The sequence below is a fragment of the Pleurodeles waltl genome, chromosome 10, assembly GCF_031143425.1.
Source record: "Pleurodeles waltl isolate 20211129_DDA chromosome 10, aPleWal1.hap1.20221129, whole genome shotgun sequence".
In the NCBI taxonomy this organism is placed as follows: domain Eukaryota; kingdom Metazoa; phylum Chordata; class Amphibia; order Caudata; family Salamandridae; genus Pleurodeles; species Pleurodeles waltl.
Window position 1 is genome coordinate 566,373,014 of NC_090449.1, and position 72,089 is coordinate 566,445,102.

The window sequence follows — 72,089 nt, forward strand, 5'->3', positions numbered from 1 at the left end:
AAGCATGCAGCAGGCCACAATGATCTCATAAATTTTTGCAGGTGAAAAGAGGATGGCTCCAACTGGTTTGTCTATTCTGCGGAATCTTGCCTTCAGGAGCCCAAAAGCCAGCTCCACTATATGGCATGTTCTTCCAAGTGCCTTGCTGAAGTGGACTCCCGTGGCGTAGTTGAATTCCTCACTGGTGTCAACCAGAGACGGTTTGGGTAGGTAGAATCCTCTGTAATGGAACGCAACATGCTTACAACCATCAGTCAAGAGCAACGTCTCACTAGCAGCAGAATTAGCATACAAACACACATGACATATGTTACTTACCAACCAGCCAGGCCCTCTCTGGGTACAGTGTGTCGTCAGCTGGGGAATTGCACTGTTCTGCATGATGAAAGCATCATGGACTGAACCCGGGTACCTGGCACAGACTTGGGAAATGTGGAGGTCCGCCAAAAACACTGCTTAGACATTGATGGTATGGAAGTTCTTCCTGTTCCGACAAACCTGTTCATTGCCATGGGCTGGAACCAGAGATACCTGGATACCATCAATGGCTCACACAACATGTGGGATGTGTGCCAAACCACAGAACTCTGTGTGACGGGCTGAAACCAGTTCGCCCGCATATAGCTCTCACTTGTACTGATGCTGCCCCTGTTACTCCGAGGCTTCCTGGTCTCTCTGCCCGTGATTGGTCGGGAGATCAGCAGTGGCAGGACGCTGGGAGGTCAAAAGTGCCACTGCCAGCACTTGCGGCATTCAGAGGTTGGGCGGAGACAGCAGGAGGCAAGAAAACAGCCGTGAACCAGCCATCGGTGGAGGAGAAACCCAGCGAGAGAGAGATGAACGAGGAAGACGAGGAGAGGAGCCCACTCGAGGTCTGGAGACAGTGGTACCGTCCGAGTACCGGAGGAGAAGGTGGAAGACGAGAGACGGACGACCCTGTTCCAGGCGACCGGGAGGACGAAGTGCAACATCCCGCCACGCTTCAGGAGAAGCATGGCCATTCAGGTGCGTGGGACCACGTCCCTGAACGTGTGAATGAGAAAGAGAGAGAAGAGCGGAGTGAGAGGGGGGAAGGGGAAAAAGGGTAACAGGGGGAGAAGGGAGGGGGAAGGACAAAACCGGGAAACATAAAAGCACAAACACTGGGGGAAGTGGTGTGTGGAAAAGAGGAACAGACAAGGACAAGGGAGAGAACCTACAGGGAGAGATAAAATACTTACCACCGGGCACCGTAGAGCACCGTCACCTCAAATAGTCCAGCCAAGACCCACACGCAGGAATGGTTGGGCGCTGAAAGGAAAATAAAAAGACAGAAAGGACAGGAATTAGACCACTAAGAAACAGAGGGAAGAAAACACATACTAACCTGAACCAGTTTGAGAAATGTAACCCTGACAAGAACAGTAAGACAGGGACAACAAAGAAAGCATAAGGAAACAAAATATATACAAGTATCACATTCACTTACTGCTATTATTCTCGTCTCTCCACATGCGCTTCCCGGGGGACGACCTGTGAACAAGGGAGACAGAAAGAGAAGAGTGAAGACCAAACCTCAAGAACATCCCACCACCGTAAACCAAGCAACCCAAGACTGAAGTAAACTCACCTGATTTATACCACATCCCATATCATCAATAAAATTCCTTTTTCAAGACTATAACGCGGTCTACAGTGATTCCTCCACACCCACACAGTTACACTCTGCTCCCACAAGGGTAAAAGCTGCACATTGAGGAAAACAAATTTAGCTGTCCAGGTGTTTCAACATTGCTGAGAGAACATCCTTCAACACCAAAATGAACATAGACTGGGTCATCCCAGCAGATAGGGCCTCTGTGTTTTGGAAGGACCCTGTGGCTAGGAAGTGAAACACTGACATGACTTATACAATGGGTGGTATGCTATTCAGATGAAGCATGGCTGACATCAGATCTGGCTCCAACTGACGAGGAGGGTGTCTGATCCTTCTCCTCCCAGGGTAGCTCTGTGGGCCAAAAAGAACAAAAGACAATCACTGAACATGCCCGTAGCAATTTACATACTACAAGTCAGATATGAAATGTGTCATGTCACGTGAGTCACTGTAAAAATGATACACAACGCACACCAGGACTAACACTTGCACATTTGTGAAACGTTAACGCCTCGCTTATTTACATATTTGTACACAACCTCCATCTGGACACCAACCTCATGTCCAAAATACTTCATAAACTGCCATGTCATTCAATATGCCAAATCCTAGATTACAAATGGGAGAGAGGGTGGTGGCTCTACCCCCAATAATGTCACATCTGCAGGACCACATACCTACATGTTAACGGAAACGATTGACCTACATGACAGGACAATGCCAGCACTCAGTATTCACTGGAACATCATTTTTATGATTGAGACACATCAAAATATATTGTTTAATTGCACTGTATGCCTCCAAAATGGTGGCTGCCTGACCTACTCCACTGGACATTGGGAACCGCCTGTGACTGCCGGCGGAAGTCATCATTGCTGTAGGCGAATGCAACTGCAGTGGACACTGACATACAATACCATTGCTGCCTGTGGCAGTCTTGGGCCAATAGCAGTGTACTCCGGCATTGACGGTCACTTACATGGCGGACGTGACCATAATTTTCTACTGAATCTCTCATTTGACTCCTGAGACTGCTGCCTGCAAGCCCTGAGCTGCAGTGTACCACCTCTGGGATTAGCCATGCCCCATTCTACAGGTGATAGGACCCGGCTTTCTCAGCCGAAGAGCTGGAGAAGCTGATGGAGAAGGTCCTACCCCTGTATGATCAGCTCTATAGTGCACCAGAAGAGCAGGTATGTGCACTTCTGTGACTCTACTTATTTAGCTTTAGTCATCCTAGGCTTAAGCCCAGTTTGTAAGACTGTGTCTGCAAAGCCCTGTAGGTGCTGTCAGTGTGCATTAATGGTTGAGTAAATGGGCATGTGTCTATGTCAATTGACAGGTTTGTAGTTTGTAGTCCCGAGACAATGTGGTGAGTGTGCATTAAGTGTTCCCTGAACCAACTTGCGTTTAATGCACATGGCTAGGTGAGATGTTATGACATGTCATCTCCAGCATATTCTTGTCACAAGATGTTTGTAATGTTTAGTGACATGTGGTTGCATGACAGCAGGAGGGTTGAATGCATGTTGTACGTGGTGGTTGGCCACCATTTCTGTGTTTGCACAGTGATTTTTGGCCGCATCTGTCCTTGTTGGACTGTTGTTCTGAAGTCAGGTAATGACTCACTATGCCCCTCGGCTCTGAACATAGGCAGCCAATGTAAATTGGCTATAGGCTACATGATGTACTGTGATGCATTTGATTTTTTGGAAGTGGTATATTGTATAAGTATGTCTGCTCAGCCTGCAGAGAAGGGAGCCTGTGTATTGTTACTAACTCCATAACTGGACATCTAGGCTGATAATGATTCCCTCTTCCACTACAAGGGTGACACTGTGCCCACTCCTTAGATTCCTGGACAGCATGTGATTGTGCCAAATCACGTCTCACTGCCAATATGCAGCTCCTTGAGCCCATGTCCACTGATTACTATGGGAATTGTATTGGGGCACGGTCATAATCTGTGACTGATGTGCTCATATATACTTTGACAATGTGTGTCACATAGCCTTGACAAATCCCTTGATCCCACAGACCTGTTGTCTTTCTTCCTGCTCTGAGGTGTCCATTGCAGGCATCTGTTATTGTGGACATTGCACATCTGCAGGCAGTGTGTTGTTGAGTGATGCGCCGTGATATTGGACTCTGTGGTTACGGAGCAGAATGTATACAATGCATGGCCAGGTTTCTCTTTCAGTACTATAGGTTTCGTAACCACATGTGTGGATGTGTTTACCATAATGCTGATGTGACAAACAGACCACCACCACCAGAAGTAGCAGGTGCCTTCATCTGCATCTGCACATATGCACATATTGGCAGGCTTGCCTCTTTGTGTGTTCAACATGTCACTCCCTTCAGTGTGGTCGAAGCTCAATGGGTCTGTATATAGGCTTGGTGTGACATGTCAGGACTGTATGCAGCATGTGAAATTTAGAGGTAGTGGATATTTTTGTGCATTGTTTGCAGTGTGCTTTACCTGTCACCTGCCACTTTGTGAGATGTGTTCAATCATGTTCCTGGTCATTGTCATTTGATTAGCTCATGTCGCACCAAAGTCACTGCTTTTCTATCTGGTCAGTGCAGGGCCTGAGCTGAGGGTAGTGCACCCTAATGGGGAGTGTTTGCAGTCATGTCGCTGTGTCCAATGCATGCTATGAGCCACGATGGACAGGATGGTCAGGGCAGAATGTCATTAGCTAGGTGCACTGATATGTATGTGACTCAGCCATTTTGTATGGGACTTGTGAACATAATATTCTGTCTTGTCATTTACATCCATGCAGGTCAACATCCATTAGAAGAAGGGATTTGGAGAGCCATCACAAAGAAGGTGTGGACCCTGGGGGTCCACAGCTGGTGGAACACTCACTGTTGGAAGACCGCAGAGGCTCAGCTGGGGATGTCCTCCCAAAGAGGATGGGGTGCCTGTTGGACTATGACCCCCCTATTGGCCCGCATTTTGGTGGTGGCCTATCCGGCCTTTGATGGGCATTTGAAGGCAGCACAGCAGCACATGGAAAAATCAAGCTTGAACCTTCAGCAGGTGATTGAGTGAGGGACAGACTGCTCCTCCTGACAATGTGGCATGTGTCATGTGTCACATATCTTCTGGGACCAAATTGGTGTAGACAGGCCATATGGTTCCAATTGGTCTATCCATCCTTTTGGAGCTGGGACCTAGGACTAAACTATGACGACCCCTCAGTCAAATTGCCCAGCATGTAGCAGATATGACTGTGTTTAATGTTCAAATATTATGTTTTAACTGTCCTAGTGGTTGTTAGGTCCACCAACTCCTGAAAATGTTACAGTCCAAAGGTACGTAGGATGTGGGTCACTGTCCTCTGTCAGGTGTCTCGGGATATGTGTAGGTTGACATCTGCAAACCAGGTGCAAGTTTTCTCCATTGTAATTTGGGTGCTTGTGCCTCACAACAGTCTGTGATGCATGGGTGTCCATAATACATGTGACATGACTTACATGGCTAAATCTCGGCAGCTGTAGCATACTACATTCCCTTGGTAAGTGGGGAATGTGCATTGTCATGGGTGATGTGTCAGTGTAGCAAATATAACCTGTACCTACGTGTCTGCATGTGCTCCATTTCCACTAGGCTACACATCTATGCGGTAGATGTATGGCATTTGCTAGCCATTCTAATGGGATGATGTTGAGAAACTCTTACATATATGTTCACATGGTCCTGTTGTCACTGTGATACATCTGCTATGTTTGTCCAGTTACTGTGATGTCCTAGACAGGACTATGTCACCATCATATGTGGTCAGATAGAAATATTCATGCCTCATAGCATGTTATCAGTCATGTGTAACTGCAGTAGCTTTGAGGACATGACATGTAAGGGCAGGGTGTTGATCCACTTGATGAAGATTTGTACCCTTGATGTGGTATGATGGTTATAGGTCTACAGCACCTGTGTGTTGTTTGTGAATTGTGTCCTGACTGTATGGATGCATAATGGATTGACTTGCAGTGATGTCTGCATGAGATGTGGGCTCAGGGATTCATCCACAGACAGATGTCATGTTTGTCATGTCTGAAATGTGGTTAGTGATGTTGCTTCTCATTAGGTATCCTTCTGATAGTGATTGCAAGGTCTGTGCCCCTCCTTCCTACACGGTACAGTTGTCTACTACACCCACACTTAGAAGTAAACATGGAAATGGGTGGAAGAAATTGGTGGGGGATATCCTGGGCCTAACAGGACCATTCTTGTGTGTATTCTGGATACATCTCTCGATGAGGTTTGGGGCCTGACTTCATTGTTGTTCCATGCAAAACCACATTTGGTGCACATCTGGGTGAACTTGTACTACCTCCTTGAGACATTTTGGAAAAGTGTGAATTGTGGACCTGGACGTTGTTGTGAGGTGTCCATAGTGACATAGTTGTTTCCATGTCACCTAATCCAGGTATGGCATGTTTGAACCATTGCTGTGTGCCTTTCCTTACCAACATCACTTATTGTTGAGACATCATATTGGTGCAAGTTAGATGTCTGCATAGGCTTGTGTCAGTGTAATTTACAGGGTACGTTACAATGATATCCAATTGTTGGGTACGAGTACCATGTAGTGGGCTGCATGTGGCACACGTTTCATGTTGAGTGGTCACCTATTTGTGTTCTGGTTAGTGTGGTAGCTAAACTTCATCCATGCTATTGTAGTTATCTGAGACCAGGATTTCCTCATGTGTTACCTTTGTGATTCCAGATGGTATGAATAGTTTTGTATTGGCACATGATGGTGCCAATTTGCTGTCACTTCATGTGATGGTCCACTTGACATGATGGTATGTTTTATCTCTCAGAGTTCTGATTGATGCATCATTATGTACATGCTATAACCTTACTTTACTTTCTTTTTGCAGCATCAACACCTGCAGACGAAGGAGACGGGGCTGAGCTGAATGGGGAAGCATCTTGCCACGGGACCTCAGGTCACAAGACCACTGACAGCATGGGACCCAGTGGCCAGGATGGCGAGTGGAGTGCCACGGGGGAGACCAGATCTGGCTCTACATCATTGGATTCCTCCACCAGTGGCCACTCCCTGGTGGTGGTGGACTCATCGGGGACCACCCCAATACCATCTTTGTCTGCCACCCTCCTTTTTATCACTGCCCTCGCTGTTGCTCCCCACCTAGTTAGATGTGCCTGCTCACCCAAGAGGGTGGGCGTCTCCTTTGCCACAGACACCTCTGCCCGACCCACTGTTACCCCTGCTGCCCTCAGTGGGTCAGGCGGCCATCATGAATGCAATCCAGGGACAGACAAGCCAGATCCAGCAAAGCAATGCATTCCTGGAGGGCATTCATGGTGCATTCTCGGGCCTACAGAATCCGTTTCAGGCTCTGGCCTCCACGGTGATAGCAGCCAGTCACCCCCTTGACATCTGGCACCCCTACAGGTACTGCCTCACCAGTCACTGATCCAGCCACCACACCTACCATACCCGCAGACACCACCCCAGCAGCCCTCAGACATCCACCCCAGTCATCACCCCATCAGACACCCACCCACAGACAGCGGCATCCCCCAGCACCTACACCCAACCACAGACCAAAATTAATAAACGCCCTCATTTACCCTTCCAACAGAAACCCACCACACACAAGCACACCTCCAACAAACACGCACCCAAAACATCCATACCGACACTTCAAACAACCACTCCTTCAACCTCCAAATCCCAACCACCTTCTGATGACCGTCTCTGTGTGTCAAAGACATTTTTCCTTTGTGAACTTGACCTTACCTCTGTTCTCCTGCCCATACCACCCCCAAAAGGCCATCCCTTCCACCTCTAAGGCTTCCCATGCCGCCTACAAGCACCCATTCCCCTCACATGCACTTCCAGATCCACACCGACCCCAGGACCACCCTCAGAGGAACTCTCGTCTACAGGCCCCATGGACCACGCGCCCCATTCAGCGAATCCATCACAGACTTCATCTTCCCGCACGCCCTAGCCTCGCCAGACTACATCCTCCTCGGAGACCTGAACTTCCACCTGGATCAGCACAACGACACCAACACCACCACCCTGCTCGACAACCTCGACAACCTCGGCCTTAAGCAACTGGTGAACACCCCCACCCACATCGCGGGACACACACTCGACCCCATCTTCTCCGCCAGCAACCACGTATCCTTCAGCCACTCCTCCGAAATACACTGGACCGACCACAGATGCGTCCACTTTACCTTCAGACACAAGACTCTCCACCGTCGCACACAACCTATCTCATGCAGACCTTGGAACAAAATTTCCACAGAACAGCTACTCTCCACTCTCAACCACAACCAACCTACCATCCCCTCCAACGCCAACAACGCAGCCCTCAGCCTCACACAGGGGATCACCAACTGCGCTGACAACCTTGCCCCCCTCAGACGCCTCCCAAGACTGACCAACACCAGGAAACCTCAATGGTTCACAGACTCCCTCAAAGAATCTAAGAAAACCTGCCATACCCTCGAGAAAACCTGGCGCAAAGATCATACCACAGAAAACATGTCAGACCTCAAAATCGCCACCCGCAAACACCACCAGCTGATCTGCGCCACCAAAAGAGCATCCTTCAAAGAGAGACTGGACAAGAACACCCACAACAGCAAAGAAATCTTAAACATCGTCAAAGAGCTCTCAAATCCCAACGCCAGCTCCAAATCCATCACGCCCTCAAAAGAACTCTGCAACTCCCTCGCTACCTTCTTCCATCGAAAGATCATCGACCTACATGACAGTTTAGGTCCACAGATCCCGCCTACCACCACGGAACCAACAGCACCAGCTGTCACCCTCAAAGCCTGGACCCCCATCAGCGCCGAAGAGACCAAAACTACCATGAACACCATCCACTCCGGCGCCCCCTCGGACCCCTGCCCACATTACATCTTCAACAAAGCCGACGTCAGCATCGCCCCCTATCTCCAGACCATCCTCAACAGCTCGTTTACATCTGCCACCTTCCCCGAGAGCTGGAAACATGCGGAAGTCAACGCTCTCCTGAAGAAACCCACGGCGGACCCCAGCGACCTGAAGAACTTCCGCCCCATCTCGCTCCTCCCCTTCCCGGCCAAAGTCATCGAGAAGGCCGTCAACAAACAACTGACCAACTTCCTCGAAGACAACAACCTACTCGACCCCTCCCAATCCGGATTTCGGGCCAACCACAGCACGGAAACCGCCCCCATCGCAGTCACTGACGACATCCGAACCCTTCTGGACAACGGAGAAACAGCCACCCTCATCCTCCTCGACCTCTCGGCTGCCTTTGACACCGTCTGCCACCGCACCCTAATAACCCGCCTCCACTCCACCGGTATCCAAGGACAGGCCCTGGACTGGATCGCCTCTTTTCTCCCTGACTGCTCCCAAAGAGTCTACCTCCCGCCTTTCCACTCGGATCCCACCGAGATTATCTGCGGCATCCCACAGGGCTCCTCGCTCAGCCCCACTCTCTTTAATGTCTACATGAGCCCACTCGCCGAAATCGCACGAAAACACAACATCAACATCATCTCCTACGCCGACGACACCCAGCTGATACTCTCCCTCACCAAAGACCCAGCCACCGCCAAAACCAACCTGCAGGATGGAATGAAAGAAGTCGCAGAATGGATGAAACTCAGCCGTCTGAAGCTGAACTCAGATAAGACGGAAGTCCTCATCCTCGGAAACTCCCCGTCCGCCTGGGACGATTCCTGGTGGCCCACGGCCCTGGGCACCGCACCGACCCCCTCAGACCACGCACACAACCTCGGATTCATCCTGGACCCCCTTCTCACCATGACCAAGCAAGTCAATGCCGTCTCGTCGTCTTGCTTCCTCACTCTCCGCATGCTCCGAAAGATCTTCCGCTGGATCCCCGCCGACACCAGAAAAACTGTGACCCACGCCCTCGTCACAAGCCGCCTGGACTACGGAAACACCCTATACGGAGGAATCACCGCAAAACTTCAAAAACTTCTTCAGCGAATACAAAACGCCTCTGCACGCCTCATCCTCGACGTACCCCGCCACAGCCACATCTCCGCCCACCTGAGACACCTACACTGGCTACCCGTCAACAAAAGGATCACCTTCAGGCTCCTCACCCACGCACACAAAGCCCTCCAAAACAAGGGCCCCGAATACCTCAATCGTCGCCTCAGTTTCTAAACGCCCACCCGTCAACTTCGATCCACCAGCCTCTCTCTCGCAGCCGTCCCTCGCATCCACCGTACCACTGCAGGTGGGAAATCCTTCTCCTACCTGGCAGCCAAGACGTGGAATTCCCTCCCCGCCCACCTCAGGACCACACAGGACCACCTTGCCTTCCGGAGGCAGCTCAAGACCTGGCTCTTCGAGCAGCAGTGCCCCCCCCCCAGCGCCTTGAGACCCTCACGGGTGAGTAGCGCGCTGTATAAATATGATTGATTGATTGATTGAAATGTCTGTTTGGCCAGCCTAAGACAGCCGGTCAGCTGACATGCACACTTTTAAATGGACTCCATTGACTCCACTCCACTCCTCCTCCCACCTTAAATGGCACGGCCACGCCCCTCTCTGCACATGCTGGCTAGCCAGCAGTTGAAAAATAAAACGATAACAAAATATCGTTTTATTTTTCAGCTGCTGGCTCTGAGCCAGTGGGGCAACGCTCCTCCGCCATTGCGGAGGAGCTGCCGCTGCCTTGTGCTTCATTTCTCCAGGGATGATTTGTCTTTAAAACATACCATAATTGTGAAAAATCTAGTTAGTTTCTCAGCAGCATGCATAAGTCTCAGAACAGTCCTCATTCTGGAAATGTTAAAGTGTCCCTTAAGACACATTTCACATTTTTGTTAGAGGTCACATTTAATTAGAAGAGATATTTTACCTGTCCTTTTTATTGGGAGATGCTGTTTGCATCTATGGGGCAATTAACTGAATTAGACTTTAAAACTGTATTAACTTCGTACATTTTCTAGTTATTCAGTAGTTGGTCTATGTGTATTGGGGCTGTTTTTAAACATGAAACGAGCCCACAAAAATGTGTTGATTCGACAATAATCATGTGGCTAGATACAAAAATATAGTCAATTAACTACCCCACTAGGAAAACAAGTAGGAAGCAAAAGTATTACATTAATCAACGCCTACATTCGATATTTCTGTTTATCAGTTACTAAACACGGTATTATTAAAAAATGAAGTAGAAGCATTCAATGCAGCGATGGCAATGAATTCATTGTAACATATTTCTTTAAGGCCGTTAAAAAAGATAAAAGGGCTCGATCACCACAGAATATTTTGGTCCCCAATGCACTCCTGTCAAGCGAATGTTGCATTTTACGCACCCATATATAGTGCTTAATTGTTGACTTTAATATGCCCTTGCACCTCACAAGTATCTCTTGTGCAATCGCACAATTCTTCAACGAATGTGCCGGAAAAAGGAAAGAGATGAAACATAAAAAATTATCATTTCAGAATAGGCTAAGTAGGAATGAACAACAAGTTGGTCAAGACAGAGAAGGATTAGTGTATGATTGCCCGGTTGCTCCAAGGGTACATAAGGTTTGCCAGCATGGGAAATTTCTAGAGGCTAAAGAGTACTGCTGCAATCACTGGTGGGGCGGGCCTTCTTTTTGGTGTTAATGGGCCTGTTTTAGGGCCGGGTTGGCCGGCTTTCATCGTGGATTTCCTGAAATTACCACAAACATGGCTTACCGCAAGCACAATGCATGCAGACCCCCATTTCCTCCAAAACGCCTCTATAGCGCATCGTTACAATTTCAAAACGGTTCACTTTGCAGATGTTGGTCCCTTATTTTTAGATATCTAATTTACTGATGGGGGGCATTTTTATTTTGGTGTCCGGCCTATTTTCGGTCCCAGTTCGCCCTGTTACCAGTGAGTCTCATTAAGTGAGTAGAGTGTGACCAGAAATGGGGCTATTTCACTAAGTTTTGCAAAACAATCTACACCTTAAACATAAGGCACAAGAAGGATAAAATACAACTTGGGTTCAGTTTAGTAGCAATGTGCTTTAGCAATTGGGACTGTTTGTTCCTTTGTGATGGGGTCAGGAGAAACGTATTGCGGCTAAAAGCATTTCCAAAATAGTGAGGAAGGAAGCCGAATTACAAGGCGCCTCAATAAATTACCTGCCTAAGCAAGGAAAACTCCGCCTGGAATTAGAGGAGGCCCAACCTGCTTATAAAGGCTATATAGAGGGGAAAATGCAGGATTGGTGGCGGTCCAGCAAGATGCAGCACTTTGCTTATGGAGAGCACTGTAGTTCTCTTGTGGCATGGAAAACAAAGACAGACAGAACTAGAAACTTCATAAGTACTCTAAGAGACTTAAATACAAGGAAAGCTCTCAGTATCAGTAAAGAAATTGAAAAGGAAGCTCTGCGAAATATGAGCATCTCGTACAGGGAAGACAAGCATCCAGATGGTGAGGCTATTAAGTGCTCGCTAGCTGACATAGATCTCCTGGTGCTAGCTAAGATTCAGGTTGTCGCGTTGGCTCTCATTATCCTAAATGAGACTACTGGATTTCTAGGTATCAGAGTCGTTCCTGGTGTAGGGGACTAAGTCTGACCCACTAAGAAGGACCCCTGTCACCTTCAATCCGGTTTTGCTCTGGCTAACTAGCAGTGCCTCATCTCTCAAAAGAGGAAGGGATGATTAGGCAGCCGAGCACATGACATCTTTAGAACTTCTCAGGGAAGTCGTGGTCGCTCAGATCCCAGCTAGCTCTCTCATTTACGGTATGATCTCATATACAAATGACAAAGGCAGTTTAAGTTTTATAGATTGATTTAATAAAACAACTGCATTTTAGATAATAAGGCGTGAGCCGCAATAACCAGAACCATACAACACAGTAGGATTGAAATAGTCACGATCAGAGTGAAACATAGAAATAACGCTATCATAGTGTTAATAGATTACGTTCCCTCTAATTAAGTTCTATTTCGAGCACAGCATGTTAAGCTCTAAGCTTGCTTTTCAGATTCCCTGGGAAGACATCAACCCTCATACCTGAGCAAAGGCCTGTGATCTGGATCAGCATCTGCAACAGGGCAGTCAGTGTCTAGTTGTGGTTCCCTGGTCGGAATCTCCCTCTCCCTTGTATTAGGACTAGGAAGTGTTTTTATAACTAACATGTCGATGTGCTAACAAAACGTCCCTACGTAAGAATGTGTATCGTCTACAAACCAAAGACTAAACTCCTACCACGTCTATCGGCAATGTACCAGACTGTATCCTTGACTGAAGCACAGAGTGAACAATAATGTATTATTTGAGAACTCCAGTGCTGAAGTAGGCTAAACAGTGTGATATAAAAAAATAAAACAAGACCGTGGAACTGGCTATTGAAAAAGAACCGTACGAGGCTGAATAAAATGCATCTAAAGCAAAGTGCACAGAGGCCCGATGCTGCAAGCAAAGGAATAAAAGCATCCAGGGCAAAGTGCACAAAGGCCTAATGCCTGAAGCAAACGTGCAAAGGTCACATAAAAATGGCTACACTACAAGGTCAATGTCCTTAGCTCAGATATTACTGAAGAAGAAGTGTGTAGGCTCATTATGAACATTAAGGGAGCTAAGGCTTCTGAAACTGATGGTCTTCCAGCAGAATTATATAAGGTGCTGGTGGATGTCCTAGTGCAACCATTACAGATGCTGTTTAATGCAATCTCTCTAGATAGAGAAGTTTAACCCCCTTCCTGGTCTGAAGCCACAAACATATAGGCTCTGAAACCTGCGAAGGATCCTACTAGAGTGGAATCTGATAGGTCAATATCCTTATTAAATATGGATTATAAGATCTTTCGGGGATACTGACCAGTAGGATAGCTAGTGGAATCATGGCCATTATTCATCCTGATCTGAGATGCTTCATCCCTGGGCATAGCTTAAATGAGTTAACCATCTCCTTACTGGTGCTTTAAATTTAGCAGAGGCTTATGATGCTCCGTTCACTGTCCTGGCTTTAGACGCCTCAAAGGCATTCAACAGAGTTGATTGGGCCTAAAAAATTTGGATTTTCTAATATAGTGATCAGAACAATAGAGAGTCTATACAAATCCCCAGTTGCGAAATGGGGAATTATCTGACAGCTTTGAGATAACAATAGGCAACAGACAGGGCTGCCCCTCTCACTTCTTTTGTTTAACATATATGTAGAGCTCCTTGCACAGCAGATCAGGGAGGACTCCTCTATCATTCCATTTGATGTCCCTGGGCTTGAGGTTGAGTTGGCTTTATATGCAGATGATATGCGGCTGTACCCAAATAATCCAACTTTTTCAATCCCTATGGTGATGCAGTGGACAGCGGGGTTTGGCGAGATATCAGGATAGAAAATAAATTAAGAAAAAACTGAGGTCATGTCCGGGGGGGGTTGTAAGTTGTAAAGCCAGCAGGTTAGGTAGCAGATTAAATATTTGGGGGTTCATATTGTACATAACCTGAGTGATATCCCTTTAGTTAACATAAAAAAATTATTCATGTTAGAAATGGGGTGTTTGGTTGGCAGTCAGGTTACCCTCTGTCCAAATAAGAACCCTCACTCTAGTCAGGGTAAGTCACACACAATCCAAGATTATCCTGTGCCCACCCTCTGGTAGCTTGGCACGAGCAGTCAGGCTTAACTTGTAAGGCAATGTGTAGAGCATTTGTGTAATAAATCATACAATACCATAATATAACACCACAAAAATACACCACACAGGGTTCAGAAAAATATATAATATTTATCTGGGTATTTGAAGGTCAAAACAATCAAAGTTGCAATACGAATTTGTAAAGATATCACTGAAAAGTGATATAAAGGGGGTGATTCCAACCCTGGCGGTCGGTGATAAAGTGGCGGCCAATCCGCCAACAGGCAGGGGGTCAAAAAAAAGGTATTCTGACCCTGGCGGGAACCGCCAACACAGCCCGCCACTTTAACACTCCGACCGCCACGGCGGGACAGAAAAACAGCTCGGCGGTCACCGCCAACAGCCAGGCGGCAGACAATGTACCGCCCACCCTATCACAACTCACCAATCCGCCACCTTTTCCGGGGCAGGAGCCCCGCCGATAAAAACACGGCGGAAACAGACTACGAACGGGAAAACGCTCACCCATACACACTCCACGAGGAAGGAGGACAGCATGGAGCCCGAATTACACATCCTACCGGCTATTGTCTACCTGCTCATCTACCACGAGTACGAACGCAGGCCCAGACGACAACGGTGAGTACTGCACCTACGACACAGGGGAGGGGGGAGGAGGAAAGCTTACGGGCACACACATATGCGACACCCCCCAACTACACACCAATGCAGAGCACCAAGTCACAGTGACACCACCCAAACCCCCCGGAATAATGCAAAGACATAATTAAAGTGAGAAACAATATTTATGTATATAAGAGGTCCTTTGAAGTCATGGTAAAATAGCAATATGAATTGTAAAAAATCAAGTAAGAACATTGCGAAACCGATAAACATAGGCAATAAGTCCTGCACAGTCACCTAAATTTCCACTGTCTGTGGGCCAAAGTGTAGCAACACATGGGCAAAGCCCACACAGGAGACCTGAGTCCGTTGGAGAGAACACTGCTGGGGCATCAGATGACAAAACTACAGGCACCTCAGGGGGAAGGGAAGGGGGGGCACCTCAGCCACATGAGTCCACGACGCCAGATCCACGAAGGGTCCACCATGCCCACTGTGCCATCCTGGGGAGTGCAAAGCCACAGTCTCACAAGTCTCTACAGTGGGTGGGTTGCCCACTGTGCCATCCTGGGGAGTGCAAAGCCACAGTCTCACAAGTCTCTACAGTGGGTGGATTGCCCACTGTTACATCCTGGGGAGTGCAAAGCCACAGTCCATCAGGTGGATTACAGAGACCACTGGTCATGGAGGAGGCATGGTGGGCAGAGTGCGTCGTGAAGGCCTGCCCGACACAGAACCGGGACTGCCAATGGGCCAGCGGTGCTTGACAGGAAGGGCCCAGCGGAGCGGTGCTTGAGACGGCGGGGCCCAGCGGAGCGGTGCTTGACAGGAAGGGCCCAGCGGAGCGGTGCTTGACAGGAAGGGCCCAGCGGAGCGGTGCTTGAGACGGCGGGGCCCAGCGGAGCGGTGCTTGACAGGAAGGGCCCAGCGGAGCTGTGCTTGACAGGAAGGGGCCCAACGGAGCGGTGCTTGAGACGGCGGGGCCCAGCGGAGCGGTGCTTGACAGGAAGGGGCCCAGCGGAGCGTGCTTGACAGGAAGGGCCCAGCGGAGCGGTGTTTGAGACGGCGGGGCCCAGCGGAGCGGTGCTTGAGACGGCGGGGCCCAGCGGAGCGGTGCTTGACAGGAAGGCCCCAGCGAAGCGGTGCTTGACAGGAAGGGCCCAGCGGAGCTGTGCTTGACAGGAAGGGCCCAGCGGAGCGGTGCTTGAGATGGCGGGGCCCAGCGGAGCGGTGCTTGAGAGGAAGGGGCCCAGCGGAGCGGTGCTTGACAGGAAGGGGCCCAGCGGAGCGGTGCTTGACAGGAAGGGCCCCGGCGGAGCGGTGCTTGAGACGGCGGGGCCCAGCGGAGCGGTGCTTGACAGGAAGGGTCATCTCCAATGATGGTCTGTAGGAGGTCAATGACCTCCTCACTGAGGGCAGCAGGGCTAACATGGGCAGGGCCTGAGGTGCCTGGGGCGAAGGAGATGCCCGCCTTCTTGGGCGAGCGGGCACGGAGCGAAGGCTGAGGGGCTGCTGGGAGGGCGGAGCTGGTGCGCTGGGTGGCGGCTGTACCTGTAGAGGCGGGGGGCCCGGATGTTGCCGCCACCGCTAGGGAGCTCCCTTCCGAGGACGTGTCGCTGGTGTCACCACGGGTCCCCGTTGTGGTGCTCCCCTCGCCCTCCGTATCACTGGTGACCTCGGTGTCTGTACCACGGCCCACCAGGGCCTTGTGAGTTGCAGCTCCCTCGTGCTCCGATGGCAATTCTCCTCCGCCTGATGATGCTAATGCACACATGCACAAGAAGACAAAGAAAAAGGGTGGGGGGAGAAATAAAAACAGGTTGAGTGCATGCATTGTCAACACTGTTGGCGGAGAGGACAGACACAGGAGCCTCATGCACTACGCCGCACAATCGGGGTACACTACTCAGTACTTGTGACTAGGCCAACAGGTCTATGGACAACATATTCGCACATGGGTGATGCTGGACCATGGATTGCTGTACCTGGCACCCTACAGAGGTGGGGGGCGGGGGCACAGGGCCATGCCTAAAGGAGGGGACTACACTACAGAAAGCGCCCTGGCCTAATGTCACCCACAGCCCTCCTCCCCCACCCAGACGCCTCCACTGTGTGTAAAGATAGCAGAATGTGCTGGTACTCACCCCCTTGTGTCTGCTGTGATGTCCTCACGCGCCCATCCAATTCGGGGTAGGCCACCGCCAGGATCCGGGACATCAGGGGGGTAAAGGTACGACTGGCACCCCTCGTACGTTGGGAGGCCATCCCCAGCAGTGACTCGGCGGTCTTCCTGGTCCCACGGTGGATGTCCTCCCACCTCTTTCGGCAGTGGGTGCCCCGTCTTGTGTGGACCCCCAGGGCCCGGACTTCCTTGGCGATGGCTCGCCAAATGTTGACTTTCTGATGGGCGCTGACCTATTTGACATGTACAGGGTGGGAAAGGAATTTTCAACATTTTTCTGCATGTTAGATGTGATTGCCCCCCCCTCCCCAACCCTGCCATGTGGCACATGCTCTCATCTGTCGTGCCTTGCAGTCCTCATTCGCTCCCCACCCCACCATCTTACATCCACCATACACAACCCAGGCATAGCCCATTCAACGTGCACCCAGTGTACTTACCTGTTGGTCTGGAGGACCGTAGAGTAGCGCATACTGGGGCAGGACCCCATCCACAAGTTTCTCCAACTCTTCTGAAGTGAAGGCAGGGGCCCTTTCCCCAGTCGCAGCTGCCATTGTCTCTTCCAGACCTAGGTCACAGCAGCACTTGCAGTATAGGTCCTCTCCTGTGGATGATCAGGTCTCGAGTGATTAAGCAGATAGAAAATGGCGGTCACGCCCGCGGCGGTGCGTACCACGGCGGTGCGTACCGCGACCGCCGGCGCAAATCGTCATTGGCTCCTGAGACCCATAGGGTTAAATGTTAACCAATGCTGCTTTGCGCCGCGGTCTTCGACCGCCTTCTGCCACGGTGTGCCACGCCAGCGCAGTGACCTCACATCCCACTGTCACACTTCACAGGTCTGGCAGCCGCCATTTCAAGGGCCCACATGGCATGATTTCTACTGCGTCACACAGGCCTAGGCCTTGCATTGCCACTCATACAAGCCTTTCAATGCATAGCGATTCGTGTACTGTGCAAGCTGTGGGAACGAACCTGTGGGCTGCTTGACTCTGTGCTCCATGTTGTCCTTCCTAGGCACCGTCCGCTGGGACTTGCGAGGAGAAGGATGAATCCTCCCGTGTACCGACCGCTGGTGGACCTGTCGACAATGGAAGAACGACATATTATACTTCGATACCGACTTGACCGAGCCACTATACATGAACTGTGTGCCCAGCTGGAGCCAGACCTGATGTCCCCCATCTGCCAACCCACAGGGATTCCCCCTCTGGTGCAGGTGCTGTCAGTACTCCATTTTTTGGCAAGTGGGTCTTTTCAGACAACAGTGGCCATGTCATCAGGGATGTCTCAGCCTATGTTTTCTAAGGTTTTGTCCAGAGTGTTGTCTGCCCTGATGAAATACATGCGGAGATACATTGTTTTCCCTGAGGAGGGTGATTTGGCCACTGTGAAGGGTGATTTCTATGCCCTTGAACATATCCCCAACATCATTGGTGCCATTGATGGGACCCATGTGGCTTTAGTACCCCCAAAAGACAATGAGCAGGTGTACAGAAATAGAAAAAGTTACCATTCGATGAATGTCCAGGTGGTCTGTTTGGCTGACCAGTACATCTCCCATCTAAATGCCAAGTTCCCTGGGTCAGTGCATGACGCGTATGTCATGCGAAATAGCAGCATCCCTTATGTGATGGAACAGCTACAGAGACACTGTGTGTGGCTAATAGGTGACTCTGGTTACCCCAACCTGCCTTGGCTATTGACCCCAGTGAGGAATCCCCGGTCCAGGGCAGAGGAACGGTACAATGAGGCACATGGGCGAACTCGGAGGATTATAGAACGGACCTTCGGGGTCCTGAAGGCCAGGTTTAGGTGCCTGCATATGACAGGTGGATCCCTAATGTACTCACCGAAGAAGGTGTGTCATATCATCGTGGCCTGCTGTATGCTTCACAATCTTGCATTGCGACGCCAGGTGCCTTTCCTGCAGGAGGATGGTCCAGATGGTGGTGTTGTAGCAGCTGTGGAGCCTGTGGAGAGTGAAGAGGAGGAAGACGACGGGGACGACACGGACAACAGGGACACAGTTATACAACAGTATTTTCAGTAGCACCCAGGTAAGAATCACCCACGTCATTTTACATTTACTTCTGGCCTCCTGCATCTCCACTTTCTGTGTTTCCCCCCAGTTCCTTTTCACTGATTTTTGACTTTCCCTTCCCTTTTCAGAGCTGTATGACCCACAGCGTGACTTCTGCTTTGTTTGCCCATGGACTAATGCTTATTGACACTGGTATGTTGTCATCACAATGTTAATGAACATTATTGCACTGTTATGTGTAATAGATTTGTAAAGAATACAAGCAGACTCCTGACATTTGAAGTGCAATTGGTGATTTATTTTAAGTGCTGCGTATATGTCCATGATAGTAAAACGGTGATGGGTGGGGGTGGAGTAATGTCCATGGCAGAGTCCAGTTCTCAGTAGCACAGGTGCATTGTCCATATGCCTGTGGAAGGATGGAGCAGGGGCAGTTCAAGGTTGGACAGGGTGACAATGTGGGACAGTGGGATGACATCAGGGTGTATCTTAGGCTGGCGGGGGTCTTGGCATCCTACTCTGTCTTCTTGTGTGATCTCAGGTTCCGCTTGCGGGGTGGTTGATCTTCAGCAGGAGGTGGGGTTCTGGTGGCCTGTCGTGGTGTGGGGGCCTCCTGTCCACTAGCGCCGGCAGAGGTGGTAGGCTGTTCGTCGTCCGGGCTGGTGACAGGGGCCCTTTGGGGTGCCACATGGTCCCGCAATGTGGTGACTATCTGGTTGAGGGCCAGGACGATGGTCCCCATTGCGGTACCGATGTTCCTGAGTTCGTCTCTGAACCCCATGTACCGTTCCTCCTGCTGTGCCTGGATCTCCTGGAACCTGGCCAGTACCGTCGCCATCGTCTCCTGGGAGCGGTGGTATGCTCCCATGATGGTGGTGAGGGCCTCTTGGAGAGTGGGTTCCCTGGGCCGGTCAACCCCCTCTCGCACAGCAGCCCTCCCAATTGCCCTGTTGCCCCGGGCCTCTGTCCCCTGGACGGTGTGCCCACTACCACTGCCCCCAGGTCCCTGTTGTTGTTGGGGTGGTGGGTCAGCCTGGGTGCCCTGTAGTGGCGGACACACCGCTGATTGACGCGTCCTGGAGACAGAGGCATGGGCCCGCTGGGTGGGAGCTGTGCTGGTATTCCCAGAGGGGGTTGGGTCTGCTGTGGCCTGTGTTTGTGTGTGGGGAACCGACTGTCCAGAGGTCCCCGATGGTCCGGGCTGGTCATCAGGTTCCAGGTCGACAGAGCTGCTGTCATCACTGGGGGCCTGTTCTGGGGGCGGGATGGACAAATCTGGACCCTCCAGGCCGGTGTGTTGGCGTTCTGGCCCTGCAGGGGTAAAAGAGTATGGTTATTGCTTCTGTGTGTGCCATGGCGTGCGATTTGTGGGTGCCCTTGTCCCCCAGTGCTGGCATTCCCTTGTGGGAGGAGTTGTGAGGGTGGTTTGGGGGGGGGATGGGTATGTGCAGTGGTCATGCTTGGGTGATGGGTGTCCATGGTTTGTGTTGGCATTCAGGGATTGGTGTTGTGTTGTGTGGGTTGTGCTGATGAGACATTGGCAGGGAGGATGTGTGCTGGGGGGTTGGGGGTGAGGGTGGGGGTGCGGGTTGGCATGCTGGTGGTTGGGGGGGGTGAAGTAGTTGGGATTAGACTTACCAGAGTCCATTCCTCCGCCTACTCCAGCGAGGCCCGCAGGATGCAGGATGTTCAAGACCTCTTGCTCCCATGATGTGAATTCGGGTGGAGTGGGTGGGGGTCCGCCGCCAGTCTTCTGCACAGCGATGTTGTGTCTTGACACCATCGACCGCACCTTCCTCCGTAGGTCGTTCCAGCGCTTTCAGATGTCTTCCCGGTTTCTGGGATGCTGTCCCACAGCGTTGACCCTGTCGACGATCCTTTGCCATAGCTCCACCTTCCTGGCTATTGTGGTGTGCTGCACCTGTGTGCCGAATAGCTGGGGCTCTACCCTAATTATTTCCTCCACCATGACCCTGAGTTCTTGGTCCGAGAACCTGGGGTGTCTTTGGGGTGCCATGGGGTGGTGTGGGGTGGTGTTTGTGGTGATGAGTGTGGTGTGTGTGGTGGTGTGTGGTGTTTTGTGCGTGGATGTAGTGTGGGTGATGATGTTGTGTTCCTCTGTGTGTTGGGGTTTGCGATAGCTGTGCTCTCTCTCTCTCTCTCTCTCTCTCTCGCCTTCTCTCCAAATTTCTAGTAGTGGGGGTTTGTGGGTGATGTGGGTGTGTGTTTTATAGTTGATTGGATGTGTGGGTGTGGTGTGTGTATGTGTATCAGGTGTGTGTATTTCGAATTGTCCAATGTGGCTGTGTTTTGTAAAGGTGTGTGTATTTTGACCGCGGCGGTATGTACCACCAATGGAATACCGCGGTTGAAAGACCGCCGCGTGGATTCGTGGGTCGTAATGGCATGGGCGTGTTTGTGTTGGCGTGACGGTGGAGGTTTGGTCATCTCCAGTTTATCGCTGACCGCTGATGAGGCGGCCTTCCGTGGATGTCGGGTTTTTGGCGGTTTGCCAGTTGTGGGTCAGAATGACCGTGGCGGTTTACCGCGGCCGCGGCGGTAGAATGGCGGACTTCTGACCGGCGGTAAGAGCCTTTTACCGCCAAGGTCAGAATGACCCCCAAAGTGTCTTAAGTCTTTAAAAAGCAAACAAAGTTTCTTTCAAGCACAAAGTACCTGGTTTCTGGTGGAAAATCTCCACAGAGGGCCGCAGAAGAGGAGATCCGTGGAAAAATGGTGTGTGCGTCGGTTACGCCCCATCATACACAGACTTGCGTCGTTATTTTTCACGTGGGGAGACGTGCGTTGTTCTACGGGAGGAAAAATGGTGTGTGCGTCGGTTGCGCCCCTTCACACACGGACTTGCGTCGTTATCCAGCACGCGGACCGTCTCCTTCTATGGGTCGCGGGGATTACCAGATGTCCCGGGTCTGTGCGTGGATTCTCCTGCTTGTTTTCCGGCTAAGCGTCGTTCCGCAGGGCTGTGCGTCGAAGTTTCGATCTCACTGCAGGCGTTGCATTGATTTCTCCTCTGGAAGTCGGGCGGCGTTGTCCTTGCGAGGCCGTGCGTCAAAGTTCCGGTCGTCCCGAAGACGTCGCGTCGATCAGCGTCGGTGTGCGGCGTTTTTCTCACTGTGGAAAAGCTGTGCTTTCGGCGCACGAAGCGTCCAAGTGAAAGAGAGAAGTCTTTTTGGTCCTGAGACTTCAGGGAACAGGAGGCAAGCTCTATCCAAGCCCTTGGAGAGCACTTTTACAGCCAGACAAGAGTTCAGCAAGGCAGCAGGCCAACAGCAAGGCAGCAGTCCTTTGTAGAAAAACAGACAGGTGAGTCCTTTGAGCAGCCAGGCAGTTCTTCTTGGCAGGATGTAGTTTCTGGTTCAGGTTTCTTCTCCAGCAAGTGTCTGATGAGGTAGGGCAGAAGCCCTGTTTTATACTAAGTTGTGCCTTTGAAGTGGGGGTGACTTCAAAGAGTGGCTAAGAAATGCACCAAGTCCCCTTTCAGTTAAATCCTGTCTGCCAGAGTCCCAGTAGGGGGTGTGGCAGTCCTTTGTGTGAGGGCAGGCCCTCCACCCTCCCAGCCCAGGAAGACCCATTCAAAATGCAGATGTATGCAAGTGAGGCTGAGTACCCTGTGTTTGGGGTGCGCCTGAGTGAATGCACAAGGAGCTGTCAACTAAACCTAGCCAGACGTGGATTGAAGGGCACAGCAAGATTTAAGTGCAAAGAAATGCTCACTTTCTAAAAGTGGCATTTCTAAAATAGTAATATTAAATCCGACTTCACCAGTCAGCAGGATTTTGTATTACCATTCTGGCCATACTAAATATGACCTTCCTGCTCCTTTCAGATCAGCAGCTTCCACTTCAACAGTATATGAGGGCAGCCCCAATGTTAGCCCATGAAGGGAGCAGGCCTCACAGTATTGTAAAAACGAATTTAGGAGTTTTACACTACCAGGACATATAACTACACAGGTACATGTCCTGCCTTTTACCCACACAGAACCCTGCTCTAGGGGTTACCTAGGGCACACATTAGGGATGACTTATATGTAGAAAAAGGGGAGTTCTAGACTTGGCAAGTACTTTTAAATGCCAAGTCAAAGTGGCAGTGAAACTGCACACACAGGCCTTGCAATGGCAGACCTGAGACAAGGTTAAGGGGCTACTGAAGTGGGTGGCACAACCAGTGCTGCAGGCCACCTAGCAGCACTTAATCTACAGGCCCTAGGCACATGTAGTGCACTCTACTAGGGACTTATAAGTAAATTAAATAACCAATAATGGAGAAACCAATCAATAGTACAAATTACACAGAGAGCATATGCACTTTAGCACTGGTTAGCAGTGGTAAAGTGCCCAGAGGTCAAAAGCCAACAACAACAGGTCAGAAAAAATGGGAGGAAGGAGGCAAAAAGTTTGGGGATGTCCCTGTCAAAAAGCCAGGTCCAACATGACCCCCTACCAGCCTAAAGCCAGGGGAGAACAATCATTATCCTGAGGTACTTCCCTGTTTGAGGCGACAGAACAAGGACCCAGGCCCACAACAGCAGGGGCATCCTCCAGTTCTTCGCCTTCCTGACTCCAATTGGATCCCTCTGTTCATACTCTCAGGGCCCACTAAGCCAACCCATGGGGAACCTTTCTCCTTACCTGCGGATCCCATCTGTGCAGCACCTAACCTTACTTGGCTCACAGATGTATCCCAGGAGCAGGATAGTACCACCAGGACCAACCCAGTGGTGTTGCCCACTCTACCCCCGGGGTGTGACACTTGTCCCCTCCCCAGGGATAACTCTGTCCACCCAGACAGCAAGCCACAGTGGTTACTGACAGCTGCCAGGGATGAGAGCCAGGCCCCAGGCCTCTCAAAGCTCTCCCACCACTGTGGCTGTGAAGAGTGGGGGGTGGTAGCCCCAGGTGCTGCGCACCCTTTAACCACTCTCCCTTCCACCAGGTCAGGGATGACTGCCTGAACCTGGTCCTCCCCTCTGGGGCTCTGTACCCTCCCTCCTGGAGAGGTACCCCCAGAGTCCAACATGGTCAGGGTGCTTATAGAAGTCGCCCTGTACCATTCCTCCACCAGTGCAGGGCTGTTAACCTGCAACTGGCCCTCCAACCTGGGGTCTGTACCTTCAGGTTGGACTAGGGCCCGGGGTGAGGCTTCCCTCCCCCTGCCCTCCCTTCTGAGGTCCAGCACCCTCCAACTAGGAGTGGCCTCCTCAGAAGACAACATGGTAGGGGCACTGTTATCAGTAGCCCCTCCCTCCAGGTCCGGGGGGACACCCTGAACCTGGCCTTCCAGCCCAGGGTCTGTACCCTCAGATTAGATCACTGCCTGGCAAACCAGGACTTTCTGGGGGGCACACCTACCCCCCACCAGGTCAGAGTTTAACCTCTGCACCTGACCATCCAACCCAGGGTCACCACCCTGAGGTTGAACAATTGCCTGCCACGCCAGGACTTTCTGGGGGGCACACCTACCCCCCACCAGGTCAGAGTTTAACCTCTGAACCTGGCCATCCAAACCAGAGTCAACACCCTGAGGTTGGACAATTGCCTGGCACACCAGGACTTCCTGGGAGGCACACCTACTTCCCACCAGGTCAGAGTTTAACCTCTGAACCTGGTTCTCCAACCCAGGGTCACCACCCTGAGGTTGGGCGATTACCTGGCACACCAGGACTTTCTGGGGGGCACACCTACCCCCCACCAGGTCAGAGTTTAGCCTCTGAACCTGGCCATCCAACCCAGAGTCAACACCCTGAGGTTGGACAATTGCCTGGCACAGCAGGACTTCCTGGGAGGCACATCTACCTCCCACCCAGTCAGAGTTTAACCTCTGAACCTGGGTATCCAACCCAGAGTCACCGCCCTGAGGTTGAACCATTGCCTGGCATGCCCGGACTTCCTGGGGGGCTCACTCACCCCCCACAAGGGACACACCATCCCCAAGGGCCACACAAGAGTCTGGTTGGCGTAGGTCTCCTGACCTCTGCCCATCCGACAGAGTCTGGATCTCCCCCAAATCAGAAACGGTTTCACCTGGGTCATTCCTGGGGGGCTCTGCTCTCAGAGCTAACCCCTGACTCTCCAGTCCTCCACTGGGGTCCGCAACTCCCTCTCAACCCTCTGTCGGGACTTCTGCACCCCCTCACTAGGAGTGGTACTGCCAGACACCAGAACTGTTGGGATGCTGGCTGCAGTCACCCCCCCCCCCAAGTTCTTCTGACACTGCAGGGCTTCCCTCAACAGGTGGCCCTGCGGTACAGGCTAGGCTCTGGGACCTATCTGGGACACTACAATCCTCTCCCACCTCACTTGGTTGGGAAACACCTAGACCACTCCCTTCAGGAGCACCCCCAAATGCCTCTTCAGACTCTCTGGTACTCACCCAGAAGTCTGCCTCCATTGTAAGCTCTCTGGGGTCAGAGAACTCACACTCCACCGGGTGTTGGCGTAACTCTGGAAAATAAGGACCAGACATTTGCTCTCTAGCAATTACATCACTCTGCCCTTTGCATGTATTAACCACAGTAGCCTTCACCCCACCATCCAGTAACTCAGCCTTGAAAAAGCACTCTACCTCACCCTCCTGAGACTGGTGAGACAGTATCTGACTGTCCCTGACACTCAACCCATACTCTTCTGGGATGTCTCTACACTCTATGTCCAGGACGTCTACCGGGGGGGAACCCTTTTCTCTGTCACTCTCTGCTAGAGCCAGTAAAGTGTCCCTCCTCCCAGTAGGAATATGACTCCCTGTGCCAGTTCCCCAATCCTTCTCAGGGACCCTGTGTATAACGGGAACTACCTCATACCCTTGAACCACCTGGGGTGTGTCAACTCCCTTCTTCAAGTTGGGCACCACATCTCTGGGCTTGTGCCCTTCTTCAGCAGTACTGGATGCAAGATTTTTGCTGCCACCATCTGAACTGGACTCAGCCCTTCGGGCCTCCAGTTTCTGCTCCTCACCGCAGAGCTCTTGAGCTGCAATCCTTTCTTTTTCCAGGGCTAAGAGTCTTTTTGCCTCAACCCTTTCAAGATACTCCTCATACTTTTGCTCCTGCCGCTTTTGACCTAGGAGCCATTCATCTCTCTCTGGGTCTCTTTCCTCATCTGAGTAGTCTTCCTCCTCATGTGAGCAGTCTTCCTCCTCATGTGAGCAGTCCTCCTCCTCATCTGAGGGGTACTTAGTCATTTGGTTTCTTGCTGCCTCTCTCTCTGCCCATCTTTCTTCCCCCAGACTATGTAGTTATGTAGCATTTCCATCTTAGTAGATCTCCTTGCTACAGGAAGGCCCCATTTTCTGCAAAGCCTCCTTAGGTCAGCCTTAATGAGGTGGTCAGTAGGCACAAAGAATGAGTAGGTAAGCAACCTCATTCTGATAAGGTCTTACCAGCAAAAACCAAAATCCAAAGTCCAAAATATCATTAGTATATCCAGGAGGACATCAGAGAACCAAAAGCAAACAGATGAAAAAATCAAGTTGACCTTCAACAGTGGGTAGGTAGTGAAATACTTAGCTACTGTATGTCACTGCACAAACACAAGTCCTATCCTCACCGCTGATCACCAATGTTAGAAATGGGGTGTTTGGTTGGCAGTCAGGGTACTCTCTGCCCAAGCAAGAACCCACACTCTAGTCAGGGTAAGTCACACACAATCCAAGATTATCCTGTGCCCACCCTCTGGTAGCTTGGCACGAGCAGTCAGGCTTAACTTAGAAGGCAATGTGTAAAGCATTTGTGCAATAAATCATACAATACCATAATATCACACCACAAAAATACACCACACAGGGTTTAGAAAAATATATAATATTTATCTGGGTATTTGCAGGTCAAAACGATCAAAGTTGCAATATGAATTTGTAAAGATATCACTGAAAAGTGATATAAAGTGACTTAAGTCTTTAAAAAGCAAACAAAGTCTCTTTCAAGCACAAAGTACCTGGTTTCTGGTGGAAAATCTCCGCAGAGGGCCGCAGAAGAGGAGATGCGTGGAAAAATGGTGTGTGCGTTGGTTACGCCCCTTCACACATGGACTTGCGTCGTTATTTTTCACACGGGGAGACATGCGTCATTCTACGGGAGGAAAAATGGTGTGTGCGTCGGTTGCGTCCCTTCACACACAGACTTGCGTCATTATCCGGCACGCAGACCGTCTCCTTCTATGGGTCGCGGGGATTACCAGATGTCCCGGGTCTGTGCGTGGATTCTCCTGCTTGTTTTCCGGCTGCGCGTCGTTCCACGGGGATGTGCGTCGAAGTTTTGATTTCACGGCAGGCGTCGCGTCAATTTCTCCTCTGTAAGTCGGGGGGCGTTGTCCTTGCGAGGCCGTGCGTCGAAGTTCCGGTCATCCCGAAGGCGTTGCGTCGATCAGCGTCGGTGTGCGTCATTTTTCTCGCCGCAGAACAAGCTGTGCGTCGAAAATTTTGGCGCACGAAGCGTCCAAGTGAAAGAGAGAAGTCTTTTTGGTCCAGAGACTTCGGGGAACAGGAGGCAAGCCCTATCCAAGCCCTTGGAGAGCACTTTTACAGCCAGACAAGAGTTCAGCAAGGCAGCAGGCCAACAGCAAGGCCGCAGTCCTTTGTAGAAAAACAGACAGGTGAGTCCTTTGAGCAGCCAGGCAGTTCTTCTTGGCATGATGTAGTTTCTGGTTCAGGTTTCTTCTCCAGCAAGTGTCTGATGAGGTAGGGCAGAGGCCCTGTTTTATACTAAGTTGTGCCTTTGAAGTGGGGGTGACTTCAAAGAGTGTCTAAGAAATGCACCAAGACCCCTTTCAGTTAAATCCTGTCTGCCAGAGTCCCAGTAGGGGGTGTGGCAGTCCTTTGTGTGAGGGCAGGCCCTCCACCCTCCCAGCCCAGGAAGACCCATTCAAAATGCAGATGTATGCAAGTGAGGCTGAGTACCCTGTGTTTGGGGTGCGTCTGAGTGAATGCACAAGGAGCTGTCAACTAAACCTAGCCAGACTTGGATTGAAGGGCACAGCAAGATTTAAGTGCAAAGAAATGCTCACTTTCTAAAAGTGGCATTTCTAGAATAGTAATATTAAATCCGGCTTCACCAGTCAGCAGGATTTTGTATTACCATTCTGGCCATACTAAATATGACCTTCCTGCTCCTTTCAGATCAGCAGCTTCCACTTCAACATTATATGAGGGCAGCCCCAATGTTAGCCTATGAAGGGAGCAGGCCTCACAGTATTGTTAAAACGAATTTAGGAATTTTACACTACCAGGACATATAACTACATAGTTACATGTCCTGCCTTTTACCCACACAGCACCCTGCTCTAGGGGTTACCTAGGGCACACATTAGGGATGACTTATATGTAGAAAAAGGGGAGTTCTAGGCTTGGCAAGTACTTTTAAATGCCAAGTCGAAGTGGCAGTGAAACTGCACACACAGGCCTTGCAATGGCAGGCCTGAGACAAGGTTAAGGGGCTACTGAAGTGGGTGGCACAACCAGTGCTGCAGGCCCACTAGCAGCATTTAATCTACAGGCCCTATGCACATGTAGTGCACTCTACTAGGGACTTATAAGTAAATTAAATAACCAATAATGGAGAAACCAATCAATAGTACAATTTACACAGAGAGCATATGCACTTTAGCACTGGTTAGCAGTGGTAAAGTGCCCAGAGGTCAAAAGCCAACAACAACAGGTCAGAAAAAATAGGAGGAAGGAGGCAAAAAGTTTGGGGATGTCCCTGTCAAAAAGCCAGGTCCAACAATTCAGGAAATAGATACCCTAATGCGGAAATGAAACAATTTAGCTCTAACAGTTTACTGGAAGGTAAATTTTGTCAAAATGATGATTCTTCCCAACGCTGCTTTTTTATCTGATGCAATACCTTTTACTTTCCTGAAGGAGTATATTGGTAAGGTTCAGGTTGGAGTCAGCAGTTTTATCCCAGCATCTAAAGGCATTCAGTTATCATGGAAAAAGCTTAGGTTGGGTATTGGCTTTATCTGATTCACAGCTCTATTGCCACACCTATCAGTTTAGGAATATCCGGATGTTAGTGAATGAGCTAGATAATTTGTTCAAAGGAAGAATATAAAGGGCTATGTTGGAAGACGTAGGGCGTCATTATTTTCTGTGACACCTTCCTGCACATAAACAATAACTTCCTGCAAGGCAGGTACTATTGCACTATGGTTCAAGGATGCCTGTTTGGCACTAGGCAGCTAATTTTAGCACCAGCCCCGGAGGAAAGGACAGAAATGCGCCATACCTTGTAGATACCATGCATTTCTGCCACTTCCCTGTGGCGCAGCAAGATGTTTGCTACACCACCCTGCACCACAAGGAGCTTGTAAATAAGCCCCGCAGAGTCTCCATATTCATACAGAAAATGATGACGTCCTCCATCCTCCAACATAGCCCTATATATTCTGCCTTTGAACAAATTATCTAGCTCATTCAATAACATCTGGATTTTCTTCAACTGATAGGCATGGCAATAGAGCTGGAAAGCAAATAAAGCCACATTGAAAAAGCAGCACATGTAGAAAAAGCAAAAACAAAGAGAAATAAAAGTATTTCTCCTTGTTGCGCCACTCTAACGCCACCCCTGCAGTGGCATTATTTTTTGGAGTCGTCTCAGGTTTACGATTTCTTGTAAATCCTGGGCAGTGTCAAAAGCAATCGGTGTTGCGTGGAAACACCCACAGCAACACCCACTGCACACACCTCTGCCGCAGAAAACTGCATCAGGGGCCCATATTTACAAGGCACCATTAAGTCACGCAAAGTGGCTTAGTGCCCCCTTGTAAATGTGGAAAATAGCACAATGTCACCAGAGCATCGTTGAAAGTGATGCCCCAATGGTGCTAGGGTCTTCTAAATAAGCCCCTAAGTACTACAAGAAAGTTAGTCTGAAAATGCTCACTGCTGCATGAAAAACTTGGGTGTGTTTCAGAAGAATGTTCAATAATACCATACTATGCAGCATCTGCCCTACTCTGGGATGCACCTGGGACCCCTGAATGCCTGAAGACTTCCCTTAGCCAACCTCTGAAACAAGTAGGTGTGAAGTGTTGGAGAGATCTGAGCAATATGGCAGGGCTAATGGACTGGGAAGAGCTGGCAGTGGGGGTATGATCGTGAGATTCAAATACTATCAGCTATGTTCAAGGCGGGCTTCACAGGCTTGGGGAGAGGAAGCGGAGTGGAAGTGGGAGGATCAGCTAGAGAGCAATGAGGCCCTGTAAAAGGAAGTTGCAATATGGTATTGGAACTTCTTTGAGCCTGAAGATAAACATTGTCTTAAGCCTTGTTCTATCTGAAAGGACGACTTACTTGAGAATGACATCAACTGACTCTAGCAGGTATCACTAAAAACTCAGGGCCTCATTTACAAAGTTTTGGTGCAGGGCAGCATCACAATCCTTTTTGCTGCGCTGTCTTGCATCAAAACAGAAGGGCAGGAATGATCCATATCTACAAGATTTGGCGCATTCCTGTCCTTGTCCCCTATGCTGCCATGCAAATTACTGCCAAGCGCCAAGGAAGGCACCCTTGCACCATGATGCAAGGATTACTGCGATGCAGCGTTGATTGTTTTTGTGGAGAAATGGAGACCTTCCTGAACAAAAACACTGATGGGAGGTGTTTTCCTCCTTCAATGTGTGTTTCGGAATGCAGCACACATAGAAAGAGGAAAAACGGGGGAAAAATAATTGTATTTCTCCCTGTTGCGCCACCCTTACTCCACCCCTGGAGTGGTGTGAGAAACTGACGCATTCCCAGGTTTATGAAAACGTATAAATCTGGGAATGCGTCAGATTCCATGGGTGCTGCGTGAAAACACCCACAGCAACACCAATGGAATGCCCCTTTCAAATAGATTAATGCGTGAAAGGGGGCCATATCTACAAGGCCATGTAAAGTCACACAAAGTGGCTTTGAATGGATTTTCGATATGGCCCTGCAGCCTGCGCTGCCAATGCATCAAAAAAAGTGATGCACTGGTCAGTAGTAGAATCTTCACCACTTCAATTAATTTTTTTTTTACTATTCATGGGGCCTACTGGACACCAGGTAAGCTGGCAAAGTTGGCAGGCAAGATTTTCTCCTGCCTGAAGTGTAGAGTATTGCGAGCGGACGCTATGCATATGTTCATAGGATGTCTTTCACTGTCAACATACTGGAATGATATAAACAAGATTCTAAGTGATATGTCTGGCTGTCAGATAAAAGTAAGCCCCCAACTAGTCTTCTTGGTAGCGACCTTGCATTACAAATTGGGTATGAAGACAATAATGCCAGACTTGTTTTCTCTATAGTTTTGCTTTTGAGGCGTGAGATTTGCAGAACAATGAAGTAGGTAAATTCCCCTCCACCTTCAACCTACTGAAGTATGTTAAAAATGTCTCCCAAGTTGATATGGCATATGATCCCAGCGGTAATGAAAGGGTATGGAAGAACTATCTCGAAGGGCAATAACATCTGTCTAGTCTAATGATTACCCTAGAAAAGCTGTGTGAATGTGGGCTGGTGAGGCCAGAAAGTTGCAGGCGGCTGTCTCAGTGAGTCAGTTTACTCCACTGTAGGAAATAGCACTTTTTGAAAAAACCTGAGGGTGCAATGAGGACAAAAATATATAAGTAAATAAAAGTTTAAAAAAACATTTCTCAAATTGTTGTTTCAAGTCTCTCTGAGGTGTGGGCGTTTTTCCAGTCATGAGTCATGAGCCAAGGCCAGAATGGCAATTTATCCCATCAAGCATTTCCCTGGGGGGAGGATACCATAGAGGATGGGGTTGGGGGCTGGAGCCTCTGGAGGATAGTTGTGACAAACCAAGGCTGCTGCTGGCGCCTCTGTCACTTCCTCTGGCGCCCTGAGGATAAATACAGCAGTCACAGTACTGGCCTAAGAGAGAAGGAGGGAGACTCAGAGAGAGATCAGAGAGCGCACAGAGAGGGGAGAAGAAGAAAGGCAATGAATGGTTGGAAGGAAAGCGAGAGAGCTAGAGAGAGGGGAGGAAGAAGCGGCTCTGTTTGAACATTTCTGTCAGAGCTGCTTTATATTTTCAGTCCAGCACAGTTAATAGCACTAATGTTCCTTGGAACCTGACCAATGGATCCCTTCCAGCAATTCTGAAATGTATTTAGTTTAATAAATTGGGAAAGAGTTAGCAAACAATTCACATTGCTCTGCTTCTTTGTTGCAAGGTCAAACTTTGGATGTGGACTGAAAGTACTATTTCAGTTTATATTTATTTTTTTCTTTATGAAATTGGTAATGGCGGCATGGCCTGTGTTTTACCAAGATGGCTGCTTTCTAGTGATACTTCAGCCCTCGCCCTCATGTGGGCCATTTTGAAACATTCGCATATAAGTGTGCACATCACTTTTCTCCCCGCTGGTTGAGTCTCAAACACATCAGAGCTGTTCTCTCCTACTGCTCCCTCGTGGAGCTCTGTGAAATGTACCTGAGTGGTCACACTGGTTTAGTTGCATCACTTAATTGTGACATCATGTGAGAGGTGTGACTACAGGCAGCATTCACGAGGGTCGCACACAGGACGTGTATGTGGCAGCTGTGAAATAGTGTATGTGTGAGGGCCATGCAGTGCACATGACTTTCAGATCAGGCGCTACCATGGAATAGATCACCTAATCCCTAGCACAACTGAATAATTGTAACGTGATTGCCTCAGCGGCAGTAAAACATGGCGCTGATACACTGCCAGCCAGTGCACCCTGAAAAACACAAAAAATAATCTGACTTGCTGTATTGACCCATAAGCGACTGTTCGGTGAACACCTGAAGCAACCAGCTGAAATAAAATGGAGTGATTCTTTGTCGCCCATAGCACATTGCTTTATAGGTCCTGCCTTCTGACATGGGGGTGGCATTGGCCCTATGCAGTGTCCAGAGATCTGTGCTTTCCCCTGTAGAACGCCAGTGCACCTTACAGTGATAGAAGGGGAGCAGATGATAGGATACAAATATTATTCACTCAGTGGTAGGAAAGAAAAGAAGAAATATATCAATGTAACCGAATGACTACATTAGTGCTTTGAATGTACTCTAGAACACCTCTCTACAGCACTTTGACTGTAAACTCTTAGGGCTCGATTCAAAAAGGTAAACTTGCACCTTTATGTAAATGTACTATTGCATGCTATTCACAAAGGTATTTTACTAGTAGTATCTTTACGTCTGCAGAGTACCTGCGCATATAAAGATAGGACTGTCCAAACTTTTTATGTGCAGAGACTCCGCAGTTTTAATGATGCTACTAGTAAAATACATTGATAAATAGCAAACAATTGTAAACTTACACAAAAGTGTACGTTTACCTTTGTGAATCAGGTCCTGAGTGTAAAGCTACGCTCACCTGTCACATACCAGAGTCTTCTGTTGATTTCTGAGGTACTGGAAAGGCTTTTCTTGACCGGTACTCCGTTACATTTGCACTTCACACTGGATACAATGGAAAATAGGAGATCTTCTCACAGTGGAGCAGACATCCCGATGGCCAGGCTCGCACTAGATTCAGAGACTGGTTTTGTAGGCACATCCAATATCCTCATCCTTAATAGACAGTGCCATATTAGGCACAATAGGACCAGCATAGAACACTCCCCAACAGGCACATGAAAATCAGGCATGGTCATCAGCATGGTCATCAGCCAAATGCAATGCCTGATTGGTAAGATGGAAGATCTTGTTAAAAGATCCAGAGTAAATAATGTTTCTCAGGTGGACCTGACTTATTCACGGTGTAGAGTTCCCATACAACTTTTTGTTGTACTCATTTTAGGTCTACACACAGTTATTTGTTTAATGAGGTGGATTTGATTGATGAGAAAATTCGTAGTAAGGTGTATAAAAAACAAGAAAAAAGCAAAGTATCTTTTGACAGCAAGAAGAATGCCAAAGAATGCCGAAGCCTTAAAGTTGTAGTGGGACGTTGGGTTCTCAAGAAAAACTCAGGAAAGTAGCTAAAGGGGAATCTAAGTTCTCATTTCCTGTTCCTGTCCCAGACATCAATTCTCTTGAATGGTAAGGATTGGAGGAATAAGAACCACGTTTTATCTATTTCTGAGAGCTGATTATGCACATTCATAATATTGAAGATTTAATGGACCCAGTCACTGATGTTGGTTCTGGGTTAGAAACTGACTTTAGCCTTGGGTCTCCTTCTGACCATACCCAGATCACTACAAACAAGCATCTTTGTAGCACTTCTGGTAATGCTACGTCAGAGAAAGGTTTAAGGTTTTCCGTGCCTTCCTCTAATGGTGCTTCTCTCACTATTGGTGAAGAGAATGTTTCAAGTCATGGAAAGTTTGGGAAAATCTGGTTTGGATCAAATGTCAAGCTACCTGCAAAAAGATCACAAACTATGATTTGTCTTGAATGGTAATTTTAACTTGTTTGATTGTAAATTTTAACTTGCTTGTTTTAAGGATGGGGATGCTGCGTGCTCATTTTATGAAGCCACCCTCCTCTTATAGCCATTTCTGCATTCGTGTATCTTTGTGTTCCACATTTGTACCTGTTTATGCTTTGTTCTGTTTCCAGAAGGCGTTGCTGATTCTGGATGGTCTGTTGCTACTGATCATTCAGAGCTGCTGGATGCCGTACTGGTCGTGGGTTAGTTGTGTTAATAAACGAATTTATCTCAAGCAACTCCAAGGTGAAGCCAACTTTTATTTGCCACAAACTTCTTTAAAAAATCACTACAAATTCCAGCTGACATCGACTTACTCAGGAGGTCTCAGGCCACTGTACAGTGCTGACGGGGCTCCCTGGTACTCCGACCTTCCCCCAGCACTGCAGGGGCTGCGTGGGCCTTTGTTGCACTACTACAAGGAAGCAGGCTAGATTATGGGGTGTTAAAGAAGGGGTTCTTTTAGGTGAGTCCAATGTTTCCTTGGAATTTAAGAACGTTTTGGTACATGGAAATATACAGGACCTGAAGGGGTTATCAGTAAAGTTACATAAGTCCACTTACACTCATAAATGTACAGTTAAAGACAAAAATTGGTCAATGTACGCCTTTTAGGAGTTCACAAAAAGATTTCTAACAGGTGTAAATGGTTTTAGAACTGCACATTCCTCGACCATGAGTGCAGAGAAATCTCATGTGTGAAGAATGTCAGGCTCACAGCATGGTTGGCCTTTAAATATTGTGTACGCCAACAATATCATGAAAATGTAATCCAGCAAAGGGTTGAGATTACTTCCCTTGACTCATGCGAAAATGGAATGGTTTACCTCGAGACTTGGAAATGGTGTGGGGGAAGGCTTTCTACACATTGAAAAACATTTCCTACATTGAGAAAAAAAGAAAAGAAAGGGATAAAAGAAGAGAAAAGAAAAGAAAGAAAAAGAAAAGAAAAGCAAAACAAAGCATATGGGGCTGCATTTGTATATTTTGAGGATGTACACAAATTGAGTAAAAAAGGCCAGAAAACATATCACATGAGAGTTTACAAGTATTTGTAGTAGTACACCTGTAGTACTATATTCTGTACCCATAAATGTAATCTATGCCTAGACCTATGCTGTATGCTCTGTGCTGGGTTCTTCACTGACAGTGATAGAACTATGTATAGGCAGCTTACATTTTAGATTTCAATGTGGGAAAGGCAAGGATTATTGACTGGAAAATGGGGAACACCTACTACAAACCGGGAGAATATCAGCAAAGATCAAGAAGGAGAACAGAGAGGGACATGGAAATGCAAAAAACCTACAAAAGACTAAGGTGGTCATTACAACCCTGGCGGTCGGTGTTAAAGCGGCGGTAAAACTGCAAACTGGCCAGCGGAAAAAAAAAATGGTATCACGACCGTGGAGGAAACCACCAACTTAGACAGCCACTTTAACACTCCGACCGCCAAGGCGGTACAAACAAACACCGCGGCTGTAACCGCCAACAGACAGGCGGAAGACAAGGTTCCACCCACTATTACAACAGTCCAATCCACCACCTTTTCCGGGGCGGATTCACCGCAAACAAAAACACGGCGGAAACAGGAATTGGAAGGGAAAACGCTCACCTCTACACACCCCACAAGGAATCAGGACGCCATGGAACCCGAGCTCTGGATACTCCCAGCCTTTATCTTCCTGCTCCTCTACCACGAACAACAAAGACGGAGGCGAAGACCACAGTGAGTACTGCACCTTCGACACAGGGGAGGGGGGAGGAAAAAAAACTGTGACACACACGCGCAACACTCCCACCCCCACCCTCACCCACTACAACACACACACAAGTACATGTTGATAGATTGCATTATCAACCCCCAATCCCCCTGGAAGAATACAAGGACAAAAGGAAATGAGTCGAACGTTTGTAATATATTCAAATACAGTAATCACAAATATATCCATATTCATATATATATATATATATATATATATATATATATATATATATATATATATATGTATTTATTTACACTATAAATAAATATATACACCAAGAATACAAGTCCAAGGTATTCCACCATCATAGTCCATGGACCACTGGGCCCAAAATGCATGGGCGAGGCCCAGACTCAATACCCGATCAAAACGGAGAGAACACTGCTGGGGCATCAGATAGAAATAAAACAGGCACCTCAGGGGGAAGGAAAGTGGGGTCACCTCAGCCGGATGAGTGCACGATGCCAGATCCACGAGGGGGATCCATGCCCATTGATGTATCCTGGGGAGTGCAAAGCCACAGTCTCACAAGTCTCTACAGTGGGTGATTTGCCCACTGATGCATCCTGGGGAGTGCAAAGCCACAGTCTCACAACTCTCTACAGTGGGTGGTTTGACCACTGCTGCATCCTGGGGAGTGCAAAGCCACAGTCTCACAACTCTCTACAGTGGGTGGTTTGCCCACTGCTGCATCCTGGGGAGTGCAAAGCCACAGTCTCACAAGTCTCTACAGTGGGTGATTTGCCCACTGCTGCATCCTGGGGAGTGCAAAGCCACAGTCTCTCAAGTGGGTGCCTTTCTCCACTGGTTCTGGAGGGGGCTTTGTACCCATAGTGCTTTCATCTTGCCAAGGACAGAGGTAGTGGATGCCTTTCCCCACTGGTTCTGGAGTGGGCTTTGTGCCCAGAGTGCTTCATCCTGCCAAGGACTGAGGTAGTGGATGTAAATCTCCACTGGTTCTGGAGGGGGCTTTGTACCCAGAGTGCTTCATCCTGCTCGCGGTGGCCTCAGTAGCGTCGGAAGCTTTGGCACTCACTGGCCTGCGGTGCTTGTGGCAGCGGTACTTGTGGCGGCGGTGTCCTTGGCAGCGGTGCTGGTGGCGGCGGTGTCCTTGGCAGCGGTGCTTGTGGCGGCGGTGTCCTTGGCAGCGGTGCTTGTGGCGACGGTGTCCTGTTCAGCGGTTCTGGTGGCGGCGGTGTCCTTGGCAGCGGTGCTTGTAGCGGCGATGGCCTTGGCAGTGGTGCTTGTGGTGGCGGTGTCCTGTTCAGCGGTGCTTGTGGCGGCGGTGTCCTTGGCAGCGGTGCTTGTGGCGGCAGTGTCCTGTTCAGCGGTGCTGGTGGCAGCGGTGTCCTTGGCAGCAGTGCTTGTGGCGGCGGTGTCCTGTTCAGCGGTACTGGTGGCGGTCTTGTCCGCCGTGCAGGTTTTAGCAGACTTGCCTGTTTTTCTGTGCCCCTTCCCCACCTTGGATGGTAGCGCAACTGTCTTCACACTCCCAACTGCACCCCTGGGAGAGGCTTTGGTGGAAGATGTTTTGCCTCTCTCCCGCCGGGCACTGGCCAACTTTTTGTGCTTTTGAGGTGGGGGACTGTCCGTGGTCTGGCTCCTTGGTACACTGGCTGCCCTGCTGCCTGGCACACTCCAGAAGCCGGTTACTACTGGCACCACTGTTCCAGCAGATGTTGTGGCTGAGGCGCTGGGGTAAGACCTGGAAAGGCGAGCCTTAGGAGACTGAAGGGGTGGGGGAGGTGAGGGGAAGAGGTCAAGGTTGGACAGGAAACGTTTTTTGGACACACTGGGACGGGTAGATGGAGGGGGTTTGGGAGTGGAGGAAGAGGTAGTGGTTGTAGGAGGTGTACGTTTGGTGACTTTGGGTGAAGGTGCATGGGCTGGAGGCTGTCGTGAGGTGGATGGCTGATGGGTGGTTGTGTGGCTGCGTTTGTGTACCTTGGGAGGTGGGCTCACAGACACACTGGGAGAGGACACAGGGGATGTGTGAATGGTAGGGGGGTGGTGACTGCACGTGAGCGGGTTGTGGTGGTGGGTGTGCTGGTGATGGACGCAGTGGCTGAAGATGTAGTGCATGCAGGTGTGAGTGGAGACAAGACTGGGAGGGAGGAGGGAGACAAGGAGGAGGGGGACACAGTGGAGGCAGTGGAAGTTGGTATGTCTGCATGGGTATGATGCTTGCGTGAGTGCCTGTGGGATGCGTGGTGCTTAGGTTTGCCTGAGCTTCCCTTGTGTGTTGAGGTATGTGCATGCTGGTCTGATGGTGTGCTTGGGATAGGCTGAGGTACAGGGGTTTGGGTCTGGGTGGAGGAAGTTGGAGGGGGGAGGCTGGACACAGGGACAATGGCTGCCATCAGTGCTGAGGCCAGAGTCTGAAATGCTCGCTGTTGGGCTGCCTGAACAGAGTGAATGCCCTCCAGGTATGTATTGGTCTGTTGCAACTGCCTCTCTAAACCCTGGATGGCATTCAAAATGGTAGACTGCCCAACAGTGAGGGACATGAGGAAGTCAATGGCCTCCTCACTGAGGGCAGCAGGGCTGACTGGGGCAGGGCCTGAGGTGCCTGGGGTGAAGGAGATGCCCACCCTCCTGGGTGAGTTGTCACTGGGCACACGCTGAGGGGCTGCTGGAAGGGCGGTCCTGGTAGGGGGGTGGCGGCTGTATCTGTAGATGCAGGGGCACAGAGGGGCCCGCCACTGCAAGGGAGCTCCCATCAGAGGAGGAGTCCGTGTCGCTGGTCTCAGCTCCTGTCCCCACCGTGGAGCTCCTCTCGCCCTCCGTCCCACTGGTGGCTTCTGACTCCGTTGTGACGCCCTCCAGGGCCATGTGGGATGCAGCTCCCTCCTGCTCCGGTGCCTCTGATCCTCTGCCTGATGATGCTAATGTACACAAGAACAGGGAGACCACAAAAAGGGGGGAGGAGACAGAAGAAAGACATGTTGAGTGCATGCAATACCATTACCGTTGGCGGACACTACAGACACAGAAGCCCCCTGCACTACGCTGTGCACTTAGAGTTCCCTAAGTAATCACAGGGACATGGGTTACAAGGCCAATGCCCGATTGCTGCACACATGGAAGTCACAGGAGGCTGACTAGCTGTAGGTGGCTCTGAACACAGGTGGAGTGGGGTGCCACAGGGCCTACCTTACGAAGGGACCTTGCCTACTAAACTCGCCCTGGCCTAGGGGAACCCACAGCCCACCTCCCCCACCTAGACACCTCAAATGCGCACTGAATCAGCAGAATGAGAGTGTACTCACCCCCTTGTGGCTGCTGCGATGCCCTCAAGCGCTCATCCAACTCCGGATACTCCACCGCCAGGATCCGGAATATCAGGGGGGTCATGGTGTGACGGGCACCCCTCCCACGTTGGGAAGCTATCCCCAGCTGGGCCTCCACCCTCTTCTTGCTCCAGCGGCGAATGTCCTCCCATCTGTTATGGCAGTGGGTGCTCTATCTGTGGTGGAACCCCCGGGTCGGGACTTCCTTGGCAATGGCATGCCAAATATCTTTCTTCTGGTGGGCGCTGACCTACAGGAATAGTACAGCGGAAAAGGAGAAGATATAACCGTCCGCACCATCACAGTAACTGGCCTGCCTCCCTACCCTTGCCATGACACACATGCACTCACCATTGTATCATGCACGCCTCATTCCCCCCCACCACTGAAAACAGGCATTGCCCACACAGCATGCTCACAGTGTACTCACCTGTTTGTCTGGAGGACAGTAGAGTAGCGTGAACTGGGGGAGGACCCCAGCCACTAGTTTCTCCAACTCCTCCATGCTGAAGGCAGGGGCCCTTCCCCAGACACACGAGCCATTGTCTCTTCCAGACTGAGGTCACAGCAGCACTTGCAGTATAGGTCCTCTCCTGTCGAAGATCAGGTATCAAGTGATTGAACAGAGAGAAAATGGCGGTGACATCCGCGGGGGTGCGTACCGTCACAGCCGGCGTACATCGTCATTAGCTCCTGGGACCCATAGGGTCCAATGTTAACCAATGCAGCATTGTGCCGCAGTCTTCGACCGCCTACCGCGACAGTGTAGAACACCAGCGCAGTTACCTCACATCCCCTTGTCCCACATTACAGGTCAGGCAGACGCCATTGCAGGGGGGCCACATGGCATTAATTTTAAATGTGTCACACATACCTAGGCCTTGCTTAAACACTAATACAGCCATATGTCGATTTTCAAAAATGTTCCTATAAAGTTGTGTTTACGTACCTCAGTGTTGGTTGACTCTCTGCTCGCTGTTCTCCTCCATAGAGCACGTCCGCTGGGGCAGGTGAGGAGATGGCGGCATCCTCCGGTGTACAGACCGCTGGTGGACCTGTCGACAATGGAGGAGCGACATGTAATTATCACCTACAGACTTGATCATACCACAATCCAGGAACCGTGTGCCCAGTTGAAGCCAGACCTGATGTCAGCTATCCGCCATCCCACAGGAATCCCCCCTCTAGTGCAGGTGCTGTAAGTAATCCATTTCCTAGCAAGTGGGTCTTTTGAAACAACAGTGGCCATAGCATCAGGGATGTCCCAGCCTATGTTCTCCAACGTGTTGTCCAGAGTGTTGTCTGCCCTGCTGAAACACATGCGCAGCTACATCGTTTTCCCTCAGGTGGAAGATTTGCCTACAGTGAAAGATGACTTCTATGCCCTGGGACATATCCCCAACATCATAGGTGCCATTGATGGGACACATGTGGCCTTGGTACCCCCCTCCCCGCAGGAGTGAACAGATGTACAGAAACCGGAAGAGTTACCTTTCAATTAATGTGTAGATGGTGTGTTTGGCCGACCAGTACATCTCCCATGTAAATGCCAAGTTTCCTGGCTCGGTGCATGACGCTTACATTCTGAGGAATAGCAGCATCCCTTATGTGATGGGGCAACTCCAGAGGCACCGTGTGTGGCTATTAGGTGAGGACATGGACCAATACAGTGTGACTAGGTGTCTGGGTCTGGGGATGTCCCTAAGGGTTAGTGTGTGTCTAACAGTTGTCCCTCGACATTTGCAGGTGACTCTGGTTACCCCAACCTGTCATGGCTACTGACCCCAGTGAGGAATCCCAGGACAAGGCAGAGGAACGCTACAATGAGGCCCATGGGCGGACTAGGAGGATTATAGAGAGGACCTTCAGCCTCCTGAAAGTGACATATGACAGGTGGTTCCCTATTCTACTCACCAAAGAAGGTGTGCCAGATCATCGTGGCCTGCTGTATGCTTCACAACTTGGCTATGCGACGACAGGTGACCTTTCTGCAGGAGGATGGTCCAGATGGAGGTGTTGTGGCAGCTGTGGAGCCTGTGGACAGTGAAGACGAAGAAGCAGAAGAAGAAGACATAGACAACAGGAACACAGTGATCCAGCAATATTTCCAGTGAGACACAGGTAAGAAGACAACACTGCCTGCTACATCTGATTTAATTCTTCTACCTCTCATCTGTCTGTCATTTTCCCTCAGTGTATAGACACTGAGTTGTCACTTTCCCTTTCGATTTCACAGATGTCGGTCCCACTGTGTGACCTCTGCTTTGTTTCCGCATGGACTAGAGCTCTGTGACATAGGTATGTTGACATTACATGGGATACAGCATTTTGCCACAGTTATTGCTAATACACATTTGTGAAAGCACATACTGACTCCAGATTCTTTTGTGATTTAAGGGTGTTTATTTAAGTGCTAAATAGTGGAGGGGGTTGTAAAATGGTCAGGGGTGATGGTGGAGGAATGTCCATGGCAGAGTCCAGTCTATTAGTCTCACAGGTGCATTGTCCAAAGGGACATAGGAAGTGGAGCTAGGGCAGTTTAAGTATGGTCAGGGTGACAAAGTGGGACTGAAGAATGACAATCAGGGTGGTCTAATTTCTTGGCGGGGGTCTTGGCATTGTTCTCTGTCTTTGTCCTGGATCTCAGGGACCGCTTGCGGGGTGGTTCTCCATCTGCAAGGGGTGGGGTGCTGGTGTCGTGGTCCTGTGGCGCTGCCTCCTGTCCACTAGCACGGGCGGAGGTGGTGGGCAGTTCATCGTCCAGGCTAGTGTCAGGGGCCCCTTGTTGTGCCACAGTGTCCCTCCTGGTGTTGACGAGTTCCTTCAGCACCCCTACAATGGTGCCCAAGGTGGTATTGATGGATTTGAGTTCCTCCATGAAGCCCAAATACTGTTCCTCCTGCAGCCGCTGGGTCTCCTGAAACTTGGCCAGTACCATTGCCATCGTCTCCTAGGAATAGTGGTAGGCTCCCATGATGTTGGAGAGGGCCTCTTGGACAGTGGGTTCCCTGGGCCTGTCCTCCCCCTGTCTCACAGCAGCCCTCCCAGTTCCCCTGTGTTCCTGGGCCTCTGTCCTCTGACCCGTATGCCCACTACCACTGCCCCCAGGTCCCTGGTGTTGTTGGGGTGGTGGGTTAGCCTGGGTTCCCTGTAGTGGTGGACACACTGCTGCTTGACGTGTCCTGGGGACAGAGGTATGGGCCCCCTGGGTGGGTGCTCTGCTGGTGTTTCCAGAGGGGGGAAGCTCTGTTGTGGCTTGTGCCAGTGTGAGGGAAACCGACTGTCCCGAGGTCCCAGATGGGCCCGGCTGGTCATCCAGATCCAGTTGGACAGAGCTGCTGTCATCACTGTGGGCCTCTTCTGTGGGTGGAGTGGACATGTATGGACCCTCCTGTCCGGTGATGTTGGGTAGGGGTCCTGCAGGGGTGTAAAGGCATGATTATTGCATCTGTATGTGTCGTGGTGTGCAATGGGTGGGTGACCCTGTATCCCAGTGCTTCCATTCTTGTGTGGGACCTTCTGTGATAATGGTTTAGGGGGTGTATGGGTATGTGCAGTGGACATGCTTTGGTGATGGGTGTCCATGCTTTGGTGTTACATGCAGGGCTTGGGTTTGGGATGTGTGGTTTGTGATAGTGGGACATGTGTGAGGAGTTGGAGTGATGGGGGTGAGGGTGGGGGTATGTGATAGCATGCAGGTTGGGTGGGGGATGAAGCAGTGAAAGATTTGACTTACCAGAGTCCATTCCTCCAGCTACTCCTGTGAGGCCCTCAGAATGCAGTATAGCCAAGACCTGCTCCTCCCATTTTGTGAGTTCTGGGGGAGGAGGTGGGGGTCCACAATTTGGTGTCTTGAGACAACTGAACGCACCTTCTCCCATAGATAATTCCACCTCTTCCTGATGTTATCCCTAGTTCTTGGGTGCTGTCCCACTGTGTTGACCCTGTCCACGATTCTTCGCCATAGCTCCATCTTCCTAGCTATGGTGGTGTGCTGCACCTGTGATCCGAATAGCTGTGGCTCTACCCGGATGATTTCCTCCACCATGACCCTGAGCTCCTTCTCAGAAAACATGGGGTGTCTTGGCGGTGCCATGTGGTGGTGTCGGTGATGTGTGGGGTGGTTTGTGTTGTGATGTGTGGGGTGATATTTAGAGGTGTGTTGTGTGAGGTGCGTGGATGTTGTGTGAGTGATGGTGTTGAGTGCCTGTGGATGCTATTGTTCTTTCTGGTGGTGTCTCTCTCTGGCCTTCTGTTGCAATTGTTGTCGTAGGGGTTTGTGGGTGATGTGAGTGTGTGTTTTATATTGTATTGGGTGTGTGGGAGTGGTGTGTGTATGTGTATCAGGTGTGTGTATTTTGATTTGTCCAATGTGGATGTGTTTTGTAAATGTGTGTGTATTTTGAGCGTGGCGGAGTGTACCGCCAATGGACTACCGCTGTTGAAAGACCGCTGCATGGATTCGTGGGTTGTGATAGTGTGCGTGTATTCCTGTTGGTGTGACGGTGTCGGTTTAGTTATCGCCAGTTTAATCACTGACCTTTGGTATGGCGGAATTGTGTGCTTGTCTAGATTTTATCGGATTCCGAGCTGTGGGTCATAATGATTGTGGTGGACTTCCACGGCCGTGGCGGTGTGTTGCCGGTCTTCTGCATGGCTGTAAGCGGCTTTTACCGCCAATGTTGTAATGACCCCCTAAATGATTTGACATTCACAAATGTTTCACCCAGATGTATTCAAGTAGTACTACAGCCCAAGCACTCTGAAATGCACTTCAGCTATGGCTTACAATATACCACACACCACTCATGGCAACTCAAGGTAATGCAAGGGAATCACATAGAAATCAATGCTGTCAGGGAATAATAATCAGCACAAAAAGGCCAACACAAATAATGTCAAATGAGTCAACACTTTGGAGACACTCATACAAACCATATCTTAAAAATGTTAACATAACATAGCACATGCTTAGAAAATTGCAGACATAGAAATATTTCATGAATCATTAAAATAATCACAAAACATATGAAATCACTCACAACTCTGTACACATTCAAAGACTCATCATGAAACATCACATATCCGAAAAACACAGCCACACTCAACAACCAACAACCATGAAAATAACATGTTGTCCCGCAATTACCATATGAAAAAAAAACAACAGGAAAACCATCAATGTCAAATAACAAAGCTGAGGGAAATATTGCAGTGAAATAAAGATGTTATAAAGTTGGCACACCCCTTCCCTAAACTGGGAGAATGTTTCCCAACAGTTCTTTTAGCTTTATGGAGGTCAAAACGCCAGCTGGTGAAGGGCATAGCAGGCAATATAGGTTAAGTCCTGCAAAGCTGGTGAGAAGCACAAGGGTTTGCTTCATCTCATAGCCTGGGCCAGGCTAGAGCTCAAAGGCATGCTAAATAGGCCCCTCTAGCCTCTGCTGTCCCAAAGCAAATGAAGATCCTACAGACCACCTGTTGAATTCCTCGATGGCCAACTTCAAAAGCATCAGCAACAGGGAAGAGGAAGGCATAGTGTTCACTTATTGAATTCCTCGACCTGTAAAGTGCTTACTTTGTTATATGTGTTAGGTTTGTCATGCCAGGATTATGGGAATTCCATGGTGGAATGCATAGTGGCAATATAGCCAAGTAATTACAAAATCACATGTACTTATTTTGTTCAGTTCAGCCATTTACATGCAAGTCAAAACATGTTGATACATAAGAGACGGACATTAGCAGAGGTTAGGCCTGATTTAGATCTCAGCAGAGGGGAATACTCTGCCACAAATGTGACGGATATCCCGTCCGCTGAATTGCGATTTCATTCTATTCTATTGGGATCGTAATATAGTGGATGGCCTATCCGTCATGTTTGTGACAGAGTATTGTCTCCGCCGAGATCTAAATCAGCCCTTATGTCTTGAATAGAGCAATCTTCCTATATCTTCACTGTGGACAACATTCCTTAAAGGGTCCTCTATGTATTTTGCGCAAAAATGAGATGAGAAATATAGTCATGGTGAAACACTGAACTTAGGCTTTTATCTTGTCACTTGCCATTCACTCAGTATGAGTGACAGGGCAAAATGTGCAATGGTTGCTTCTTTGCTGGCAACAAACACACACAAGAAAATAGAGCATGTGAGTATTTTACTATTGATGGTAATGGGCTTGTAGAAGGTGCCAATGGGAGCCTTTCTCCAAAAAAACAATGTGAAATTGATTATGATCTTTGACATACATGTAACGGTCACCAAATGAATTCATGTGTCTTCCTCTTTATCTACTTACTTCACTGCCCTTTACAGTGGACGGCCGCAACGAGGGTCACAGCCACCACTGAGAATGAGGAAGAGGGGATGACATCCCCGATAGGAAAAATGGGCCCATGGTAAGACAGACAAGGTCCCAGACAAACAGAGTCATGGGGAGGTCACATGAACTAAAGAGCCGATGGTGAACCTTGACACCAGAAGTCTGATGATTCTCTCCTCCTGGATAAGAACAGTAAGTGGTTGCTCAAGACCAGGTCCTCTTAACTATCTAGGTCTGAGATCATCCCGAGAAACACCCACCAGGTCCCATAAACACAAATGCCTGAGTCTGCCAATTGCATTCACAAATGTTTGCTTAAAAGGGAGATTACCTGCATTAAGTTGCTGAACACCATTTAACATAAGGGACTGGATGAGAGAATTGAAATGTATTTTATCTAATTATAATCCTCAAATGTACAATTGTTATTCATTTATTTTTATGTTTATTTTTAACTCTCTTTTTTGTTTCTGCTTGATTACCAGTTTTTAGCTACTGCTGACATATATAGCATGTTGCATCATCATTTAAATACGGTAGCCTCTACTGCATTTCTGTATTGTAATTATTGATCTTCCTTGGTGTCCTTGCCTGCTTCGCCTCACGATGGTTTTCCTCCATCTGTAGCCATAAAGAGACTATGCTGTTTGTAGGGCCTTTAGTTCTAACATGGCTGTTCAGCATTTCATGCTAATATACAACAACAAGAGCATTGATTCTTAGTTCACGAAACAAGAATTGGCAAGGCCATTAGGTTCCGCCTATGCAAGATCTATTGCCGTTGTAAAGGTGTTTTATAGATATTGCATCGCAGCATGGGATGCTGAACAACAAGGCTCAAAGTAAAAAAAAACAACTTGAGGGACAGATAATTTCAACAAGGCACTTGTGACATATAAGAATTTTTGACCTAGGCTTTGTCTGTTTTCACTACACTTTCATTAATTTTATTATTGTTATAAAAATAGATCAAGGCGACGAACATTTGAAAACTTGCCAAAACGTATCTGACCCAAGGTGTTCTAGAAGCATTGTCAAGGTCCAGACAGTCTTTAATGAGCATTCTATTGAATTTTAACTCACATTTTAACCAAACAGGCAACCAAAATAACAAGGGCCTCAACTGGATAATGACCCGTCATAGCGTTGCCCCAATCCTTCGTGCATGATGAACTTGTCTGAGATATTAGGATGCGAAAGTAGTCGTTTGATGAACAAAGGGCCTGATTTATACTTTTTTTAGTGCCCCATTTGCATAATTTTTTTACGCAAAAGCAGCGCAAACTTACAAAATTCAATTATATTTTGTAAGTTTGCGCTGCTTTTGCATAAAATAATTACGCAAATGCGGCGCTAAAAAAGTATAAATCAGGCCCATAGTCTCTAAGGGGCATATTTATAATCCGTTTGCGCCGAATTAGCGTCGTTTTTTTCGACGCAAATTCAGCGCTAAACTAACGCCATATTTATACTTTGGCGTTAGACGCGTCTAGCGCCAAAGTATGAGGAAAGAGCGTCATTTTTTTGCGTGAACGCCTTCCTTGCGTTAATGAGATGCAAGGTAGGCGTTCCCGTCTAAAAAAATGACTGCGACGCAAATGCGTCGTATTTATACTCCCGGGCAAAAATGACGCCCGGGAGTGGGCGGGGCAAAAAACCCCGCATTTGCGCCGGATTTTAGCGCCTGGGTCAGGGCAGGCGTTAAGGGACCTGTGGGCTCAAAATGAGCCCACAGCTGCCCTCCCATGCCCCCAGGGACCCCCCCTGCCACCCTTGCCCACCCCAGGAGGACACCCAAGGATGGAGGGACCCACCCCAGGGACATTCAGGTAAGTTCAGGTAAGTATAATTTTTTTTTTTTTAAATATTTTTTTTTGGCATAGGGGGGCCTGATTTGTGCCCCCCTACATGCCTCAATGTCCAATGACCATGCCCAGGGGACATAAGTCCCCTAGGCATGGCCATTGGGCAAGGGGGCATGACTCCTTTCTTTACTAAGACAGGAGTCATGTAAATGGCGTCTGGGCGTCGTTAAAAATGGCGCAAATCGGGTGGAGGCGATTTTTTGCGTCAACCTGACTTGCACCATTTTTAAGACGCCCTAGCGCCATTTTTCCCAACGCCGGCGCTGCCTGGTGTACGTGGTTTTTTTCCACGCACACCAGGCAGCGCCGGTCTGCTTGCGCCGGCTAACGTCATTCAATAAATACGGCGCCCGCATGGCGCTTCAGAATGGCGTTAGCCGGCGCAAAACTTTTTGACGCTAAACTGCGTTAGCGCAGTTTAGCGTCAAAAAGTATAAATACGGGCCTAAATTTTGTAGGTCAGTGGTGTTAACCCCTCCCCAAAAATCACTCTCAGACATGGTTATAGCAACACACTTTGCCTAATATATTTCCAACATATTTGCCACACGTATGCCCCCCACCAATATCTTAGCAAAATCAATGCAGATTCAGTGCTCCTTGCAAAATCGTATCTCCGAGCGCTCACCAAATTAAGAGATGAATCAAATAGGATTCCAAAATACAGGAAATCGTTCACCCTACTGATAACATTTCCCTTCACCTAGTGAGCTCGACTTCTAGTAGACCTGGGTCCTGTTATCATGGTATGAGACTTGTTATTATTATTAGTAAAATCCAGACTATCTACATAATTATTGAAATTGTCTATTAACAGCTGCAAGCCTTGAGCTGTTCATGAGACCAGAACTGCGTTGTCGGCTCAGAGGAGTACAGGCACAGGTCGTCCACCTATCATGGGCATATCACGCCCCCTTCTATCAAAACTTGCTCCAGTTTATTTACATTTAAATTAAACAAAAAAGGACATGTTTGTCTGACCCCCCTCCTTGAAAGTGAAATGCTGTTATAGTCACAGCTCTCCCCATATCTAAGGCTGACAGGTTTGAATGTAAATCACTTAGGAAGAAAACAATATTATTATCGATCTCTATCTCCAGCATGAGGGTCCATAAAGGCCAGAAGTATTTCCCCTGCTTTAGTCAAAGTATATTTATTGATTACAAAGTACAAATTTAAGTATTGGTCCACTGTCCCACTTCCACACTGAAAACCATACTGTACATATGACAGGACTTGGTGATCATGGTCCCTGTTACCTTTACAACTGAATTTGTGAGAGAAATGCAATGATATCCGTTCACCATATTATGGCACACATACACCAATCCGTCACTATTCAGCCACAGACACAAATCCGCCACACCAAAGGTCAGTGATAAACTGGCGGTATCAAAACCCAAACCGTTACAACAGAACAACGCCCACCACATTATGACCCACGAATCACCACGGCGGACATTCAACAGTGGTAAATCATACATACCGCCGCACTCAAACTACACACACACATACAAAACAACACCACATTGGACAATTCAAACAACACACACCAGACACCCATACACACACCACACCCACACACCCACACCACTATAAAACACACACACAATACCCACAACCCTTTACGACTACAAACCATTGGCACGAGACAGGCACCAAGACCACAGACAAAACCAGAGCCACACACTACTCACACCTATACACCACTCACACACCCCACATCACACACCCCAACACATCACCCTACACCCCCTCACCTATACACCTCACACAACACCCATGGCACCACAAACACACCCCTGATTCACAGAGGAGGAGCTAAGGGTCATGGTGGAGGAAATCATCAAGGTAGAGCCATAGCTATTTGGAACACAGGTGCAGCAGATATCGATAGCTAAGAAGATGGAGCAATGGGCGAGAATCGTGAACAGGGTCAATGCCGTGGGACAGCACCCAAGAACTAGAGATGACATCAGGAAGAGGTGGAACGACCTATGGAGGAAGGCACATTCCATTGCAGCATGACACCAACTCGCTGTACAGAGGACTGGCGGTGGACCCCCACGTCCTCCCCCACAACTAACAGCATGGGAGGAGCAAGTCTTGGCAATCATGCATCCTGAGGGCCTGGCCGGAGTAGAAGGAGGACTGGACTCCTGTAAGTCAACTCTCTACTACTACTTCCCCCCCTACCTGCATGCCATCACATCCCCCCACCCTCACTCCCATCACTCCACCACTTCCCACACACCCCAATATCACATCTCACTTATCCCAATGCCAAGCCCTGCATGCCATACCAATGCATGGACACCACTCACAGACCTGCATGGACACCTATCACTAAAGCATGCACACTAAGGAGAATCAGCTAACCCACCGTAAGTCATGGATGCACAATGTGTCAGACACAGAAACAATAACACAGCATTTACATCCCCACAGGTATCCCAGTCAGCGGAGAGGAGGTGCCAGCAATATCCAGTGCACCAACAAAAGAGGCCCACAATGATGACAGCAACTCTGGTCTTTTGGATCTGGATAACCAACCTGGCCCATCAGGGACATCTGGACAGCCGGTTACCCAGGGCGAGTCACACACCACCACAGAGCCTCCCCAATCAGGAAACACAACCACAGCACCCACCCGGTGTACCCACACCTCTGTCCCCAGGACACGACAATCAGCAGTGTGTCGACCGCTACAGGGACCCCAGGACACACCTCATACCCAAGACAATCATGGGCCTGGGGTCAGTGCAGTGGGCACACGGTTCAGGGGACAGAGGCACAGGCATGGTAGGGTGGTATCCGGGTGGGGGATGTGTGTCAGTGGGTACCCCTAGGCCAGGTATGACATTGCAGTGTAGGTCCCCTGGTGGCTAGGGTTCTGAGGGGATAATCCTGCTACCTAGCTTGTAAGCATCCACTACTGGTGAGGGCTGCATGGGTCCCTGGTGTGCTGCATTTTGCAGTGTGTGCCCCTCCCCATGCCTTGGATGCTAACTTTTTCTCTGGTAGTGCTATGGCATATTGCATAGGCCTGTCCCCTGTGTGTGAGGGTGCTGTGTATGCCAACGGTGGTGTTGGTGCAGCCATTGACAAAGTGTATCCTTTGCCTCTTCCCCAGCCTTATTGTTTTGTCATCATGTCCTTATGTGCTTTAGCATCATCTGGCGGAGGAGCAGAGGCACCGGCGATGGAGGGAGCTGCATCCCACAGGAGCCAAAGTGTCCACTGGTGCTGAGAGCACCATTTGGGACGGAGGGCGAGGGGAGCACCACAGCGGAGACTGGAGGGGACAATTCAGACAATGATAGCTCCTCTGATGGAAGCTCCCTGGTGGTAGCAGACACCTCTGTGACCACCCCAGCTACAGCTGCCACAACCCGTACAAGCACCGCCCTCCCAGCAGCCCCTTATCAAGTTGCCCGTGCCCCCTTACCCAGGAGGGTGGGCATCTCCTTCGCCCCAGGCATCTCAGGCCCTGCCCCAGTAAGCCCTGCTGCCCTGAGTGAGGAGGCTATTGACCTTCTGAGTTCCATCTCTGTAGGGCAGTCAACCATTGTGAATGCCATCCAGGGGCTGGCAGCCCAAATGCAACAGACTAATGCATTCTTGGAGGGCATTCACACTGGATTGGCGGCCCAACAGAGATCGATCCAGGTTCTGGCCTCCTCTCTGATGGCAGCCATTGTCCCTATTTCTACCCTCCCCTCTCCAACTTACACTTCCCAGTCCCATTCTCCTCAACCCCATCCCATCCCAAGCACACAGGCAGACAAGCATTCACACAAGACAACACACAAGAGTGGTACAAGCAAACACAAGCACCACACTTCATCTCACAGGCACTCACACAAACACCATCCAGATGCAGACATACCAACATCCACTATTTCCACTGTCTCCGCCTCCACCTCCTCCTCCATCTCCCTCCCAGTTCCGTCCACACTCACACCTGCATGCACTACATCATCATCCACTACCAGCATCACCACCACCCCAAGCAGAACACACACCTTACTGGCAGACACCTCCACAACAGCCATGCACACGTCCCCTGTGTCTTCTCCCACTGTGTCTGCCCCCCCAAGGTATACAAACACAGCACATAGACACCCAACAGCCATCCACCTCACAACAGCATCCAGCCCATGCACCTGCACCCAAAATCAGCAGACAGACACTTCCAACAACCACTCCCACTTCGTTCACTCCCAAACTTTCTCCCTCTTCCTGCCCCAGTGTCCCTAAAAAACTGTTCTTATCCACCATTTGTAGGAGGCTTGCCTGGCTTATAGTGGGTACCTGATAGTACTTACACCTTGTGCCAGGTCCATTTATCCCCTATTAGTAGATTAGTAGTGTTCTTGAAGCTTAGGCTGATAGAGGTAGCTATAGCAGAGCAGCTTAGGCTGAACTAGGAGACATGCAAAGCTCCTACTATACCACTTATTTCATATAACACTATATCCTATGAATCACAATACTCAGAATTACACAAAATAAAGGTACTTTATTTTAGTGACAATGTGCCAAAAATATCTCAGAGGATATACTCCCTTAGGAGATAAGTAAAATACACAAAATATACACGCAAACCAAAAGCAGGTAAGTAAACAGTTAGAAAAGTAGTGCAAACACTGTAGAATACAATAGGATGCAATAGGGCTAGGGACAACACAAACCATCTACTAAGAAAGTGGAATGCGAACCACTTAGGGACCCATGGCCTAGTGTAGTGTGTAGAGGGTTGTGGGAGTGTAAGAAAACACTAAGGGTGTCCAAGATACCCCACCCCAAGACCCTGAAAAGTAGGAGTAAAATGATACTACTTCCCCAGAAAACACTAAAGTTGTGATAGGAGATTCTGCAAAGACCACAACAGACTGCAAAGCACTGAAGACGGATTCCTGGACCTGAGGACCTGTAAAGGAAGGGGACCAAGTCTAAGAGTCATGAAAGTGTCCAGGGGGGCAGGAGCCCACTAAACCCCGGATGAAGGTGCAAAATGGCTGCCTCTGGATGGAAGAAGCTGAAGATTCTGCAACAACGATAGGTGCCAGGAACTTCTCCTTTGTGCATAAGATGTCCCACGGAGTGCTGGAGAATGCAGCATTGTTTATTTGGAGAAAGACCACAAACAAGCCTTGCTAGCTACAAAGGTTGTGGTTGAAGAAAAAGGATGCTGCCCCGGTCCAGGAAGGACCAGGAGGTCGCCACTTGCAAGAGGAGACAGAGGGGGACCTCAGCAACACAGGGAGCCCATGCACAAGAAGGCAGCATCCGCAGAAGAACTGGAGCATGGGTTCAAGGAAACTGAGCATGGCAGTTGTCTCAACCCTACAAAAGAGGGTCCCACGAAGCCGGTGGTCAACTTAGTGAGTTGAGCAATGCAGGACGGAGTGCTGGGGACCTGGGCTGTGCTGTGCATGAAGAATTCCTTGCAAAAGTGCACAGAAGCCCTAGTAGCTGCAGTTCACGCAGTACTCAGAATTACTGTCTAGAGAGGGGAGGCAAGGATTTACCTCTTCCAGATTAGGACAGTTGGACCACTGGACGGTCTGGGTCACTTGGGTCCACCACCTGTGTTCCAGGGGCCATGCTCATCAGGATGAGAGGGGTCCCAGAGTACCAGTGACGATGAAGTTTGGTGCGTGCTGGAGCAGGGGGAAGTTTCTATCGGCCCACAGGAGATTTCTTCTTGGCTTCAGTGGAGGGTGAAGGCAGGCAGCCCCCAAAGCATGCACCACCAGGAAACAGTCGAAAAAGCCGACAGGATTAGGTGCTACAATGTCGCTGGTAGTCTTCTTGCTACTTTATTGCAGTTTTGCAGGCGTCCTGGAGCAGTCAGCGGTCGATCCTTGGCAGAAGTCGAAGAGAGTGATGCAGAGGAACTCTGGTGAATTCTTGCAAGTCGTTATCAGAGGAAAAGCCCACAGGAGAGACCCTAAATAGCCCTCAGAGGAGGATTGGCCACCTAGTGAGGTAAGCACCTATCAGGAGGGGTCGCTGACGTCACCTGCTGGCACTGGCCACTCAGATGCCTCCACTGTGCCCTCACACCTCTGGATTCAAGATGGCAGAGGTCTGGGACACACTGGAGGAGCTCTGGGCACCACCCCTGGGGTGCTGATAGACAGGGGAGTGGTCACTCCCCTTTCCTTTTTCCAGTTTCACGCCAGAGCAGGGACTGGGGGTTCCCTGATCCAGTGTAGACTGGCTTATGCAAGGAGGGCACCATCTATGCCCTTCAAAGCATTTCAAGAAGTTGGGAGAGGCTACTCCTCCCCAGCCCTTAATACCTATTTCCAAAGGGAGAGGGTGTAACACCCTCTCTCAGAGGAAATCCTTTGATCTGCTTTCCTGCGACTGGGCTGCCCAGACCCCAGGAGGGCAGAACCCTGTCTGTGGGTTGGCAGCAGCGGTAGCTGCAGAGAAAACCCCAGAGAGCTGGTTTGACAGTATCCCGGGTTCATGGTGGAGCCCCGGGGATGCATGGGATTCGCACCCCAATACCATATTTGGCATGGGGGGACAATTCCATGATCTTAGACATGTTACATGGCCATATTCGGAGTTACCATTGTGAAGCTACATATAGGCATTGACCTATATGTAGTGCATGCGTGTAATGGTGTCCTCGCACTCACAAAGTCCAGGGAAACTGCCCTGAACTATGTGGGGGCAACTTGGCTAGTGCCAAGGTGCCCTCACACTTAGTAAATTTGCACCTAACCTTCACTAAGTGAAGGTTAGACATGTAGGTGACTTATAAGTTACTTAAGTGCAGTGTAAAATGGCTGTGAAATACCATGGATGTTATTTCACTCAGGCTGCAGTGGCAGTCCCGTGTAAGATTTGTCTGAACTCCCTATGGGTGGCAAAATAAATGCTGCAGCCCATAGGGATCTCCTGGAACCCCAAATACCCTGGGTACTTAGGTACCATATACTAGGGGATTATAAGGGTGTTCCAGTGTGCCAATTAGAATTGGTGAAAATGGTCACTAGCCTATAGTGACAATTTTGAAGGCAGAGAGAGCATAAGCACTGAGGTTCTGGTTAGCAGAGCCTCAGTGACACAGTTAGTAACTACACAGATACACACATTAGGGCACAAACTATGAGCACTGGGGTCCTGACTAGCAGGATCCCAGTGAGAAAGGCAAAAAACCTTACATACATGTGAAAATATGGGGGTAACATGCCAGACAAGATGGTACTTTTCTACACCATTGACCTCTTCCCTACCCCTCCCCTCGTCCAGCACGTCTGGCCAGGGTGGGAAGAACCCAGCCAAGCACCTCATCCACCCAGTCCACGGGCCCAGTCGGCACCACACCCACTCGTGGAGGAAAAGGATCCAGGGCACATGTCCTGAGGGGGAAGGAGCCTGCTCAAGCTTCTGCCAAGAAGGGATAGGAGCCTGCCCAAGCTGATTCTAAGAAGGGAAAGGAGCCTACCCAAGCTGCTGCCAAGAAGGGAAAGGAGCCTGCACCAGCAGGCAGGAAGACCAAGGGGCCTGCGGCAGGAACTTTGATGGAGCCCCCACCACCAACCATGGTTGTGCAGCCGTCCGAGGTTGCAGGGGATGGGCAGGAGCCTCCCCGCACCAGCAGCACCACCACCTCCAGTGAGCAGCCATCCAAGGTTGCGGGGGATGGGCAGGAGCCTCCCCCCACCAGCAGAACCACCACCTCCAGTGAGCAGCCGTCCGAGGTTGCAGGGGATGGGCAGGAGCCTCCCCCCATCAGCAACACCACCACCACCACCTCCAGTGAGCAGCCATCTGAGGTTGCAGGGGATAGGCAGGAGCCTTCCCCCATCAGCAGCAGCACCACCACCACCTCCAGTGAGCAGCCGTCTGAGGTTGCATGGGATGGGCAGGAGCCTCCCCCCACCAGCAGGAGCACCACCACTTAGCAGCAGTCACCGCAGGCAGACGGTATGTAATCCTGCCTCCATGGGCTGCTGTGCAGCCTGCTCCCTGCAAATCCAGTGGCTATGACACCCACCTGAGAGACTGTGACCTTGCACTCCCCAGGATCAATAGCACAGGACACAATGCCCCTCTAGAACCAGTGGGTAAGACACCCACCTACCCCAGACTCGCCAGGATCAAGAGCAGAGGGCACAATGCCCCCTCCAGTACCAGTGCGTAAGACACCCACCAACCCCAGACTCATCAGGATCAAGAGTACGGGGCACAATGCCCCCTCCAGAACCAGTGGGTAAGACACCCACCTATCTCAGACTCACCAGAATCAAGAGCACAGGACAGGATGCCCCCTCCAGAACCAGTGGGTAAGACACCCACCTACCCCAGACTCACCAGGATCCTAGGTAAGATACCCACCTACCTCAGAATCACCAGGATCAAGAGCACAGGGCACAATGCCCCCTCCAGAACCAGTGGGCAAGTCACTCACTCGAGAGACTGTAGCCTTGCACTCCCCAGGACCAAGCACAGGGCATGTTGCCCCCTCCAGAGCAAGTGGCCAAGTCACCCACTTGAGAGACTGTGGCCTTGCACTCCCCAGGACCAAGCACAGGCCATGTTGCCTCCTCCAGAACCAGTGGTGTTTTTCCATCTCCTGGCTGGGGTGCCCCCCATCCCCCACAGGTGCCTGCCTATTTACCAACAGATGCCCCTGCAGTGTTCTCTCCGTGTTGAGGCATGTGCCATGTTTGGCCTTGGACTTTGGCCTGTGGCCATGTGGACTACATACATTGTGGACTGGGCTGTATCCCTTTTTGTGTACATATGTATATATCTCTTGTCTTGCCTCACTTATTTATCTTGATGTGTTTCTCTCATTACATTCACTTTCTCAAAATCGTTTTGTCCTTGCATTATTCATCCGAGGTACGGGATACACATGTTTTGATAATGCAGTTGAATGTGTGTATGGTGTTGGTGTGTGTGTGTGTTGCATGTGTGTGTCACTCTCTATTTCCTCCCTCCCTCCCTTATGTGCTAGGTGTCTGTAGTCACCGTTGTCGTCTTCGCCGGCGTTGATGTTCTTGGTGGAGCAGCACGTAGAAAATCATGGGGAAGACGTGCAGCTCGGGCTCCATGGCGGCATGGTTGTTCCCTGTGTCTCCAGTGGTGAGTCCTTTCACTTCTGTGCAGTGTTTCCATCAGGCTTTTGATGTCATTGGTACCACCAAAAGGTGGTGGAATTGTGTGTCTTAAAATGGTTGGCAGAACATTGACTTCCGCCTGGCTGTAGGCGTCTACCGCCGTGGTGGCTGTTGTTTCTGCCCCAGCGGTCGGTGTGGTACATTGGCTGTCTATAGGAGATAACACCGCCATGGTCATAATTTGGAGGTAATTACCGCCAGCCTGTTAGCGGTAATTCTGCCACTTTTATACCAACCGCCAGGTGTGTAATGAGGGCCTATATCTTATTGCTGCATTTATATAGTTAGTAACCATGGGAGCCCATAATGGAATGCTGTATTAAATAAGTCCAATGGGACCACAAGACCAGGGACTTTTTTTCTTTTTACAAAGCCCATCTATAATGCCATGAACCTTCTCCCAATGTAAAACTAGTGAGTAATTCCAAGTAAATGGCAATAAGAAGAAACATCTGTTTTCCGAAGGGTCATTTTGCGCACTTTAGTAGGTAGCCTCAAAATGTCTATTTCGTGCATGAGGCAAGATATTATGGATTAGCAGAGATCCTGCATCAAGTCTGAATAATGGGCAATTAACAATTTCCCAGAATTTACTGTTATCCGTACAACAGCTTGTAGTAGACAACCCTTCCCAAGCCTCCTCCCTCTGGGAAATTTTCCTTTTTTTTAAACTAATTTCTAACACAGCATAATGCTACTCTTGCCCTGTTGCTATCGATCTCTTTTAGCACTGTTAGAAGTTCACCGCATCGTACAGGAATAATCAAACCACCTATGTGGTACAAGTGAAAGCGTCCCCATGCTGGTAAGGTCCAAACTCCATAGCTAATCTCTTGAAAGGAACTAATAATGATTTCACCCATCTGCCTATCGTTGAGAAAAGCTGTTACAGCATCTGAAAAATTATTTAACAGTTTTGCAAGGGAAGTCTTGGAGCAGATGTTCTTCAATTTGATTCTCCCACCCTGATCACATGTGATTTCTAATCCTCTGGTTCCAGCGGAAAATCACTGGGTTTTCTGGAGGTATTCACCCTGACCAGTGCACCCCCGGAGCTAGTCACATCCTGAATCGAGGGTAGGAGGTACCAATATACTCAATGAATACTGCCCCAATCATTTCAACTAATCCTCTGGTTGTTTATGCCATAGTTGCCAATGTATGTGCCCAAGAAAGCATTTAGTGGATTATGATCACTCCAGCTATCCCAGCGGACTTTATACTTTATTCACAAGAAATCAAGACAGAAGACGCCAAAATGTAATCAATCACTGCACACTGCCCATTACCAATGAAGGTGGGTGTGCTGATTTTGGTACCAGGACCAGTGTGAGCTTCTTCTAATAGGGTGATTGTTGAAGACTAATGAGTGAAATGAGGTATGCAGTGGGAATTAAATGTGTACCGTTATCCAGCATGATTGGCAGTGCATTGTGAACTATTCACATTATTAAAGTTAACAAGTTAAAGTCTACATGAATTGGAAAATGTCACACAAACTTCTGGTACGTTAGGTGAATCGGGGTCTGACTATTGTATTCTACAGATAAGACTTAGAACAACTAAAAATAGCAGAACTCCCTTGGCTCTGCCAAAAGACAAACTAATTTCTAGGGCAGAAAAGCCATAATATCCATCTAGGGGTAAACTGTTACTAATCTCCCAGGTATCTTGAAAGCATATATTTTTATAATTAAAAATATATATATATTAATCAACTCCTCAGTCCTGCTAAGTTCCAACACAGAATTTGGAGGATATTCTCTGATGTGGCCTGATGAGTGGTTCAGTGTACCTTCATGGGAAGTTGTACCCCTGTGACTGTAATGTAGAATACTATTCATATTTGAAGTATGCATTAAAATGTGGATGTAGGGCCATGTCTGTGTACCACAGATTTTGAACACTTGATCTGTGTGAGAGCTACTATGCTGAAGGGAGTAATATGAAGCATACTTTTCTTCTGACATGACTCGGTGGTAGGCAGTGTAACATTAGACACATCGCACTAGAATGTCAACAAAGACGATGTGGGTGTAACAAGTTGGTGGCAGTAGATATTTACTAATCAATCATCCATGGTATTGCGTGCCATGTTCTAACAAGTATTGGTCTCTTGTGTTAAATCAGAGACATCGATATGTTACATTCTGAAACTGAAACAGACAAAAGTTGCAAGATAATATTTGTTAGAAATTGTACTTCTTGTTGATCGGAATGAAACTCCACTCAAGCAGAAACCACAATCCTTGTCAGACTGAGGCACAAGCAAATCCCATATTAACCTGTGCTCAATCACCTGGTAGTTTGGTACAGAGCAGTCAGACTTAACTGAGAAGCAAAGTGTAAAGTATGTATGCAGCATTTCAAACAGTAATAACGTGAAAACACAACACAATAAAAATCCCACAGCAATTTAGAAAAATAGATCGAAATGTAATGAATAAGTTGACACCAAAATGATACAAATCCATGAGTAGAACCGGAGATGTGCAATTTTAAAGATTTAAGTCAAAATAGCACCAAAAAGCCCAAAGCCCCATTCGTTGCGATCTGGTCATGTGAGACCGGGAGAATGTCACAAGTTCAGGCTGCCCGAGATGAAGTGTGTGCCCGATACAAGGACCAGGATAGTCCTGCTGAAAAGTTACCTTCTCAGTCCAGCACAAAGACACTCATTTGCAGTGGAGGGGGCAGTGAGAAGCAGGAAAGCATTAAGGAGGGTCGCCGATGTAGAGCAAAGACCAGGCCTGGTGTTTCCGACGATCATCACTGTAGCGTGACAATCCTGTTGTCATCGCAGGCAGTCAGACCAGAGCTTTGCAATGGCTTTCCCCGTGAGGCCACACTAAGGGTCAAGGACCTGACAGGCACACTTGCTGGTTCAGATGGTTGGGATCCTGTAATGTATTTGTGGCTTTTAACAGGCGACCATCAGACAGCCCATGGAGTCACCCTCTGAGTCCTATGTTCAGGTGTAGGTCCAATCCCTTTAACTCAGGCAGGAGGGCAGCAGGGCAGCAGGGCAGCAGGGTGACAATCCAGAAAGGCAGCAGGCGAGCAAGCCAGTAGTCCAGCAGGGCAGAAGTCCAGCAGAGTGACATCTTTTCAGCAGTACAGCAGTCTCTTCCTGACAGAGTCTCCACAGGGCCAGAAGAGTGCTAAAGATCTAGGCCCAAATGTAAGAGAGCCTAGTGCCTCCTTGTGCCACATTAGCATAATTTGTTATGACATTAATGTGGCTCAACAAGGTCAAATTTACTGTGCCATATTTACAAAGTGGTGCAATGCATCCATTGTGCCACTTTGTAAACTCTTGTGCCACATTATGCCTGGAGGGCACTGTCAGTTCACTGTTATGCCCTTTAGTTTGAAGAGTGCACCTGCCACTTTTCAGAGGTTGGTGAACACAGTCCTGCAAGGTTTGGAAGCTTTCAGTGCAGCATCTCTAGATGATATAGCTGTCTTTAGCTCCACCTGGGATGAGCACCTGGTCCACCTATGAAAGGTTTTGGAGACTGATGCTTCTGAATTAGCGGTGGGGGCACTGCTATCACAGCTTAACACTGAGGGCCAGGATCAACCTTTTGCTTTTATCAGCAGGAGGTTGACCCCTAGCGAAAAATGTTGGTCTGCCATAGAGAGGGAGGCCTTTGCTGTGGTCTGGGCACTGAAAAAGTTGAGACCATACCTGTTTGGTACTCACTTTATTGTTCAGACAGACCGCAAACCTCTATTATGGCTTGAACAAATGAAAGGTGAAAACCCTAAATTGTTGAGGTGGTCCATATCTCTACAGGGAATTGACTATACAGTGGAACATAGACCTGGGAGTACCCACTCCAATGCAAATGGACTCTCCAGATATTTCCACTTAGACAATGAAGACTCATCTGGGCAAGGTTAGCCTTATTGTCCCTCGTTGGGGGAGGGGGAGTTTTGTAGGAAAGTACCATCTTGCCTGGCATGTTACCCCCATTTTTACTTGTGTGTCAGTTTGTTTTTGCCTGTCTCACTGGGATCCTGCTAGCCAGGACCCCAGTGCTCATAGGTTGTGGCCTTGATGTGTTCCCTGTGTGGTGCCTAACTGTGTCACTGTGGCTCTGCTAATCAGAACCTCGGTGCTTATGCTCTGCTATAGCTACCTCTATCAGCCTAAGCTACTAGAACACTACTAATAAGGGATAATTGGACCTGGCACAAGGTGTAAGTACCATCATGTACCCACTATAAGCCAGGCCAGCCTCCTACACACCCCTAAATATTTATAAGACTGGTCGGAAATGAGTTTACTACTCTTGTAGTACCAACTAATTCCCAAATGTTTTTTTCTTTTGAAGGAGACCACTTTGGTTTTAAGCAAGTTGACTTCTAATTGATTCACAGGCATATAAGATGCAAGTTGGTTAAGCAGTCATTGAAGGTCAACCTTAGTGTAAGTGAACAATGCAAGATCATCAGCACAGAGCAAGTGGCTGAGCCCAAGACCGCCAATCTTGGTGGGATGAGAATTAACAATGTCAAGAGCCGATGACAAAGCTGAAATGAAAAGATTAAAAAGCAGGGGCGCAATGCACACAACCCTGTTTCACACAACGACCAGTGAAAAGTTTTTGAGAAAGAGAACACCCATCACCTAATTTGATACGGACCCAGGTATCTGTATGTAATTCCATAATGACACCCAAAAGCACTGAAGGAATACCCCAGTTTTGTAATGTTGCCTAGTGGGCACTCCTAGGAATACAATCAAATGCTGCCTTAAAATCAACAAAACAGCAATGCAACATAGAGCCTTATAGAATCTGCCTATCGATCAAAATAAAAAGGGTTAATAGGTTTGTCGATGTGCTGGAAGCAGCGGAGAACCCTGTTTGAACAATAGGGATTAGTCCCTTCGATTCATCCCAGACACGAAGATCTTGCAACAGAAGACTGGCATAAAAACTTGGCCTCATTGTCAAGCAGAGCTATCATCCTAAAATTAGCTGGATCCAACCTTGAACTGCTTTTGTGTAGCAGGTGAAGAATGGCACCACACCAGGACTCAGGAATTCTTGAGGTCAGGAGACAATACTCGAACAGGTGCTCAAGATGAACAGCCCAAAAGGACAAATCCTGTTTGAACAGCACCTGTGGAAAACCATTGGGACCTGTGGCTCCATCTTGCTTTGCCCTAGAGATTATAGGAAGGAGACAAGGTTGTAAAGGAGTCTTGTCCCCAAGAGGGGGAAATGCAAACACAGCGGACTGGGAACAAGACTTGACCAGGCAGCAGTGGTGCAGTGAGTCCCCTACCTCAACAATTTCCCATCATGTTCACTTACAGAGAAATGACTAATCAAGTAGGATGTCCAAACCCCTTCAGAGATATTAACAGTATCAAGATCAAAGAGGGACAATTTTTTTTAGAATTTGGATCCTTACTAGCACTTAAAGGTTTAGCCCAAAACTGATTAAAATGGCTCTGATGGTCATCATATCTAGCCTTCCTATAGTCTTTCCTGAGCTCCTTATATCTAATTAGTAGACACTCAGAGTCAGGGCTCTTCCTAATTGCCCTTGCTAATCTATTACGCGCTTTCTTTAGAACTCATAATTTCCCTTGAAATATCAAAGGGCCGGAATGAGGTGCAATTACAAGTGGGTTGATGAAACCTTGACCATAAGAAGGAAGAAAATGTACCCTATAACTTAGTTGAGGATGTACAACCAGATCATTCAGAGTCGAGAAAATTTACTCATTCAGCCATTACTGTACCGCTAATAGAAGGGTTCCATTTTATACGCTTTAGTGACTCGGAACAAACGCCACCACACACAGCCCGCATGACATCATGAAAATGAAAACTAGATTTTATAGTTGCAATTTTGGGGACAGTGATCACTCTCGATCCGGAAGGAAATCAAGAACTTCTCAATTAGGAGAAACAATTTGATTTTACCAATGGTATAGTCCAAATAAGGGTACTATCATTCGTCCGATCTTATCCAACAAGGAGGAGCATCGTCATGCAAACAGCCATTAAAAACTTTAAAGCCCATGCTATTTAAATGCATGACCATGTACTCTCCCAATGGGCAGTGTGGGCAACCCTGGGGCCTCAGTTGTTCAGGAACCAACTGGCGGTTACAAAGATCAGGGCCTTCAAGAGCTTCTACAGTGTCCTGAAACACATTTGTATTAAAATTCCCAGTTATAAGGTAATCAGCACACAGATAGTCCCCAGCTAGATCACCAAGAATCTGCATCAGTTGGGACAGCCTCTCCCTTTTTAACTTTGTTCCAAGAGCAATATAAATATCAATCACTATAAGAGTTTGCTGCGAGCTCCTGTTCCTAATCACAATACCCTGAATCTAATTATCATCCCAAGCCAGTGGCAAAATACACCCTTTTAGTTTAACAGTGACATAGGTAGCCAACCCTCCCTTAGCACGGCCATTCTTACTCTTTCAATGAGCAGGTTTACATATTTTTAAATACCCCGACAGCAGGCAGCTGATCTCACCCCATGTTTCGTGAAGGGTGATTACATCATAACTGTTTAAAAGATATTAATTCAGCCAAATCAAACTAATACACAACCTCATTGATGTTCCATGAGCATAGGGACAAACATTCAAACGTTGACACTAATCCCCTCCACCCACGGGGATCAATGGAGACACCCATACAAAAGAGCAGAGGGCAGCCAATCCCAATTGATCCCCGCTGGGGTCCGGAACCTGTGTTGCTAATGCTGTTGATGGTAGAGGTGCTAACCAGAGCACTTTTCAGAATTGAAAACGGATTTGGTGCTATAGGAGCCATTGAGCTTTGGTATTCAGATAACAGCACAAGATAGCCCAACTCCTTGAAAGGAACAATTATAATATCTCAAGAGTGGAATATATCTTTCTTGGCAAGAATGGACTGATTTATCGGGTGGAGATCAATGAAACCAGGGTAGATTCCCCAGCTTGAGACCCCCTTGAGTCAAGAAATTCAGTAGAGGCAATGTCAGTAGAACCAATATTACTCAGTTCCGAGATGGCCTTGAAGAGTTGTATGATTTTCCCTCTGTTCAAAATATCGTGGGGGCCCCTTGAGTGACATTCTAGTATAAACACAGGTTTCATAGTTGTACACTCCGATGAGGCCTTTGAGGGACACAAAAGAGACCTGGGCTGTAACTGTTCCACTGTGTTGAATGTGCCCAGAGGGACCCCATCCCGAGCCTGGGGTGTCAATAGAAGAAGCTTGATGGCATGATGGCAGGGCTAAAGACTGTCTCCAGTGACTATCAGAAGGCAACTTAAAGGAAATAGAGGGACTGGAGCCTGGAACCTCACCATCAGTAATTCCATTGTCTGCTTTGGGGTTTGACAGGGTTACTGCAGTATAGACGGGCACTCCACCACCCGGCATGAGACAGTGAGATCGAACAAACTGCCTTCCTCAGCAGGAATCAGAGGATCCTGGGGGAGAAATTTGGTTTCCTGCAGAATAGTACTGACCGAAGGCCCTGCGTAGGCTCATTAGATGGTAAAGGCCAACCCTGTATGGCCATCAAAGAATTAGTCAGCGGAATCACATTAGAGACCTCCTGCGACTGCTGCGACTGCTGTGCATTGAGTCGGACCGACAGTTGAACATTATTTTGGGACACTTGGGTAGGTAGGCTCCACCTTTTATTACCTTGTTTCTGAAGCCTTTTTTCCCTCTTTCTTAATGGGTGCTGAACTCAGCTCCTGGAGGCGATGAATGTGTTGAATCAGTTTGCATTGTGATGCAAGAATAATGTGAGAGGACAGGCTCCATAGGATCGACTCTAGGCAGATTGGAGTTCTTATGAACACAGTTGGCCAAAGTGTCATGCTCCGAGGCTCCAGTAACAGCAGGCCCGGGAGAGTTGGTGATTGTTGCACTATTTGCTGGAAAAAAATAGTCATCCAATGTTTTTTGTTTAGTTGGTTTCCGAGCCGAATCAGGGTGAGACCTCAGATTCGGCAGGGGCCCCAGAGGTACAGGAACTGCAGAGCACCTCTTAATTTCAGATAAAAGTGAACTCAAAAAGGTTGGAAGAGATGGTAAACTTTCAATAATTTGGGAACAGGTTGCTTGAACAAAATTGGATCTTGTTTGGGCTCTAGTAATTAGCTGATTTAAATTTTCTATTTTGTGATCGAACCCAGCTACATATGTGGTCAATGTGATCAACACATCAACTTGAACATCCAGCTTATCAAAGTCATAGTTCAAAGCCAGCTAAGTGGATTGAAGGGCTTGCAAAAGCTGTAGCCAAGCAGAGCCACTTACAGCAGTCTTGAAGATAAGCACAGAACTTGGTTCCACCTCAGCGCCACCCGTAATTTCAGATTGAAGGCAGGAAAGATCTAGAAGGTTGAACTCAATTTGAGTGCTAGTTAGGGGGGCGATACTGCAATCCTGGAGACGATCTTGACAGCTAGCGACCTACTTATCCTGCCAATAAGAAGCTGCTGGGGAAGCAGCTAAAGAGGTCACCCACTCTCTGGCAACAAAGGAGTGGTCACTTGAGATAATAATTGGAAAGAGCTCATGATTCGGTGGAATCGCAGGCGGCTGGCCCTTTTGTGATGCTGAATGGCTCACTTCTTCTTGAGAGGCTAACTGAGGAAAGGCGAAGACCCCTGCCTCAGAGGAGATTAATGAGCACTGAGGGTTCACAAAGATAACTGGTGAAACAGGATGATGAATTAGCGCAGCTGTTGTCAGAGATCCAAACACTGAGGGTGAAGCATCCATAACTACAAATGCTGAGGTTTCACCCAGACCTCACGCTGGATGGATATCCCCACCATTCGCTTTGGATTCCAACTTATGTTTCTTCTCCAAATAAGCTGAAAGAGAAGACTCACTGGACTTCAAGGAACTTAGGAGAGGCGGATTGGTGGCAGAAAGATGAGGGTTTGAAACTAAGGTATTGAACAGATCAAGGACCCTTGAAGAAGGAGCCGCCATGATTGAATTAGGAGAAAGATAGTAAGTCTGCACATCAGGAGCCAGTGACGAATGCAGAGTGACGTTGCGCACGACATCACTGCAGTGCCATTTCTTACGTTTTTGAGAATTGGGATGCTCCTTTCTTACTTTCCCAGACCTCATGGTGCAAACAATTCCCACACTTCTTCCTTCAAACTGAGGAAATTTAGGGCGGAAGATAATAAAAGTCAACATGGGTAGATTCCTTGATATGACACTTTGCGCTCTTTTATACTAATATCAAGACACTGAATGAAAACTTGAAGGAGAGAGGAGAGCAGTAGAGGCGAAATTTAAAGTGAGGGGGCAGGAGGATGCGAGGCAGCACAGCCCTGACAAGCAGCACAAGCCTAACGCCGGCCGCCTCTGCCAGAGACTGTTTGCCTGCAGTCTAAGCTTCCATCCACCACCACCCCCACTTGGCCCTGCTTGCAGTGCCACTAGTAACTTGCCTCAAGCCCAAGTTAGGGCTTCCACTCATCGCACTGCTCCGGTCCTGAGAGAATCATCTAGCGCCACGCCAAGGCACTCTATAGTCCAGGGCACAAGTCCAGGCGCTAAAGCTGCGCCAAACCCAAGACCAGCACTCATGCAGCCCCTCCAGGGGCCCTCCATTGCTGGAAATGGCCAAAGACCACCAAAGACCATCAAGCACCAGGAAAACTTAGTGGGGAACAATCCAGGGCCTCGGAGGGGTGGTAGGCCAATGGGCGCCAGGGGACCAAATTCGAAGCCCCTCGACTGCTCACCCCAGCTCGCTGCAGCGTGAGACAGCTTGAATGTTGTTGACATGGCCACAGCACACTGTGACTCCTCCCCTCCGCTCTTACTCGCTCGCTCACGGCATCCTGCGTCCTTCCCTGCGTCCTGCGAGACAGTCTGAAACGCTGTATCTTCGATAAAATTGTATTCTTATCTGCTCACTAGGAACTCCTAGGCTCTCTATTGTGTCTGGCTGTCTAGGAGGCATACATTAAACCCAACTGTCAACTACACCCAGTCACATGACCTAGTGATAGGCTGCAGGCACTACATTTATAAGGCCGTAAAATGCTAACTTTCTAAAAGTGGCATTTTCAAAATCACATCCAAAAATCTGACTTCACCTTAAGAGAGGATTCCTCATTACAGTTCCAAAGACATCAAACATGAACTGTTAACCAGTTCCCATTTGAAAGTTACAGCTTATTAAATGTATTAAGGTAACTCCAATGTTGTGCTATGAGAGAGGTAGGCCTTGCATTAGTGAAAAGTAGTGAAAACACACATTTAAGGATTTTCTTTTACTATCAAGACATGTAAGCCTAAAAGTTCAAATACACTGTACCTTGCCCCTTGGGCTTTCCTGGGCCTACCCTACGGAGGACTTACATGTATTAAAAAAGGAAGATTTGGGCATGGCAAAAGGTTTCTTTGGCCATGTTGAAATGGTACTTTAAAATTGCACACACAGGTTGTAGTGGCAGGCCTGAGACTAATTTGGAAGGATATTTAAGTGGGGGAGCTGCAAGCCCACTATACCATTTGATTTACAGGCCCTAGGTACATTTAGCACCAGTGTACTAGGGACATATAGATCAACTGAATATGCCCATTGGGTGTAAGCCAATTCTACTATGTTTGTGGGAGACAGCACAAGCACTTTAGCACTGGTTAACAGTTAAGAAAGCAAGCAGGTGAAGGCAAAGTGCTGGGATGACCCTGGAGAAAGGGCTAAGTCCAACAATATTGAACATACATGTTTCTGTGTAGCTTTGGGATTCATGGCACTTGTGCTGACAAAGCCTGTATGTTGTGCACTGAGGATGTAGTCATCAGATACATCTGTTCACCCGTGACATCTATTGTTGACAAATACCTAACATGGGTTCCTTAGTAGTAGACTAAGTTACAGTTTTATTGTGAAATGTGTGCAGAAGGTAGCATGCATGGACATGTAAAGGTTAACACAGATTTTGATTTACAAATTTCATTCATCCTTCTGGTCTGACGCTAGTCGACATGGCAGCACAGCGGACCTACAGCACTGGAGGTGGTGGCAGGTAGCTAAGGAGCTGGAAACTCAAGACTTGAAAGGGTGACAGTTTAATGGTGATAATGTAATTTATAAGGCTCTTTCATTCCCATCTGTGTAGGAGGCTGGCCTGGTTTGTAGTGGGTACCAAAGGTACTTACACATTATACCAGGTCCTGTTATCCCTTATTAGTGAAATGTTGTCAGTGTCTAGAAGCCAGGCTGTCTAGAGGTAGCTGTAGGCAGAGCAGCCAAGGCTGAACTAGGAGACATGCAAAGCTCTTGCATTACCACTGTAGGCACAAAGTACTTACACACATGAAAGACAATACCCACAGTGTTACAAAAATAAAGGTACTTCATTTTAGTCACACAATGCCAAAAACACCTTCTGGCTATACTCCCTTAGGAGATAGGTTAATCACACAATATATACACTAGTAACCAGGACAGGTAAGTACTCAGTAGGAAACCAGTGCAAATAGTGAAAATCACAATAGGTTGCACTGGGCCTCGGTGGAACACAAACCATATACTAAAATAGTGGAATGCAAAAGTTAGTTTCCCACCTAGGCAAGTGCAGTATGTAGAGGGATGCTGGGAGTGTAAGAAAACACCAAAGGTAAGTAAAGTACCCAACCCCAGAGTCCAGGAAAGCAGGAGTAAAACACAGCAAGTTTCCTAAAACAATCTAGAAGTCGTGATAGAAGATAATACAAGAAACAGAAGAGACTGCAAGACACCAATGATGGATTCCTGGATCTGAAGACATGTGGAAGAAGGGGACCAAGTCCAAGAAGCACTGAAGAGTCCAGGGAGAACAGGAGCCCCTGCTAACCCAGCTGAAGGTGCAAAAGTGGAACCACCGGTGAGAAGACAAAGTCAGTATTGCACCAAAGAAGACAGATGCAGGTTCCTGGTTGGTGCAGAAGATGTCCCATGCTGGATGGATTAATGCAGTCGGGTTTGCGCTGCTGGATTCCACCAACAAGCCATGGTAAACACAAAGTTTGTGGATAGAAGAAAATGTGCTGCCCGGGACCAGGAGGGACCTGGTGGCCTCTACCCAGGAGGCGGAGACAGAGGGGGCTCTCAGCAACTCAGAGAGCCCTCAGAAGACCATGCAGCACGCACAGGAGTCCCACAGCACGGGGATAAAAAAGGTACAAATGGAGACCCATGCAGCACAACACAAAGGATTCCCACGCTGCCGGAAAACCACTCGGGAAGCTGTGCACCCCAGCATGGAGTTCTGGGGGTCTATGCTGTGCTGTGTCCAAAGAACTTCTGGGAAGGTCGCATATAAGCCTTGGCAACTGCATGTCATGTGGTGCACAGGGTACTGTCTTCCGTGGGGAGGCAAGCTCGTACCTACTCCCAAGTTGGACAGCTGGATGTTGGGCTGTCGGAGTCACTTTAGTCCACCACCTTTGTCGCTGGATTCAGGCCTGTCATCTGGAGAGGGGACCCAAGCCACTGGTCGTCGCTGCAGAGGGGTGCCTGCTGAAGCAGGGAAGTGACTCTGTCACTCCACGAGACAATCCTTCAGTTCTTCTGGTGCAGGCTGAAGACAGGTAGTCCTCGAGGATGCATGACCTGGAAACTGTGAAGTTGCTGGCAGGAGCTGAAGGTACATTGTTGCAGAAGTCATCTTAGATTCTTTGTTGCAGTTTTGTAGAGTTTCTGGAGCAGTCAGCGGTTGATCCTTCGGTAGAGGATGAACTAAAGGATGCAGAGGATTCCTGCTGGAGTCTTGCAATCCAAATCTGATGAAACACAAAGAAGAGAGACCCTAAATAGTCCTGAGAAGGAGATTGGTCACCTAACCAGGTAAGCACCTATCAGGAGGGGTCACTGGCGTCTCTGACGTCACCTGCTGACACTGGCCACTCAGATGCTCCCAGAGTACCCAACCACCTTGGAATCCAAGATGGCAGAACCCAGGGACACTCTGGAGGAGCTCTGTGTACCACCCTGGGGGTGGTGATGGACAGGGGAGTGGTCACTCCCCTTTCCTTTGTCCAGTTTCATGCCAGAGCAGGGACTGGGGGTCCCTGAACTGGTGAAGACTAGATTATGCAAGGAGGGCATCATCTGTGCCCTTCAGAGCATTTTCACATGCTCTGGGAGGATACCCCGCCCATGCCTGTAACACCTATTTTCAAAGGGAGAGGGTGTAACACCCCTCTCCTAAAGGAAATGCATTGTTCTGCCTTCCTGGGATTAAGCTGCTCATGCTCCAGGAAAGCAGAAGCCGGTCTGTGAGGTGGCAGCAGCTGGGGCTGCAGCGAACACCTCAGATGGCTGGTATGGCAGTACTGGGGGGCCATGGTTCAGCCCCCAGAGTGCATGAAATTGTGCAACCAATACTGGAATCAGTATTGTGGTACAATTCACAGTTGTTAGACACCGTACATGGCCATATTTGAAATTTCCACTGTGAAGCTATATATAGATTTTGACCTATATATAGTGCACGCTTGTAATGGCGTTCCCATACTCACGAAGTCCAGGAAAATGGGCCTGGACGACATGGGGGCACCTCTGCTAGTGCAGGGGTGCCCTCACACACAGGTACTATGCACCTAGCCTTCAGGGTCTGAAGGTTAGACATACAGGTGACTTAAAAGTGACCTGGTGCAGTGAAAACGGCTGTGAAATAGTACATGCACTATTTCACACAGGCTGGAATGGCAGTCCTGAAGAAGTCTTTGAGGGGTCTCCTTATGTGTGGCAAAAGAAATGCTGTAGCCCATAAGGATTCCCTAGAACCCCAATGCCCTGGGTACCTATGTGCCATATACTAGGAACTTATAAGGTGGGCCCAGTATGCAAATTTGGAATGAAATCTAGAGTCACTAGTATGTAGAGACAAATTTAGAAACAGAGAGAGCATGAGCACTGGAGTTCTGATTACCAGGACTCCAGTGACAATTTAGAAAACAGTGAAACACACTGACAAGTAGGCCATAAACCATAAGCACTGGGGTCCTGGCTAGCAGGATCCCAGTATCACAGTCAAAAACACACTGACATCAGGCAGAAATTGGGGGTAACATGCCAAAAAGAGGGTACTTTCTTACAATCTGTCACTTGTGGGCATAATGCTGTCTTTACACATCAAGGCTAATCAAGTCAGGTCAGAGGCAAGCTTTGACATTTTCAAACTGCACATATTTAATATGTGGTTCTGGCAGTTTATTTATTTATGTATTTACTATTTTGTTTATCAAACAAGACATCTTATGGACTGAATACACAATTTTCAACTAAGCACACAATAATTTAAAATATTATACAGGTTCTTCTTATGTACTTAAAATCACATTTAACACAATGATTAATTTGAGTGCATAAATATGCTGTCATTTTGCAAACCATTTCCAGTTCTGCACCCCAGAACTGCCCTCTGTGGAGGGCAAACCAATTAACATACCATCATGTGCCACGTTATACAGTGGAGAAGCCAACCTAAAAGGGTGAGGCATTTCAGTGGCAGTAGACTCATAAGGACATAACTTTGCCACATATTTATACCACCTACCACAATTGACTGTAACTCATCCTAGCTTTAAATGGCCCAACCTTCAAGCCATAAAGTGTCCTATCAGGCACCTAGTATAAAGGAACATATACTTCTCCTTAGAGGCTTTATGAGCTGACAGATAGTCATAGTAGGGGCATAGCTTACCCAATGCCTCAAAATGTTTCATGATAGAAATTGTTTTTATCTTGGTTTGCCACATTTGCAAATTTTTCATAAAGATGTATTGGTGCATCATCAAATTATTGGCCATACTGATTCTTTATCTGAGCTCCCTGGTTAATACATCATCACAAGAATCTGAGATATTTTGCCTTGAACAAGCTTGCTCCAGACAATTATGGTACAGCAGAGAACCCAGGTTAAAAAAACATGTTTTCAATTTTGGACCAACTGCAGTTCATTCAGCCTTACTTTTGAGTGACCACATCAAAATCAGAGTGATCTGTCACAGTAGGGATATTGTTTAACAGATTCAGAGTCATCCACCAAAGCTTCACCTTTACCTTATCTAGCATCAACCTAATGAGCAGTAGTCCTCTTGATATTGATAGTTTGTAAAGCGCTGATTGCTCTAAGGCATCTTGGCATTTGCATCCATAATTGATGTC